The following is a 72,089-nucleotide window of genomic DNA, read 5'->3' as shown; positions in this document are numbered from 1 at the left end:
ATGGCTAATTTTAAATATTTTAATAACTCAAGACCACATGTCCCCATCATCATTTTCTTTGAGTCTGTGAACATTGGCTACATAACAGTAAACATGATTCTATATTAGATCGAACACTGAATTTTCTACATATAAAGATCACACATTATTTAAATGTTGAAAACTTCTATCTGTCCTATTCACAAAAACATATACTCATCAAAATCTCCTCTTATGTAGGTATTATCTTTGGGTGGAAGATGAGTATAATATGGGTATTGGCATAACTAAATTCTTACTCTTTTATTATAGACACTTATGATTCAACTGTCCGAGCTCTGTCTATATCATTTTTCATCATGATTCCTCCAGACACCACAAAAAGACAGGGAGATTTAGCCCTATGCTGAAAAGGAATATTAAGAGAAAATACTATTTGTAATTCCGGGAATTATCAATCCATGAATGGCACTCGTTTTTATATTGCATCTCATTTACATCTCTCTGCATCCTCATTGCTAGAGATCAAATCTGATATTTCACTGGTCCAGGTTGTTTCTGAGGAAAAAATAAATGGAAGAAACTCTAAACTTTTCCGTTAAAAAGGGTATGAGAGGGTTAATAGAGCTAGAGAAGCTGTGTAACATCAAAAAAATGTGCTCTTCATTTGCATTCCTTTTATCTCTTCCCTCTTTTCCTAGGAGACATCGTTATCTATCTTGAACGTATACATATGTAGTGTGTGTGTGTGTGTGTAAAATCTGATTAAAATAACCATAAAACTAAGACATGAAAAGAAAGTAAATATGAAGTATTAAGGAGACAGAATGTAAGAAATGATAGCACACCCTGCTGGGTGAAATGGATGGGGGAAGCAGCCAATTTCAATGAGTCTGACCAGCAATTTTTACATTTCCTATTTAAATAAAAATGATTACTAGGTTTTGGGACTGAAGAGCACTTCAGGTAAAAATGTTCAACATTTGGTGGAGGCGTGAAGAAGGGAAACAAAGAACTCTATGACTGCATCCGTGGAGACCAGTGTGCTATTCACAAACAGAAATTAAGGATCCTGAATGAGCGGAGCAGATCAAGTCACTCTGATCTTTCTGAGATTGTGCCTCACCAGTCTTTTGAGAAATGGATCTAAAGTATATGAGGATATGGTCTATCCAATTGTCTATGGCACTCAATGATCAGCATATTGAAGCACTGCTAAACAAACAAGCAAACAAACAAAAAACAAAAAAATTATAATACCCAGGAGAAAAATACCTCTTAATTGTTTCTATCCTCTTCCTCTTTACCAAATGTGTAATGATAGCCTCTAAATTGAATAATCATTGATAGAAACTAAAAATTTAAATTAGATAATTGATCTGTACACACAGCAACATTTCTGAAGAATGATCTGTCCATGGATGCATCTTTGGATTGGTTCCAGATGTTAGAGTACTTTAGACTTCGTTACTATTCAGTCTTTTCTTGTAGACAATTCTTCCTCCTTCTTGTCCCTAAATCATGAGTATGAGACTCTCTCACCCTTCCTTCTAACACAGACAATGACAGTGCTAAGAGAAAGATGAGTCAAATCAATGCTACTCTTGAACATCTTGTTGCCTGATCTGGTTTAGGCTTAAGCAGTGATTCATGGGGAAAAAAGAGACCTAAATGACAAAGTACAATATGACACATTTTATTTCCTATCTGTGGGTGGTTCAAATTGTGGCCAATGAAATCTGATCGAAAGCAATGCCAATTTAGCTATGCTTTGAACTGTAAACGTTTATTTTCCATAATATTTGAAAAAATAGCACACGCTTTAGCTCATTAAGGAGTTCATTAACTTAGATCTTTTATAACAAACTCAACAGGGCACTGATGTATTAATAATTTTAAGACATGTTCTAAATAGCTTGTAAGGAAACAAAATAAAATAAAATAAAAGAAAAGGACCAAAGAGCATATGATTAATTTATGTGTAGCCATCTAGCTTTTACTATGTCAGAAAAAATTCAGCTTCAAAGGTTACTTTCATAGGTGAACAATTTGTATGATGGTAGCTTCCAAAGATTGTCTTTAGAACACTCCCCAACACCTAAAAATAAACAAATGGTTGGGTTGTTTGTCTTTTTGATATTGAGCTGCATGAACTGTTTGTATATTTTGGAGACTAATCCTTTGTCTGTTGCTTTGTTTGCAAATACAGTATATTCTCCCATTATGAGGGCTGTCTTTCTGTTTTGTTTATGGTTTCCTTTGCTGTGCAAGAGAGTTTAAGTTTAATTAGGTCTCATTTATTTACTTTTGTTTTTATCTTCATTACTCTAGGAGGTGGATCGAAAAAGATCTTGCTGCAATTTATGTCAGAGTGTTCTGCCTATATTTTCTTCTAAGAGATTTATAGTATCCAGCCTTACATTAAGTCTTTAACCCATTTTGAGTTTAATTTTGTGTATGGTGTTAGGGAGTGTTCTAATTTCATTCATTTACATCCAGTTTTCCCAGCATCACTTATTGAAGAGACTATCTTTCCTCCATTGTATATTCTTGCATCTTTTGTCATAGATTAGGCGACCATAGGTGTGTGGGTTTATCTCTGGGCTTTCTATCCTGTTCCATTGATCTACATTTCTGTTTTGGTGCCAGTATATCCAGAGAAAACCATAGTTTGAAAAGATACATGCAACCCAATGATCATTGTAGCACTATTTATAATAGCCAGGACATGGAAGCATCCTAAATGTCCAACAGAGGAATGGATAAAGAAGATATGGTACATATATACAATGGAATATCACTCAGTCATAAACAAGGACAAAATAATGCCACCTGCAGCCACATGGATGGACTTAGCGATTGTCATACTGAGTGAAGTAAGTCAGACAAAGACAAATAGTATATGATATTGCTTATATGCAGAATCTAAAAAATGGGTACAAATGAAATTATCTACAAAACAGAAATAGTTACAGGTGTAGAAATCAAACTTATGGTTACCAGGAGGTAAGTGGGAGGGAGGGATAAATTGGGGGATTGGGATTAACATATACACACTACTATGTATAGAATAGATAACTATTTTAATAACAAGGGCCTACTGTACAGCACAGGGAACTCTACTCAGTACTCTGTAATAGCTTATATGGGAAAATAATCTACATCTGTGTCTTTATTCCTGTCCTGCCCCATGTTCTTCAGAACCATTTCTTTTTAGACTCTATATATATGGGTTAGCATATGGTATTTGTTTTCCTCTGACTTACTTCACTCTGTGACAGACTCTAGGACTAGCCACCTCACTACAAATGACTTCATTTTGTTTCTTTATATGGCCGAGTAATATTCCATTGCATATAGGTGTCACATCTTCTTTACCCATTCAGCTGTTGATGGACACTTAGGTTGCCTCTGTGTCTTGGTTATCATAAATAGTGATGCGAAGAACATTGTGGTACATGACTCTTTGTGAATTATGGGTTTCTTAGGGTATATGCCCAGGAGTGGGAATCTGGGTCCTAGGGTAGTTCTATTTTTAGTTTTTTAAGGAACCTCCATACTGTTCTCCATAATGGCTGTATCAACTTACATTCCCACCAACACTGCAAGAGTGTTTGTTCCCTTTTCTCCACATCCTTTCCAGCATTTACTGTTCGTAGATTTTTTGATGATGGCGATTCTGACCAGTATGAGATGATACCTCATTGTAGTTTTGGTTTGCATTTCTCTAATGATTAGTGATGTTGAGCATCCTTTCGTGTGTTTGTTGGCAATCTGTATATCTTCTTTGGAGAAATGTCTATTTAGGTTTTCTGTCTATTTTTGGATTGGGTTTTTTATTTTTTTGGTATTGAGCTGCATGAGCTGCTTGTATAATTTGGAGATTAATCTTTTGTCAGTTGCTTTGTTTGCAAATACTTTCTCCCATTCTGAGGGTTGTCTTTTCGTCTTCCTTATTGTTTCCTTTGCTGTGCAAAAGCTTTTGTTTCATTAGGTCCCATCTGTCTGTTTCTGTTTTTCTTTTCATTTCTCTAGGAGGTAGGTCAAAAAGGATCTTGTTGTGATTTACTTCATAAAGTGTTCTCTCTATGTTTTCCTCTAAGAGTTTTAGAGTGTCTGGCCTTATATTTAGGTCTTTAATCCATTTTGAGTTCATTTTTGTGTATGGTGTTAGGAAGTGTTCTAAACTCCTTCTTTTACACGTAGTTGTCCAGTTTTCCCAGCACCACTTATTGAAGATGCTGTTTTCCCTATTGTATATTCTTTCCTCCTTTATCAAAGACAAGGTGACCATAAGTGTGTGGATATATCTCTGGGTTTTCTATCCTGTTCCATTGATCTATATTTCTGTTTTTGTGCCACTACCATACTGTCTTGATTACTGTAACTTTGTAGTATATTCTAAAGTCAGGGAGCTTGATTCTTCCAGCTCCATTTTTCTTTCTCAAGATTGCTTTGGCTATTCGGTGTCTTGTGTGTTTCCATATAAATTGTGAAATTTTTTGTTCTAGTTCTGGGAAAAATATCATTGGTGGTTTGATAGGGATTGCATTGAATCTGTAGATTGCTTTGGGTAGTATAGTCATAATGTTGATTCTTCCAATCCAAGAAATTGGTATATCTCTCTATGTGTTTGAATCATCTTTAATTACTTTCATCAGTGTCTTATACTTTTCTGCATACAGGTCCTTTTTCTCCTTAGGTAGGTTTATTCCTAGATATTTTATTCTTTTTGATGCAATGGTAAATGGGAGTTTTTCCTTAATTTCTCTTTCAGATTTTTCATCATTAGTGTATAGGAATGCAAGAGATTTCTGTGCATTAATTTTGTATTCTTCTACTTTACCAAATTCGTTGATTAGCTGTAGTAGTTTTCTGGTAGCATCTTTAGGATTCTCTATGTATAGTATCATGTCATCTGCAAACAGTGGCAGTTTTACTTCTTCTTGTCTGATTTGGATTCCTTTTATTTTATTTTTTTCTCTGGTTGCTTTGGCTAAAAGTTCCAAGACTATATTGAATAGTGGTGAGAGTAGGCAACATTGTCTTATTCCTGATCTTAGTAGAAATCATTTCAGTTTTCATCATTGAGAATGATGTTCGTTTTGGGTTTGTCATATATGGCCTTTATCATGTTGAGGTAAGTTTCCTCTATGCTTGCTTCCTGGAGAGTTTTTTATCATCAATCAGTGTTGAATTTTGTTGAAAGCTTTCTCTGCACCTATTGAGATGATCATATTACTTTTCTCCTTCATTTTGCGAAAATGGTGTATCACATTGATTGATTTGCATATGTTGAAGAATCCTTGCATTCCTGGGATAAACCCCACTTGATCATGGTGCATGATTTTTTCAGTGTGCTCTTGGATTCTGTTAGCTAGTATTTTGTTGAGGATTTTTGCATCTATGTTCATCAGTGATGTTCATTTATAGTTTTATTTTTCTGTGACATCTTTGTCTGGTTTTGGTATGAGGGTGATGGTGGCCTTGTAGAATGAGTTTTGGTGTGTTCTTCCCCCTGCTATATTTTGGAAGAGTTTGAGAAGGATAGGTGTTAGCTTTTCTCTGAATGTTTGATAGAATTTGCCTGTGAAGCCATCTGGTTCTGGACTTTAGTTTGTTGGAATATTTTTTTATTTTTTATTATTTATTTATTTATTTATTTTTTTGGCTGTATGCGGTCCTCTCACTGTTGTGGCCTCTCCTGTTGTGGAGCACAGGCTCCGGACACGTAGGCTCAGCCGCCATGGCTCACAGGCCTAGCCGCTCCACGGCATGTGGGATCTTCCCAGACCAGGGCACAAACCCGTGTCCCCTGCATCGGCAGGTGGACTCTCAACCACTGCGCCACCAGGGAAGCCCTGTTGGAAGATTTTTAATTACAATTTCAATTTCAGTGCTTATGTTTGGTCTATTTATATTTTCTATTTCTTCCTGGTTCAGTCTCAGAAGGTTGTGCTTTTCTAAGAATTTGTCCATTTATTCCATGTTGTCCTTTTTATTGGCATATAGTTGCCTGTAGTAATCTCGCATGATCCCTTTTATTTCTTCAGTGTCCATTGTTACTTCTCCATTTGCATTTCTAATTCTGTTGATTTGAATCATCTCCCTTTTTTTCTTGATGAGTCTGGCTAATGGTTTATCAATTTTGTTTATCTTCTCAAAGAACCAGCTTTTAGTTTTATTGATCTTTGTTATTGTTTCTTTCATTTCTTTTTAATTTACTTCTGATCTGATCTTTATGATTTCTTTCCTTCTGTTAACTTTGGGGGTTTTTTGTTCTTCTTTCTCCCATTGCTTTAGGTGTGAGGTTAGGGTGTTTATTTGGGATATTTACTGTTTCTTGAGATAGGATTGTATTGCTATAAACTTCCCTCTTAGAACTGCTTTTGGTGCATCCTATAGGTTTTGGGTCTTCATGTTTTCATTGTCATTTGTTTCAAGGTTTTTTAAAATTTCCTCTGATTTCTTCTGTGATCCCTTGGTTATTTAGTAGTGTATTATTTAGCCTCCATGTGTTTGTAGTTTTTACAGTTTTTTTTCCCTGTAATTGATATCTAGTCTCATAGAGCTGTGGTAAGAAAATATACTTGATATGATCTCAATTATCTTAAATTTACCAAGGCTTGATTTGTGACTCATGATGTGATCTATCCTGGAGAATATTCCATGAGTACTTGAGAATTGTATTCTGTTTTTTTGGATGGAATGTCCTATAAATATCATTTAAGTCCATCTTGTTTAAGGTATCATTTAAAGCTTGTGTTTCCTTATTTATTTTCATTTTGTATGATCTGTCCATTGGTGATAGTTGGGTGTTAAAGTCCCATACTATTATTGTGGTACTGTCGATTTTCAGTTTTATGGCTGTTAGCATTTGCCTTATGTATTGAGGTGCTCCTATCTTGGATGTATAAATATTTACAATTGTTATATCTTCTTCTTGGATTGATCCCTTGATCATTATGTAGTGTCCTTCTTTGTCTCTGGTAATAGTCTTTATTTTAAAGTCTACTTTGTCTGACATGAGAATTGCTACACCAGCTTTCTTTTGATTTCCATTCCATGGAATATCTTTTTCCATCCCTTCACTTTCAGTTAGTATGTGTCCTTAAGTCTGAAGTGGGTCTTTTGTAGACAGCATATATGTGTGTCTTGTTTTTGTATCTATTCAGCCAGACTATTTTTTTTGGTTGGAGCATTTAATCCATTTACATTTAAGTTAGTTATTGATATGTATGTTCCTATTACCATTTTCTTAATTGTTTTGCTTTTTTATTGTAATTCTTTTCCTTCTCTTGTGTTTCCTGCCTTTAGCATTTGTTTTAAAGCTGATTTGGTGGTGATGAATTCTCTTAGCTTGTACTTGTCTGTAAGGGTTTTAATTTCTCCATTGAAACTGAATAAACTCCTTGCTGGTTAGAGTTATCTTGGTTGTAGTTTTTTCCCTTTCATCACTTTAAATATGTCCTGCCACTCCCTTCTGGCTTGCAGAGTTTCTGCTGAAAGATCATCTGTTAACCTTATGGGGATTCCCTTCTAAGTTATTTGTTGCTTTTCCCTTGCTGCTTTTAATATTTTTTCTTTATATTTAATTTTTGATTGTTTAATTAATGTGTGTCTTGGCATATTTCTCCTTGGATTTATCCTGTATGGGACTCTCTGCACTTCCTGGACTTGATTGACTATTTCCTTTCCCATATTAGGGACGTTCAAGTGTAATCTCTTTAAATATTTTTTCAGTTCCTTTCTTTTTCTCTTCTTTTTCTGGGACCCTTATAATTTGAATGTTGGTGTGTTTATTGTTGTCCCAGAGTTCTCTGAGACTGTTCTCAATTATTTTCCTTCTTTTTTCTTTATTCTGCTCTGTGGTAATTACTTCCACTATTTTGTCTTCCAGGTCACTTATCCGTTCTTCTGCCTCAGTTATTCTGCTATTGATTCCTTCTAGAGAATTTTAAATTTCATTTATTGTGCTGCTTATCTTTGTTTGGTTGCTATTTAGTTTTTCTAAGTCTATGTTAAAAGGTTCTTGTCTTTTATCCATTCTATTTCCAAGATTTTGGATCATTTTTACTATCATTACTCTGAATTCTTTTCAGTTAGACTGCCTGTTTCCTCTTCATTTGTTTGGTCTGGTAGGTTTTTACCTTGCTCCTTCATCTGCTCTGTTTTTATCTGTCTTCTCATTTTGTTAACTTACTGTGTTTGGGATCTACTTTTCACAGGCTGCAGGTTCCTACTTCCCATTGTTTTTGGTGTCTGCCCCAAGTGGGTATGTTTGGTTCTATGGGTTGTGCTGGCCTCGTGGTGGAAGGGATTTGTGCCTGTGTTCTGCTGGATGAGGCTGGATCTTGTATTTCTGGTAAGCAGGACCATATCCAGTGGTGTGTTTTGGGGGTGTCTGTGAACTTATTATGATTTTAGGTAGCCTCTGCTAATGGGTGGTGTTGTGTTCCTGTCTTGTTAGGTTTTTGGCATGGGGTGTCCAGCACTGGAGCCTGCTGGTTGTTGAGTGGAGCTTGGTCTTTGCGCTGAGATGGAGATCTCTGGGAGAGCTCTCACTGATTTATATTATCTGGGGCCGGGAGGTATCTGGTGGACCAGTGTCCTGAACTCAGAGGCCTCACCTCAGAGGCTCAGTCCTGACACCTGGCCCAAGCACCAAGACACTGTCAGCCACATGGCTCAGAAGAAATTGGAGAAAGTAAAAGAAAGAAAGAAAATATAATAAAATAAAGTTATTAAATTAAAAAATTATTAAAATTAAATATAGTAATAAAAAAAGAGTAGAGAGTAACCAAATCAATAAACAAGTCCACCAATGATAACAAGTGTTAAAGACTAAACTAAGATAAACATATAAATCAGAAACTAGTCAGTCACATACAGCAAACCCCAAGTCTACAGTTGCTCCCAAAGTCCACATCCTCAATTCTGGTGTGATTCATTGTCTATTCAGTATTCCACAGATTCAGGGTACATCAAGTTGATCGTGGAGATTTAATCCATTGCTCCTGATGCTGTACAGAAAAATTTTCCTTTGTTTTCTTTGTTCGCACAGCTCCTGGTGTTCAGCTTTGGATTTAGCCCCACGTGTGAATGTAGGTTCCTCTCTGGCATCTGTTCTTCCCCCAGACAAGAGGGAGCTAATGGAGCGCCTGATTAGGGGGCTCTCACTCACTCAGACACTGGGGAGGGAGGGGTACTGAATGCAGGGTGAGCCTGTAGTGGCATAGGTCAGCATGATGTTGCAACAGCCTGAGGTGTGCGTGTGTTCTCCCGTGGAAGTTGTCCCTGGACCATGGGACCCTGGCAGTGGCATGCTGCACAGGCTCCCAGGAGGGAGGCCTGGATAGTGACCTGTGCTTGTACATAGGATTCTTGGTGGCTGCAGCAGCAGTGTTAGCAATTCATGCCTGTCTCTGGGGTCCTCACTGATCGCTGCGGCTCACGCCCGTCTCTGAAGCTCGTTTAGGCGGCGTTCTACCTTCTGTGGGCAGACAGGGAAGGAATCTCCTCCCCTCACGCACCCCAAAACAATGGTATTTTGCCTCTTAGGTAGTTCCAGACTTTTTCCTGGACTCCCTCCCAGTTAGCTATGGCACACTAGCCCCCTTCAGGCTGTGTTCATGCAGCCAACCCCAGTTCTCTCCGTGGGATCTGACCTCTGAAACTCGAGGCTGGTGAGTGCTGGTTGGCACCAATCCTCTGTGTGGGAATCTCTCCACTTTGCTCTCTGCACCCCTGTTGCTGCGCTCTCCTCTGTGGTTCTGAAGTTTCCCCCCACCGCCTCCCCACCCCCTTTCTCCACCAGTGAAGGAGTTTCCTAGTGTGTGGAAACCTTTCCCTCTTCACAGCTCCCTCCTTGACGTGCAGGTCCCGTCCCTCTTCTTTTGTCTCTGGTTTTCCTTTTTTCTTTTGCCCTACCCAGGTACCTGGGGAGTTCCTTGCCTTTTGGGAAGTCTGAGGTCTTCTGGCAGCATTCAGTAGGTGTTCTATAGGAGCTGTTCAACATGTAGATGTATATCTGATGTATTTGTGGGGAGGAAGTTGATCTCCACATCTCATTCCTCCACCACCTTGATGCTCCTGTCTAAATTCTCCTTTCTGAAATTGTATACTGAGATCAGAAGTTGTTTAAATTTACAGCAAAATATTTCTAAACATATTCATAAAATATGTTTGAAATAATAAAATATTTTACAAAATATGTTTAAAATATTAAAATAAGCAAAATATTTAAACATTAAAATATATAGAATGTTTGGCACTTCCCTGGTGGTCCAGTGCTTAAGACCCCACACTTCCTCTGCAGAGGGAGCGGGTTTGATCCCTGGTTGATGAACTGAGATCCCACATGCAAGATCCTGCATGCCACACGTGGCCAAAAAAAAAAAAAGTATAGAAAGTTTATATGTGTATATATATTCTAATGTAAATCCTTTATATAGGCAGTTTTAAAAAATTTTATTTGACTTTAAGAAGAAAAGACAATTGCATTAATTTTCCCTCAGATATAGCCTCAATCCGATTGCAGACTTTTCAAAATAAGAACTGAGTTTTTGTGATTTAAGACAAAACAGTCCCACAACTGCTACATGTGTTCACTTATCAAGTGATCTGCAGGTCAGTGGGCTTACACATATGGATCAGTAACTAATCAGCTAGTACAAATAAGTGAAAAGATCTTACCAGTTTGAGATAGGTGGAAATCAGAAGTTCATCTGGTCAGCTTTCAAATGACTCCACTTGGGACCACTTCTCAACAGTGCTGCAAAAGACGGGGACACCCTGAACGTCCACCAAATCCCTCCTGAAGATATCCATCCAGCTTGCTGTCCATTTTTGAGACAGTAGATTTTTTTTTTTGCTTTCAATTTTATATTTTTAACATCTTTTTCGGAGTATAACTGCTTTACAATGGTGTGTTAGTTTCTGCTGTATAACAAAGTGAATCAGCTATATGTATACATATATCCCCATATTCCCTCCCTCTTGCATCTCCCTCCCACCCTCCCTATCCCACACATCTAGGTGGTCCCAAAGCACTGAGCTGATCTCCCTGTGCAATGCAGCTGCTTCCCACTAGCTATCTATTTTACGTTTGGTAGTGTATATATGTCCATGCCACTCTCTCACTTCGTCCCAGCTTACCCTTCCCCCTCCCTGTGTCCTCAAGTGCATTCTCTACATCTGTGTCTTTATTCCTGTCCTACCCCTAGGTTTTTCAAAATCATTCTTTTTTTTTTTTTTTTTTTTTTAGATTCCATATATATGTGTTAGCATACGGTATTTGTTTTTCTCTTTCTGACTTACTTCAGTCTGTATGACAGACTCTAAGTCCATCCACTTCACTACAAATAACTCAATTTTGTTTCTTTTTATAGCTAATATTCCATTGTATATGTGTGCCATATCTTCTTTATCCATTCATCTGTCGGTGGACACTTAGGTTGCTTCCACATCCTGGCTATTGTAAAGAGTGCTGCAATGAATATTGTGGTACATGACAATTTTTGAATTATGGTTTTCTCAGGGTATATGACCAGTCGTAGGATTTTTGGGTCATATGGTAGTTCTATTTTTAGTTTTTTAAGGAACTGCCATACTTTTCTCCATAGAAAATATTTGCAAATGATGCAACTGACAAAAGATTAACCTCCAAAATATACAAGCAGCTCAATATCAAAAAAACAAACAACCCAATCCAAAAATGGGAAAGAGACCTAAATAGGCATTTCTCAAAAGAAGATATACAGATTGCCAACAAACAAGTGAAATGGTGCTCAATATCACTAATCTTTAGAGAAATGCAAATCAAAACTACAGTAAGATATCACCTCACACCAGTCAGAGTGGTCATCATCAAAAAGTCTACAAACAATAAATGTTGGAGAGAGTGTGGAGAAAAGGGAACCCTCTTGCAGTGTTGATGGGAGAGACTAGATTTTAAACAAAGGGGAGCAGGTTAAATGGTCTTTATTTTAATAGTATGAATCAAATTAAAAATCAATTTATATTGTATCAAATAAAGTAACATTTCATTTCTCTAGATCTAGCAGCCTAGATCACAGTACTTTGCATTATGAATCAGTGGGAAAAGAAGGTATTATAAAAACTAAAGAGGTATTGCACAATTCATTTCATTTATGTGCTTATGTTAAATAATAGTTACTGGACTTTGGAGTCAGGAGAAATTGTCTTACCACAGTGCTCCAGTGCATCACAATGGACATTTGAACAAGACCCTTAACTGCACTAGACCTTCTTAACTATAAAATCAGGAGTGACCTAAGTTAGTACTTCCATCCCCTTACATTACAGAGTGGATTGGTAAATTATTCTATCTAAGCTCATACATACTGATATAAAGGACAATGTCATGAAAGCAAAATAAATTAATTAAAAATTTATTGAATATTACTATTACTATTGAATATTATTATTTAATATCTGGCAGTCACTGTGCACTGGAGAATCTAATGATGAGGGGGGGAAAATGTGGCTGTCTTCACAGTGCTTAGAAAAGTGGGTGGGAAAGATAAGTACTTATCAAACAGTCATGCCGATAAATTGAAATTTTCATCGGTGGTAACTGCTATGAGGCAGAGGTATATCCACAAATTGAGGGAAATTGACAGAGTCAAGCTGCTTAGAAATGTTTCCCCTGAGTAATGAGCAAGAGTTAATTTGGAAAAGAGGAGAACTTTCCAGCCAGGAAATAGCATGTGCAAAGACCCTGTGAGGGGAGAGAGAGTAGTAAGGTCTGTGTGCCTGGAATATACAAAGTGAGGAGTAGTGTGTGAATACTTTGCCAAATTATGTAGTAAGAAACTAGAAATTTCAGGGTGATTAAGTGTGTCTGGGATATACTGAGTTTCTGGTTAGAATCTACCAGAATAGGGGTGTCCACTAACCTGCCATTATGCATAGTTTCAACAGCAGTTTTGTCCTCATGTAAGAGCCTGGTGATATGCAACTGATTCTGGGATGTTTCTGAACATCACTGGCAGAGGAATATATAATTAGGTATTAGTGATATAAGTTGGTTTTTTTTAACCAAAAAGCTTGGGGATTTATAAAGACCATATAGTTTCAATACCAGTAGATAATGAAAAGTTACTTTTTGTGTTTGTTATACCTCGAAAGTAAATTTATGACAACACTGAGGTATGGTTTAATCATACTGGTACTATAATATTTCTTGTAGATTTTGGCTAAGTTTCATGAATTTCTAACTGAAAAGAAGCATAAGAAGTGTAAAGTTTAAAAAGTGCACAGTTAGAAGTTGTTTCTTTCCCCTCCTTTCAAAATAACACATTTTGACATATTTATTTAATAGTATTTACTGGAAACTACTGGATACCAAATACTATTTCCAGGCACTGGTGATAAAACAGGGACTGGGGCAGGAAAAGTGCTTTGCATTCACAGCACCTTTATCTCTTTCTGAGCATAAATACTATGTTTCAGTCTCCCTTGCAGTTAGATTGGGAGGATGTGACTGAGTTCTAGCTGATGGGCTGTGGATGATGTAAAACCATTCCTCCACCCTGCAGTCCTCTCTTTCACTGCCATGGAGCCCTTGGAGTCTATGTGTTTGAATGCTTAGGTACAAGATTGAGATGATCTTCCTCATACTGTGGAAGTGAAAAATAATTATTTAATATGTTAAACCATTGATATCTTGCTGTTTGTTTCTTTGTTTTGCTGTAGTATAGCCAAAGGTATTGTGGATAATATAGGACAACTGTCACATTGATCTCCCATCTCTCTGTTTATTCTCAATTTCCAGAAAAAATATTTCTACCTATTTAGGTCAGAAGTATTGTTTTTACTTTGAGTCCCATGGTTGACTTCCTTATTTTACACACTTTTCCATGGCTTGAACAACCACCTGTAAGCTGATGCCTCCAGAAGATAGATTTATATTTTTTTAAAATTTTCTGTTCTGAGCTCCAGACCTATATATCCAACTGCTACTGCTACTGCCTGTCTTTCCCCAGAGTTCCTCAGCCAAGTCTAATTCAGTAATTACAAATTTAACTCATTAGTCTTGCTCTCCAGTGAACCAGTTCTTGTCCTATATTCCCTACATACCTCATATTTTGGTGATACCACATTCACTCCACCACTTAAGTCAGAAAGCTGGAAGTCATCTTAGATTCTGCCTTCTCCTTGACCCTTCCAAATCCAATTGGCTCATAAATCTGATTGTTTTTACCTTTCAAGTATCCCTGGGAAAAGCAGCTTCTCTTCATGAACTAACTTAGTGGTTAAGACTAAGATCTCTAGATTCAGAATTCTATGCCAAATCTGTCATTTACTATCAGTGGGACTCTGGACAAATCATAAACTTAAGCTCAACTTCCCAATCTTAAAACAGAGGTAATGACTTGTTTACTTTATAGAGCTATTGTGATGGAGAAATCAGAAGATGGATGTAACATGAATGTTCATAAAACATGGTGGGTGTATTTGGTAAATGGTAGCCATTATTAATATTATCATTATTATTATCCCCCACAATCTGCCTTAATTTATGTCCTTATCATCATTCACCCTGTACTCAGGCAATAGTCTTAAAATTAGTCTCCTTATCTCTAAGATCACTTCCTCCCTTTCACCTGTTATCATGATCTCTGTAACACCTGATCACAACCCCATGTTGAAAGAATAAAGTTTAAAGAGCTTTGCCATGGTTTTTCCAATTAAACTTCTCTGACCCTCTCTAGTTTTTAAAAATGATAGATCCACCCCCTTACATCTAGCTGTTGCATTTGCATGTTTCTGTCTTTGAGCTGATACTCTTATTTCTCTTGTCTATCCAGGCAACTCATTCTTTTCTCAAACTCTTGTACAAGTTTCACATCCTCTGAAAAGCTCTTCTGGTGACTTAAAGAAAAATTACTCTTTCTTCTCCATTTCCACACACTAAACATACAGATATTATTTATATATTTTAGTATGTTGTTATTATCTGTTTACAACATGTTTCCCTGATTAGAATTTAGGTTCCTTGTCCCTAGATTGAAATGTATATTTGACTTTGTAATTCCAAGGCCTTTACTGTAATGAGGTTAATAAATGTATATTGAAATGAAATGAAGTTTCTGTAATATTCTAGGTGGAATAATCAGGGTTTTAATTACTTTATCTTACCACTATAATTTTGATTATCAAGTTAGTACTTTGGGATATAGCTGGGAAGTATCAGTAGGTCATAGACCCAATCAACAAGGAGTTTACATTCTAATTCATTACTCAAAATACTTTCACATTCACACACACATGTATATACACACACAACCCTGTTTTCAGTGCATGTATTATGTTATTCAATCATTGAAAAAATCTCTAATTTAAGTTCTATTTTCCCTATTTTACCAAGGGGAAAATCAGTATAGAGAAAGCTTAAGTAATTTGCCCATGTCTCATTATCAGTTAGTGGCAGGACTGGGTTTGAACCCACACAGTCTGACTACAGGGCCAGCAATCTTAATCACTATTCTATACTACCTTCTAAATATAAACATTGAAGAGGTAAATTTTTTTTTTTTTTTGCAGTACGTGGGCATCTCACTGTTGTGGCCTCTCCCTCATTGTGGAGCACAGGCTCTGGACGCACAGGCTCAGAGGCCATGGCTCATGGGCCTAGCTGCTCCACGGCATGTGGGATCTTCCCGGACCGGGGCATGAACCCGCGTCCCCTGCATTGGCAGGTGGACTCTCAACCACTGCGTCACCAGGGAAGCCCTGAAGAGGTAAATTTTAATACAACATGATATAAGAGAAGTGCCAAGTTATGGTAAGGTAGTTGGTTGGTAGATCTCTAGTACAAGCTGTGATTTGATTTTGACCGCAACGTTTGGCTAATTAGAGATTCAAAAAATATTCAAGGTAGAAAAAATAAAGAAACAGTATTCTTTTTTGCTCAATATCACACACACTAAAGTGCTTCATAAATATATGGAAAAGACTACTAAAGTGCCTAGGAAATGACTTTTAGAAAAACTAGATCACACTAATGATTTCTTTTAATACAATTTTTTTCCTTTAATACTCATATATTTTACCTGATTATATATAATTTCATTCAGAAGCATTTCTAAAGGGAGATATTACGCATTTTAACCTTGTTTCATGTATGAAAACTGTACACTTAAATGTTTTAATTTAATTTATACACAGGTTTTTGTAACTTTTGGAATATTTGTGTTTTTTCCAATATCTGGTTATTATGGATCATACATTGAAGGTGAACTAATCACATCAGTGTATTTTATTTTATTTTATTTTATTTTTTTCCTTGGTTCTGATTTTTTTTTATTAGTTTCTGCTTTAAAACAAAGTGAATCAGTCATACATATACATCTGTTCCCACATCCCTTCCCTCATGCATCTCCCTCCCTCCCACCCTCCACATCCCACCCCTCCAGGTGGTCACAAAGCACCGAGCTGATCTACCTGTGCTCTGCGGCTGCTTCCCACTATCTATCTACCTTACGTTTGGTAGTGTATATATGTACATGCCTCTCTTTCGCTTTGTCACAGCTTACACTTCCCCCTCCCCATATCCTCAAGTCCATTCTCAAGTAGGTCTGTGTCTTTATTCCTGTTTTACCCCTACGTTCTTCATGACATTTTTTTAAATTCCATATATATGGGTTAGCATACGGTATTTGTCTTTCTCTTTCTGACTTACTTCACTCTGTAGGACAGACTCTAGGTCTATCAACCTCATTACAAATAGCTCAGTTTCGTTTCTTTTTATGGCTGAGTAATACTCCATTGTATATATGTGCCACATCTTCTTTATCCATTCATCCGATGAGGGACGCTTAGGTTGTTTCCATCTCCGGGCTATTGTGAATAGAGCTGCTATGAACATTTTGGAAAATGTCTCTTTTTGAATTATGGTTTTCTCAGGATATATGCCTAGTAGTGGGATTGCTGGGTCATATGGTAGTTATATTTTTAGTTTTTTAAGGAACCTCCATACTGTTCTCCATAGTGGCTGTACCAATTCACATTCCCACCAGCAGTGCAAGGGTGTACCCTTTTCTCCACACCCTCTCCAGCATTTATTGTTTCTAGATTTCTTGATGATGGCCATTCTGACTGGTGTGAGATGATATCTCATTGTAGTTTTGATTTGCATTTCTCTAATGATTAATGATGTTGAGCATTCTTTCATGTGTTTGTTGGCAGTCTGTATATCTTCTTTGGAGAAATGCCTACTTAAGTCTTCTGCCCATTTTTGGATTGGGTTGTTTGTTTTTTTGCTATTGAGCTGCATGAGCTGCTTATAAATTTTGGAGATTAATCCTTTGTCAGTTGCTTCATTCGCAAATATTTTCTCCCATTCTGAGGGTTGTCTTTTGGTCTTGTTTATGGTTTCCTTTGCTGTGCAAAAGCTTTTAAGTTTCATTAGGTCCCATTTGTTTATCTTTGTTTTTATTTCCATTTCTCTAGGAGGTGGGTCCAAAAGGATCTTGCTGTGATTTATGTCATAGAGTGTTCTGCCTATGTTTTCCTCTAAGAGTTTGATAGTTTCTGGCCTCAAATTTAGGTCTTTAATCCATTTTGAGCTTATTTTGTGTATGGTGTTAGGGAATGATCTAATCTCATACTTTTACATGTCCCTGTCCAGTTTTCCCAGCACCACTTATTGAAGAGGCTGTCTTTCTCCACTGTACATTCCTGCCTCCTTTATCAAAGATAAGTTGACCATATGTGCGTGGGTTTATCTCTGGGCTTTCTATCCTGTTCCATTGATCTATCTTTCTGTTTTTGTGCCAGTACCACACTGTCTTGATTACTGTAGCTTTGTAGTATAGTCTGAAGTCAGGGAGCCTGATCCTCCAGCTCCGTTTTTTGTTCTCAAGATTGCTTTGGCTATTAGGGGTCTTTTGTTTTTCCAAATAATTTTGAAATTTTTTGATCTAGTTCTGTGAAAAATGCCAGTGGCAGTTTGATAAGGATTGCATTGAATCTGTAGATTGCTTTGGGTAGTAGAGTCATTTTCACAATATTGATTCTTCCAATCCAGGAGCATGGTATATCTCTCCATCTATTTGTATCATCTTTAATTTCTTTCATCAGTGTCTTATAATTTTCTGCATACAGGTCTTTTGTCTCCTTAGGTAGGTGTATTCCTAGATATTTTATTCTTTTTGTTGCAATGGTAAATGGGAGTGTTTTCTTGATTTCATTTTTAGATTTTTCATCATTAGTGTACAGGAATGCCAGAGATTTCTGTGCATTAATTTTGTATCCTGCTACTTTACCAAATTCATTGATTAGATCTAGTAGTTTTCTGGTAGAATCTTTAGGATTCTCTATGTATAGTATTATGTCATCTGGAAACAGTGACAGCTTTACTTCTTCTTTTCCTAATTTGGATTCCTTTTATTTCCTTTTCTTCTCTGATTGCTGTGGCTAAAACTTCCAAAACTAAGTTGAATAAGAGTGGTGAGAGTGGGCAGCCTTGTCTTGTTCCTGATCTTAGTGGAAATGATTTCAGTTTTTCACCATTGAGGACAATGTTGGCTGTGGGTTTGTCATATATGGCCTCTATTATGTTGAGGAAAGTTCCCTCTATGCCTACTTTCTGCAGGGTTTTTATCATAAATCAGTGTTGAATTTTGTTGAAAGCTTTCTCTGCATCCTTTGAGATGATCATATGGTTTTTCTCCTTCAATTTGTTAATATGGTGTATCACAATGATTGATTTGCATATATTGAGTAATCCTTGCATTCCTGGAATAAACCCCACTTGATCATGGTGTATGATCCTTTTAATGTGCTGTTGGATTCTGTTTGCTAGTATTTTGTTGAAGATTTTTGCATCTATGTTCATCAGTGATATTGGCCTGTAGTTTTCTTTCTTTGTGACATCCTTACCTGGTTTTGGTATCAGCGTGATGATGGCCTCGTAGAATGAGTTTGGGAGTGTTCCTCCCTCTGCTATATTTTGGAAGTGTTTGAGAAGGATCGGTGTTAGCTCTTCTCTAAATGTTTGATAGAATTCGCCTGTGAAGCCATCTGGTCCTGGGCTTTTGTTTGTTGGAAGATTTGTAATCACAGTTTCAATTTCAGTGCTTGGGATTGGTCTATTCATATTTTCTATTTCTTCCTGATTCAGTCTTGGCAGGCTGTGCATTTCTAAGAATTTGTCCATTTCTTCCAGGTTGTCCATTTTATTGGCATAGAGTTACTTGTAGTAATCTCTCATGATCTTTTGTATTTCTGCAGTGTCAGTTGTTACTTCTCCTTTTTCATTTCTAATTCTATTGATTTGAGTCTTCTCCCTTTTTTTCTTGATGAGTCTGGCTAATGGTTTCTCAATTTTGTTTATCTTCTCAAAGAACCAGCTTTTAGTTTTATTGATCTTTGCTATCGTTTCCTTCATTTCTTTTTCATTTATTTCTGATCTGATTTTTATGATTTCTTTCCTTCTGCTGACTTTGGGATGTTTTTGTTCTTCTTTCTCTAATTGCTTTAGGTGCAAGGTTAGGTTGTTTATTCGAGATGTTTCCTGTTTCTTAAGGTGGGATTGTATTGCTACGAACTTCCCCCATAGAACTGCTTTTGCTGCGTCCCATAGGTTTTGGGTCATCGTGTCTCCATTGTCATTTGTTTCTATGTATTTTTAAATTTCCTCTTTGATTTCTTCAGTGATCACTTCGTTATTGAGTAGTGTATTGCTTAGCCTCCATGTGTTTGTATTTTTTACAGCTCTTTTCCTGTAATTGATATCTAGTCTCATAGCATTGTGGTCAGAAAAGATACTTGATACAATTTCAATTTTCTTAAATTTACCAAGGCTTGATTTGTGACCCAAGATATGATCTATCCTGGAGAGTGTTCCATGAGCACTTGAGAAAAATGTGTATTCTGTTGTTTTTGGATGGAATGTCCTATAAATATCAATTAAGTCCATCTTGTTTAATGTATCATTTAAAGCTTGTGTTTCCTTATTTATTTTCATTTTGGATGATCTGTCCATTAGTGAAAGTGGGGTGTTAAAGTCCCCTACTATGATTGTGTTACTGTCGATTTCTCCTTTTATGGCTGTTAGTATTTGCCTTATGTATTTACGTGCTCCTAGGTTGGGGGCATAAATATTTACAATTGTTATATCTTCTTCTTGGATCGATCCCTTGATCATTATGTAGTGTCCTTCTTTGTCTCTTCTAGTAGTCTTTATTTTAAAGTCTATTTTGTCTGATATGAGAATTGCTACTCCAGCTTTCTTTTGGTTTCCATTTGCATGGAATATCTTTTTCCATCCCCTTTCAGTCTGTATGTGTCTCTAGGTCTGAAGTGGGTCTCTTGTAGACAGCCTATATATGGGTCTTGTTTTTGTATCCATTCAGCCAATCTGTGTCTTTTGTTGGGAGCATTTAGTCCTTTAAATTTAAGGTAAATATCGATATGTATGTTCCTATTCCCATTTTCTTAATTGTTTTGGGTTCATTATTGTAGGTCTTTTCCTTCTGTTGTGTTTCTTGCCTAGAGAAGTTCCTTTAGCATTTGTTGTAAAGCTGGTTTGGTGGTGCTGAACTCTCTCAGCTTTTGCTTGTCTGTTAACGTTTTAATTTCTCCATCAAATCTGAATGAGATCCTTGCTGGGTAGAGTAATCTTGGTTGCAGGTTTTTCTCCTTCGTCACTTTAATTATGTCCTGCCACTCCCTTCTAGCTTGTAGACTTTCTGCTGAGAGATCAGCTGTTAACCTGATGGGGATTCCCTTGTGTGTTATTTGTTGTTTTTCCCTTGCTGCTTTTAATATGATTTCTTTGTGTTTAATTTTTGACAGTTTGATTAATATGTGTCTTGCCGTATTTCTCCTTGGATTTATTCTGTATGGGACTCTCTGTGCCTCCTGGACTTGATTAACTATTTCCTTTCCCATATTAGGGAAGTTTTCAACTATAGTCTCTTCAAATATTTTCTCAGTCCCTTTCTTTTTCTCTTCTTCTTCTGGAACCTCTATAATTCGAATGTTGGTGCGTTTAATGTTGTCCCAGAGGTCTCTGAGACTGTCCTCTGTTCTTTTCTTTCTTTTTTCTTTATTTTGCTCTGCAGCAGTTATTTCTACTATTTTATCTTCCACTTCACTTATCCGTTCTTCTGCCTCAGTTATTCTGCTATTGATCCCATCTAGAGTATTTTTCATTTCATTTATTGTGTTTTTAATCGATGCTTGATTCATCTTTAGTTCTTCTAGGTCCTTGTTAACTCTTTCTTGCATTTTGTCTATTCTATTTCCAAGATTTTGGATCATGGAAATAGAATCTTGGATCATCTTTACTATCATTATTCTGAATTCTTTTTCAGGTAGACTGCCTATTACCTCTTCATTTGTTAGGTCTGGTAGGTTTTTATCTTGCTCCTTCACCTGCTGTGTGTTTTTCTGTCTTCTCATTTTGCTTATCTTCCTGTGTTTGGGGTCTCCTTTTTGCAGGCTGCAGATTCGTAGTTCCCATTGTTTTTGGTGTCTGTCCCCAGTGGCTAAGGTTGTTTCAGTAGGTTTTGTAGGCTTCCTGGTGGGGGGGACTAGTGCCTGTGTTCTTGTGGTTGAGGCTTGATCTTGTGTTTCTGGTGGACAGGTCCATGTCTGGTGGTGTGTTTTGCGGTGCCTGTGGCCTTATTATGTTTTTAGGCAGCCTCTCTGCTAATGGGTGGGGTTGTGTTCCTGACTTGCTAGTTGCTTGGCATAGGGTGACCAGCACTGTAGCTTGCTGGTCGTTGACTGAAGCTGGGTGCTGGTGTTGAGATGGAGATCTCTGGGAGATTTTCGCTTCTTGATACTATGTGGAGCTGGGAGGTCTCCTGTGGACCCGTGTCCTGAAGTTGGCTCTCCCACTTCAGAGACACAGCACTGACTCCTGGCTGCAGCACCAAGAGCCTTTCATCTACCCGGCTCAGAATAAAAGGGAGAAAAATTAGAAAGAAAGAATTAGTAGAAGAAAGAAAGAGAGAGAGAAATAAAGGAGGAAGGAAAGAAAGGAAGGAAGGAAGGAAGAAAGAAAGGAGGGAGGGAGGGAGGGAGGAAGGATGGAAAGAAAGAAAGGAGGGAGGCAGCGAGGAATCAAAGAAAAAGAAAGAGTGAAAGGAAGAAGGGATGGAGGGAGGGAGGAAGGAAGGGAAGGTAGGAAAAAAAGAAAGAGCAGGTAAAGTAAAATAGAGTAAAATATAAAATATAGTAGCGTTATTAAAAATAAAAAAGTAATTATTGAAAATAAAATGGACGGATAGAACCCTGGGACCTATGGTGGAAGCAAAGCTATACGGAGAAAATCTCACACAGAAGCATACACATACACATTCACAAAAAGAGAGCAGGGGGAAAAATCGAAAATCTTGCTCTCAAAGTCCACCTCCTCAATTTGGGATAATTCATTGTAAAAAGAGGAAAAGGGGGAAAAGTCTTAAATCTTGTCCTCAAAGTCCACTTCCTCAATTTGGGATGATTCGCTATCCATTCATGCACTCCACAGACGCAGGGCACATCAAGTAGACCGTGGAGCTTTAATCCACTGCCTCCGAGGCTGCACAGAGAGATTTCCCTGTCTCTTCTCTGCTCTCACAGATCCCGGGTCTCATCCTTGGACCTGGCCCCGCCTCTGTGCGTAGGTCGCCGGAGGGCGTCCGTTCTTCGCTCAGACAGGACGGGTTTAAAGGAGCCGCTGATTCGGGGGCTCTGGCTCACTCAGGCCGAGGGGAGGGAGGGGCGCGCATTGTGGGGCGGGCCTGCGGCGGCAGAGGCCGGCGTAACGTTGCACCAGCTAGAGGCGCTCCGTGCGTTTTCCCAGGGAAGCCGTCCTTGGGTCCCGGGACCCCGGGAGTGGCGGGCTGCACAGGTTCCCCGGAAGGCGGGGTGGACAGTGACCTGCGCTCACACACAGCCCTTGTGGCGGCGGCAGCAGCAGCCCCAGCGTCCCACGCCCATCTCCGAGGTCCGCGCCTTTAGCCGCAGCTCACGCCCGTCTCTGGAGCTTCTTTAAGCGGCGCTCTTAATGCCCTCTCCTCGCGCACCAGGAAACAAAAGGGAAGAAAAAGTCTCTTGCCTCTTCAGCAGCTCCAGACTTTTTCCCCGGACTCCCTCCGCTCTAGCCGTGGTGCACTAACCCCCTCAGGCTCTCTTCCTGCCGCCAGCCCCAGTCCTCTCCCTGCGCTCCGACTGAAACCCGATACCCGAGCCTCAGCTCCCAGCCCCGCCCGCCCCGGCGGCCGAGCAGACAAGCCTCTCGGGCTGGTGTGTGCCTGAGGGCACCGATCCTCTGTTTCGGAATCTCTCCGCTTTGCCCTCCACACCCCTGTTGCTGTGCTCTCCTCCGCTACTCCGAAGCTTTCCCCCTCCGCCACCTGCAGTCTCCGCCCGCGAAGGGGCTTGTAGTGTGTGGAAACCTTTCCTCCTTCACGGCTCCCTCCCACGGGTGCAGGTCCCGTCCCTATCCTTTTGTCTCTGTTTATTCTTTTTTCTTTTGTCCTACCCAGGTATGTGGGGAGTTTCTTGCCTTTTGGGGGGTCTGAGGTCTTCTGTCAGCGTTCAGTAGGTGTTCTGTAGGAGTTGTTCCACGTGTAGATGAATTTCAGATGTATCTGTGGGGAGGAAGGTGATCTCCACCTCTTACTCTTCCGCCATCTTCCTCCGCTCGGTCACATCAGTGTATTTTAATATTTCCTGAACTGGATTCAAATTTTGCATGAGTTTAATATTCTAAAGTAACATTATGACTCCTAAAAAAACTGAAAAGTATTCATAGATAAATGCCGTCAAATTAACTTACCTTTAAACTCCTGAGAGCTTTAAATGAATATCCTCAAGTTAATAATCAGGGCCAGAAAATCATTAAAAGGATGATACCCTTGAGTATTGTATAACTTACGCTGTTTAAGAGAAACTGAATTGGTGAAAGCTCTGGAAATGTTGAGAAAAGATGGTTGCTTCCTTTAGGGCTCTTTTGTTTACTCCTCTGAAAATGTCCCTTGAAATATAACTATCTCTGGAGGATAATTATAAGACCTGGGAAATAAGTTAGTATCCTTCACGCTGATAAAAGTCAATGTTAGACCACATTAACTTAAAAAAAAACTATTCACTCTCATGTCCATTAAAGAGTTAAAATAATGCAATATTATATAAGGGTATGATGATGTGCCTTTATCATAAAAAATGAATATTAAACTAATAATAATCAAAACATTATTCTTTTAGAAAGTGATACTTTGATATTCAGCAGATCTTTGACCTTAACAGGATAGATTTTATTAGCTCCTTTTTAAATAGGTGAAAGCTAAAATACTTTAATGTTAGGAAAGCTGTATTTGTAGGACTCTTCTGAGCATAGCCTTGAGTAGCTGAAGAGAGGCATTTAGTACAGCTCTTCCACGAACCAGCTGAATGACCCTGAGCTGCTTACCTCATATTTATTTTTCATATGACCATTGGTAGTTTATCTCTGTGTTAAAATAATTCAATTTTGTGGCTTTCAACTGTTGTTTTTTGCTTTTTTTTGTTTGCTGTATACCTAGAAATGAGGCTATGTTCCTTTCCCACACTCTGTCTTATAACTAATCTTATTCTATATTACAATTATCAAATTTAATTGGCTAAAACTACGTGGAACAGCATCACGCCATGGCTAGGAAGAAGCTTAATATTTATTGAATACTTACAGGCATTATAATTTCTGTACCATGCATTTTCACTTGAACCTAATAATAATAGCTTTAAAATTCATATAACCATTAGAAATTTTCAGAGTTTAATGTAACTTGCCCAACTACACAAAACTTATGAATGGTGAAATCAGGTTTCAAATCTTGGGAAATAACACACTAATGGTGAAAGCATTTAGCTTTGTTGCTTGAAAGGCCATTGTTAGAAAAAATTTAAATTTACCATCTATGTAGGTTTGGGCAACTGAACTTTTTTTTTGAGCATAGACTTCTTCATTTTAGTTGATAGTATCCAATTCATAAAACCATTGTCATTGTGTCATTTTCATTGTTATAATCTCATAAATGAAATAATTTAATACATATAAAGATGCATCATGCTGTCTGGCATGTAAAAATCACTCAGATAATGGGTCTAAGTTTTTATATTTGATCTCTGCTTTACAATCAGTCTTGAGCAAGTCATTAACCCTATTAGTGCTTGGAGACTTTAGCCTTTGACTAGAGATAATCACACTTCATCTTATACAGATGTTCTGTATATAGGTTAAATATATCCTATTCTTTGATATACTTAGTAATTAACTGTATATAGTCAGGAAGTACTATATGCCATTTGCTATTAGACACTCTTATTGTCAGGGTCTTTTAATGTAGGTATTTTATGGTGAAGAGCTAATTATACTCTTCTCCATCGGGGTCCCTGGGGTCTAATAAAATCCAGAAAACAGCTTTCCAGTACCATAGCAATGGAAGAGATCAGTGAGATCATCATCTCAGTTCCTGAAAGCATAAAAAAAAAATTCTGTTTTATATTAGGTCTTACTTGTTTGTCAGCCTAAGTGAAATATATTATTAGAAATAGGATAACAAGTATGGATCCTCATTCAAAATATAACTGTGTATGTGTGTGTTTGCATATGTGGGTTTCTTTTAACTTTATTTTATCTCTGTTTCTTTCTTTAATGATTTGGTTTTCCTGTCACCCTAATGCTGCATGATTTTACCTAAAGTTTTAAGTAGGAGATTGAGAAATAGACAATATCCTGCAGAGCTGGTTGTAACACAGGTTGAGCCAAAGTTTCCTATTTTGTAAAATCAAAAGTAAGCAAGGGAAGATTGGTGGAGAAATAAACATTTAAGCAGCATCTACTAGAGATTGAACCAAGTTCTCAAAAGGACCACTCAAGTGTGATTTTGAATAATTCATGTACATATTCTTTGCCATAATGCTCTCATCTATAAAATGAGAATTATTTTATGCCCCATCACATTGGATAGTTGTGAGAATTAAATGAGTAAAGTACTTAGAGCAATGCTTGATGCAGAGTAAAGATCAATAAAATATTAACAACAAAAAATACCTATAATAATAATATAACCTAACAGCAATTTTTGAGATGGATGTTATTTATCCTTATCTTACAGAAAAAGAAACAGGCTTAGAGAAGTTATGAACATTTCCCAAAATCAAACAAGTATGTAATGAAGTAAAAAATCATAACCAGTTTTATGGATTTTGGAGACTATTGTGTTCTTTTTTTTTTCAGTTAAATATTTTTTTAACCTAATATGAAAACATTTAAGGTTTTGAATTTGCTTTGGCCAAATCCCAGAGATTTTAATATTTCCAGTTTTTATTATTCACTACATAATTTATGCTGACTTATATGATGACTGCTGACCCAATAAATTATTTTAAATAAAATGAATTTGGTTTAGTTTTAATTTTCTAATCAATTGTGTTTTACAATAATGTTTAATTAGACTCTATATGTTAATTTGCTGGTCTAGAGAATACAAACATCACAAATTCTACATTTTATATTTGGTTGTGATTTTCTTTGCCAATAAATGTTCATTATGTTGCAAGTTGTATTACCTATTGATAGTATAAGCATAAATGTGTGTACTTATATATACACACACACACAAATGAATTCAAGAGCAATATATTTTTAAATCTTCAAAATCTTTTTTAAACATTTAATCAGTTGGATAGATTAATATTGTGTTAAGATCACCCTCTGCACATATGTTTCCATCAGTTTTTCTCTAAAATTTAACATACACAGGTGAAAGGAACTATGTCAGGAATGACTGAGACATGACCTGAGGACTTCCATGTTTGCTACCCATGTGGAAATTCCACTGAAGATTCTAAAATAAAACTTCTGGATACTTGTTGAGTTGCCAAAAGAAAAGAATAATGCTGAGAATTGGACTCTTTTGGACTAAAGAAACATACCTCTCCCTAATAAAAGGTGAGATGCATTCCATAACCCAATCATGTGTACAGATTAAATTTACCCTGCAATCCAAATTCTTGGTAAACAACTTGGGTTAAGTCAGCATTAAATTCCTCCTTTCTCCTATAAAATTCCCTATTCATTTTCCTCCAGTGGGACACTATTCTGGGTTCCTCTGGCATCTGTGGTCCTCGAGTGAAGTTCTAATAGCCCAAATAAAATGCCTTTTTGCCTCTTTATACTTCATGGTCCTTTCAGTTGACACACAGCATGTGAGTTTCCTTTTTACTTTGAAAGTGTTAATTAAAGCATAAATTTTTGATTGTTTTATGTTTATCATGGAATATAATATTTATAGTTATAGATACACCTTTCTACCACTTAATTATTTTTGTTTTGAACTCTGTCTTGAGACAATAGTATTGTTGGGTTTCTCTATCTTTTTTTGTCTATATATGTTATCTGTTTTTCAACTAATCCTTAAAAAAATCCATTTATATGTGTACATATTCATACACATATGTATATAAATATATTTATGTAGTTTTTTGTTGTTGTTGTTGTTGATTTTTGCTGTACGCGGGCCTCCCACTGGTGTGGCCTCTCCCATTGCGGAGCACAGGCTCCAGACGTGCAGGTTCAGCAGCCATGGCTCACGGGCCCAGCCACTCCGCGTCATGTGGGATCCTCCCAGACCGGGGCACGAACCTGTGTCCCCTGCATTGGCAGGCAGACTCTCAACCACTGCACCACCAGGGAAGCCCTTATGTATTTTTTATTCTTAGACAAAATAGATGCACTTCTATTAACAGAGGTATTTCATTATTCTCCTTTAAAATATGTTTCCTTCTTCCTTACCCCTCTGCAACTTCTATCAGTACTATAACTTTTATAGCATGAGTTTCTTTTGAAGATAGAATACAAAATACAGAGTCTTTCTTTGAGAAACAATGATATTTATATAGGTTAAAAACTTTCATAATATCTGCTAACTTGAGAAACCTAGAGTTAGGGATAGCCTTAAGTCCACATTTTCAAGGACAAAGTGATCCATGTTGGCCTGAATCAGACCCAAAGAAAATTAGCTGGGCAATGGCAGATCCCTTATTGTCAAGCCTTTTCCCAAAGAATAAATTTCTCTTCTCTAGGAAAGATTAATGTTATCTTCTTCCTCTCTAAAATCTACTTTCAGGATGTGGTGAGATTAGATGAGATAGGTACATTGTGAAGCTTAACAGAGAAGTCCTTCAATTCTTCATAGAAGTAGATGACTACCTGCTTTAACCCACTTGAGTATCTTAGATTGTAACATTTTAGATGCTGCCTGGCCACCAGTCCTCTGCTGCCTGGCCACAAGTCCATGAAAGTACTGAAAAAGAGCAGGACCCCATGGTCCTTGCCCCCCATGTCCTCCATCTGCCTTTCTTCTATGGAAAAACTTTAGCCAAAGAATAAAGTTTAATCAGAGAGGTGAAAAATGAAGAAACAAAGGAAAACAGTCCAATAAGACTAAATAATGATAGTTTAGTCATTAAGCATTGCCAAGGACCTTTAGTTATACCTCAAGGGCTAGAGGTAATATTCTGAGCCACATCCTGTGAGCTTTTTTGCAGATACTGAAGCCCCCACCAGGTGGAGGAAGATGACTACATGATGACCAAATTGAAGCCATGACATAAGCTGCTCCACTTCACACAATTCTGAGAACTGGCATCAGAGAAATGGGAACAAACCTGGGCACTAAAGATCAACTGTACTGAAAACAACCAAGATGACGCTGATCAGTCCACTGCATTACTGATTTTGAGATGACTGTCAGAGCTGACCATGTTGTTCTGCTTCCTCCCTCCACTTATACAATCCTGAATCTCCCCTTTAAAAACTCCTGTCCCCTGAGCAGCAATTGGGAGTTGGTTCTCAGGCAGGAGTCCACCTTCTCCCCTGGTTGCTGGTCTTTGAAATAAAGCAAACTTTCCTCTTCTACCAATACTTGTCTCTCGAGTATTGGCTCTTCTTTTATCAGAACTTTTTGTGCTGATGTGGGGTTCTTGGAATATTGTTTTGATAATAAACTCAGGGAAAAGACTAAGGGATGTATAAGAGACCATACTGAAGTTGTTATCATTAAAATGACAATAGGAGGGTATATGTGAAAATAAAATAGCTCAAATCTGGTTTCAAAACCCTTTAGGAAGTAATGAATTTCCAGAAATTTGAAGAAAACATCATTATAGTAGTTCTCTGGTTTTATAATAAAAAAGATCATAGATGTATTGTAGTGAAAAATATGCCATGTAGCCAAACATTTTTGAAAAAGGAAAAAAAAAGCAGTTATCAATGGAAAATGCATTTATTTAGCATCTAAACAATACATGGTCTTTGGGAATTTTGAGAAGTACACAAAAACAGAGTTGTGAGAACTATTATCTTTGCCTAGATCTGATTTTCATATTCCCAGGCAGATTTTTTTAAGAACTCAACCTAGCAGCAGACCATTCATGAATATTCCTTTAGAACTAACTAGACATATTGAGAAGTTGGAAGACTAATTGACTTTAAATTTTCTTGTAGCTTTTGCAACCTAAAATTAGTAGAGCTGACTACCTCAACACAATTTTAAATATGAAAAATAATGTTGTGAATTTATGATAGGAAATCTAAAGAATTCCCAAATATATCCCATTTTGTGGCAAAACAGCCATACTAGAATTTTCCATTTCTCATTTTATAATTTTTCAACTGTTGAATTTAATAGTTTTATGGAAAATATGGGCTCTTTGAAGACAGATTTGATAAATCACTTACCTAGTGCCAGTTTAAAAAACTGAAGGTCCAGATTTTGTTTCTACTGCAATTGGTTAATGGAAGCTTTCACTCTATATGTTGTTTCAGTCAACTGAGATAATCCATCCTATGCATTAGGAAGGCAAAAAAAAGGAAGTCTATAGAACTGTATGAAGTTGATGACTAAACTGTAAAAATGTCTGTTGTTATTTTAAGCATTAAAAGCTTACCAGAAGGCTTTTTTGTTGTCTCTTGTGGTGGTAAATAAAATGAAACAAAGAGCCCATGGAAATCTACTAAGTTTAGCAACTGTAATTAACTGCTCTCAGATGATTATGTGTAGTAAATGAAGGCCCTTTACTTTTGCTTTGACTTTTGCTTCTGATTTCAACAATAAAGGCCAAGTAAAATACAGATGCTCTTTCATGTCTTCAGGGCTTCTATTAAAAACCCTCACTTAAACGTGATTTATCCATACCTCTAGAAGTGCCAGCCGTAAGTTCAACAAGCAAGAGCATGCTCCCTGTGTGGGATCAAAGGGAAAAGGAAATGCAGCCAAGAAAATTTGGAGCATAGTGTGCATATTAGGTAATGCCTGTACCATCTAGAGGCAGGTCTCTATATCACCTTTCTTAGCCACCTAGTAATAGTGGTGACTGTGGTAAAAACACCTGATTCAAAAGAGAAAAAAATTGTTTGAAACTCTTGTCATTTTCCATATGACCAAAATATTTTCTATTACTTGGTTCCTTTTTGTCTCTAGATGATGAAATCATGATATTGACAAAGGGCAAAATTTTTAAAATCTGTGAGTTTTTAGATGTGTACAATAATGGAATTTGAAGTTAAAACCTCTCATTCAACAAAATATGAAGATGTAAATATTTTTTATTGTCATCTTCTGTGAACATCCTATACAAATATTTTATTTGAATCCCTTGGGGAAAATCTAGATTAAGATTTTTTCTGTCCTGTGATTCAGGGAAGAAAACAAGAAACAACTTGAATGTCAAGCTGCTACAGAGTTACAGAAAGGCAGAACAACTAGAGGCAATTAGATGCTTTTACAGTTTAGTCTGAAAAGCAAGGGAAAAGCATTCCTAGTTTGCCTCTCTACATGCCTTGTAACCAGAAAATGATCCTCACGTTCTCAGCATGACCCATGTCTGCCCCATTTCTCTCCTTGCAGGAGACTGGGGATTTATAGTCTAGAAAAATTGCAGTGTAGGGATTCAGGCATTAGGATCACTAGATATAGCCAAGGAAAATATGTCATAATGAAAACAAGGGAATTGTGGTAATATTACTGAACAGTAGGGAAAACTAATATTTAGTTTGTCCCTTATTTTCTTTTGCATTTAGAAACAACCAGCTCTAGGACAAAATTGCTCTCTTTTTCTCTTAACAAAAATATTTCGACTTTTTAGATTGTATTTTTGTAGACAACATATATCTTACATTTTTCAAATATTGAAATACTTTTATTTTTAGCAGCTTTCCTAATTATATATGTATTACAATTTTTAACTTTTAAAAACTTTAATCTCTAGTGCAAACAAAGAACTGTTTTTTATATTAGCATTTTTTGATTGGCAAACTTATGAACAGATCTTAAAACCTCTAAAAATATGTATATTTTCACAGCATAATTTCTTTCTTTAATGTGATAAAAGATGTCCATTTAACAAATCCAAACATCTTTTTTTTTAAATTGAAGTATATAGTTGATTTACAATATTGTGTTTGTTTCAGGTGTACAACAAAGTGATTTAGTTATATATACATATGTATTTTTTCAGATTATTTTCCATTGTAGGTTATTATAAGATATTGAATATAGCTCTCTGTGCTATACAGTAAATCCTTGTTGTTTATCTATTTTATGTATAGTAGTTTGTGTCTGTTAATCTCATACTGAAACCACACTCCTCAGGTGGAATTCGAAATCAACCACAACTCAGATTGGGACTTGAACCCATGATCACTGAATTAGGAGAGGACTCAAACTCATTGTTTTTTTTTTTGTTCGTTTGTTTTTTTTTGCAGTGTGTGGGCCTCTCACTGTTGTGGCCTCTCCTCTTGTGGAGCAAAGGATTTGGACACACAGGCTCAGAGGCCATGGCTCATGGGCCCAGCCGCTCCGTGGCATGTGGGATCTTCCCTGACCGGGGCACGAACCCATGTCCCCTGCATCGGCAGGCGGACTCTCAACCACTGTGCCACCAGGGAAGCCCAAACTCATTGGTTTTTAATTGAAACTGCTCATCTGGTGTCAGGACTTGCTGAAGCTCAGGATCTTTTGTCTCAGCACAGAAAGAATCCAGCGAGAGGCAAAGTGGCAGGCAAAGAGTGAGTTTATTAGCATACAGGGCGCATGTGAGAAATACTAGCCTGCAGGCAAGAAGGCTCTACCCTTAGGTCCAAGAGGACTTTATTTTTATAAACAAAAGAAAAGTGGGGAGGGGGAGAAGACCACCTCCTTCCTTATTCTTGGGCAGACATCAAGGCTTACATCATTAGCTCCTCCTTTGACCTTATAAGGCTTAACCAAGACTGTCATGGTGCTATTTAAGTCATATGCATATTAGCTGAAGGGTGGTAACCTATACTGATATACAGTAATTCATCTCAGGTTTCAGTACAATGTCCCCTTTCACCTAGTTTGGTTTTTATTTTTTCCCCCTTTCACCTATATTCCTGTCTTGGCTACATACAGAAATGCTACTCTTCAAGGACTATTAACTCCCTGACTTACCATGTAAGAAGATTCAGACCCCTTACCTATTGTTTATCAGGACTTGTAGTTTGAGTGTGTCTGGTGCTTGATTGCACCTGGTCTTCCTGAAAGATAATGTAAATTGTTTCTAGGTTACTGGATTCTTTTCTTGAGTGGTCCTTAAATTACACGTCTCCCAAACCCCCTTAAAATTCCCCTTCTGTCTTTAATCTATTAGTGTGATTTCTAAACTATTTAATTATCCTACTCTATTCTTATCAATACTCTTAATTTATCCCTCCTCCCCCTCCCTGTCTCCTTTGGTAACCATAAGTTTGTTTTCTATGTCTATGAGTCTATTTCTGTTTTGTATATAGATTCATTTGTACTATCTCTTAGGTTCCACATGTAAGTGATGTCATATAATATTTGTCTTCTCTATCTAACTTACTTCACTAAGTATAATGTTCTCTGGGTCCATCCATGTTGCTGCAAATGGCAATATTTCATTCTTCTTAATGGCTGAGTAATATTCCATTGTGTACATACCAAATCTTCTTAAGCCAATCATCTGTTGATGGGCACTTGGATTGTTTCCATTTGTTGGTTATTGAAAATAGTGCTGCTATGAACATTGGGATGCATGTATCTTTTTGAAGTAGAGTTTTTGTATTTTCTGTATATATACCCAGGATTTGGATTGCTGGATCATATGGTAGCTCTATTTTTAGTTTTTTTAAAGAACTTCAATACCATTTTCCATAGTGTCTGCACCAATTTACATTCCCACCAACAGTGTTGGAGTGAACTCATCTGAACATACTAATTACTAGTAGTGAAGTTGCATTTGTAATAAAAAAATTATAAATATATACACACAAGACAACAAAGTCCCCAAAATATATGAAGCAACCCCCTGCAGGGTCCTTCTCCATTTTAGTAAGACTTTTCCAGTTAATTTGATTGAAGTATGCAGCTCACTTAATTCGACCTCATGGGAAAGAGTCAGGAATTAATCAACTTGACTTCACCATCCTTATTCCCTCAGATCTCTGGGCAAATAGAAACCAGAGGTCCCAGAATACTTTTGATGTAATCAATATGCATCAGCCTCCAGGGCACAGAACAGGATGGAAAAAAGTGGAGAATGAATCTGGAGGGGTAAACTAAAGATATACAACATGGCAAACTTGTCCCATTTTTCAGAGGGAAAACCCTAACAAAACCCTAATTATTATTTTCCTAAAAAGCATTGTCAATTTGATTGGTGAAAAAATATGTTAAATATTTTTCTGTAGGGATACATTTTGTAACTAAATATTCTCTCTAGGAATAAATCTTATAAGTTTGCATCTCCCTGGGAACATATGTATATGTATAACTGATTCACTTTGTTATAAAGCAGAAACTAACACACCATTGTAAAGCAATTATACTCCAATAAAGATGTTAAAAAAATAAAATAAAATAACTAAATAAATAAATCTTATAAGTTTGCAGAACATATGTGTGTGTGTATAGAAATCAAGATTAAAATAAATGGAAATACATACTTAATCTAAAGATGAATTATTCATAGCATAAGACTGTGGGTTTTTGAGAGAGAGTATCATATCAGTGGATTTTATCAACACTATCCTGGATTTGATAAGACTGAACCTAAGGGTAAGATTATCTCAAAGCATAGATCTCTAGTTTCTCATCACTATATTTTATTTCAAATCACTAGATTTGGCATAATGTATAATGGATGATTTTTTTTTTTTTTACACTGGAAAGATTGCCACAGAGATGATCATCTCATGGCAAGTTGACTAACATGACCTTAGCCCAGCTAATACCTCCCTTGTTTAATTTGCTCTCTCTCTCTTTTTTAAAAAAATTGAAGTATAGTTGACTTACAATATTATATTAATTTTAGTTGTACCACATAGTGATTCAATATTTTTATAGATTATACTCCATTAAAAGTTATTACAAAACAATGGCTATATTTCCCAGTACTGTGCAATGTGATATAGAGAACAAACTAGTGGTTACCAGTGGGGATAGGGAAGAAGGGAAGGGCAAGATAGAAGTATGGTTTTAAGAGTTACAAACTAGTATGTATAAAATAGATAAGCAACTAAGGTGTGGATCAATTTGATGTTTTCACTGTGGCCCAAGAGTCACAAATGATTCTTACACTTTGGGCCAAATATTGGGAGACTCAGAGGCCTTAATGTGAGGACTGTGTGATAAATTCAGCATTTTCTTAACAAGAAAATAAATAACTGAATTTTAAGGATAGCAGGTGGTTAAGAATGAAACTAGAAAGTGCTTGAACTCTTGATAATGCAATTCTTCCTGTAGAATATCAAATAGATAGCAACAGTTCTGATTATGAAGGCTATAAAAAGGTAAGAGAAGATTATGGAAGTTGATGTTAACCTTGGCAAATATTCACTGTCCTCCACTTTGCTCGTAAATGAGTATATACTTTCCTGCCCAATAACTTTGGACTTGGTCATGATATCTTTGGCCAATTAAATGTGAGCAGAAGTGAGAACACACCAATGATGCTTTAAGAGACTTTGCATTTTACAATGGATCTCTTGTTCTTTACTGTGTCTAACTTGAGAATGAACATGTACCCCAGGGGGCTGCTTCTTCACCTTGGGTCCCAAAATGAAAAACATGTATCAGAGTCTCATCCTGTCTAAAACCTGGAAATGCATGGCAGTATAAAGGTAACATGAACTAGGACTAGCCCTCTGTTATTGTAGGTAATGAGAGATTTCAGATTGTTTTGTTTCTTTAGTAAAGCTGGCTAACATAATTGTTTCTTACAGACCTTCCCTAAAATAGTTGCTAAGTTGGAGACTGGTTTAAAATTTTTCTATAAGTAGTTGTTCTAAAATATGTACAATAAATCTTTCCCTTTATAGACAACTTTGGTCTTAATATTTAGAGATTTGAACAAAAGTACTATATAATTCAGTTAAAATTAATGTTCAAAGGTTTCAAGAGTTGATATAAATGAGAAAAATGACATTTTCATTGGTATAAGTAAGGAATTTATTTTTTAAACTCTTTTTAATAACAGAGATGTACATATGTACCTTGGTAGACATTCATTCATTCATTCATCTAATATTCATGAATATATACTGTACACAAGTCACCATACACAAGGCTTTGTATTGATCAGTGAATAAAATATAGTCCCTGCTTTCATGGAGTTTAACTGTATTTAGATTGGAGAGAGACAAAATAAATGTTATCTTTGATTATTGATCAAGCTGGAGTCTGATAGGTTTTGTGCATCTTAAAGTCACCATTTCTCTCTTTGTAATTGATTAGCATTGTCTGGAGAGGTACACTTAGTATCTGCAGTATCCAGTTCTACACTGGATTCGTTATATATTATAGTGTAACAAATTACATACACTACAATGTAGTAGCATAAAGCAACAAACATTTATTATCTTACACAGTTTCTAAGGGTTTGGAATATGGGAATGACTTAGCAAGGTAGTTCTGGCTCTGGGTCTCTCACAAGGTTATAGTCAAATTGTTGGTTGGGGTTCCAGTCATCCAATGGCTTGACTAGGATTGGAGAATTCAATTTTAAGTTCTTTGACTTGCATTGCTGTTGACAGGAAGGCTTAGTTCCATTCCAGTTATTGACAAATGACCTAATTTCTTTGTCATGAAGGTATGTCCACAAGGTTGTTGAGTATACTCATGACATGGCAGTTTTCTTTCTTCCTTTGCAATCTGTGTGCTATTTATTTATTTATTTATTTATTTATTGCCTTATTATAGTGGCCAGAGCTTCTACTACCAGGTTTAATAAGAATGATGAGAACAGGTATTCTTGCCTTGTTCCTGATTTTAAGATGAAAAGATTCAGTCTTTCCACAATTGAGTGTGATATTAGCTGTAGGCTTTTTACAGATAGTCTGTATCAAGTTGACATAGTTTTCCTCTATTCTCAAATTGCTGAGAGTTTTTATCAATGAATTCTATCAAATGATTTTCCTACATCAATTCATATGGTCATATGATAACTCTTCTTTAGCTTATTAATATGGTGATCTATATAGATTGATTTTCAAATGTTGAAAACTCCTTACATATCTAATATGAATTTCAATTGGTCATATTGTGTGTGTTTTTTAATATATATATTGCTAGATTCAGTTCACTAATACTTTTTTTGAGGATTTTTGTGTTTAAGTTCATTATGGATATTGACCTATGGTTTTCTTTTTTGTACTATGTTTGTCTGGTTTTAGTATCAGGATAATATTGGTTTTATGAGTTGGAAAGCATTCTTTTCTTTTTTATATCCTAGAAGAGATTGTGTAAAATTGGTCTAACTCTTCTTTAAATGTTTGGTAAAATTCTGCACTGAAGTGAGCTAGGAATGTGTATTTCTTTTTCAAGAGTATTTTAATTAAAATTCAATTTTTAATAGTTACAGGACTATTCAGGTTATATATGTCATCTGATCTGAGTTTTGATAGCTTGTAGTTTTTAAGTAATTGGTTCATCTTTTTCTAAGTTGTCAAATTTATGTGCATAAAATTGTTTATAGTAGTTTCTTATTGTCTTTTTATTGGCTATGTAATCTATGGTAACATCTCTTCTTTCCATTCCTGATATTGATGATTTACATCTTGTATCCTTTCATCTTTGCCACTCTTGCTAGAGGATTGTCAATTTTATTGACTTTTTTTAAGAACTAGTTTTTAGTTTATTAATTTTCTCTATTGTTTTTTCTGTATTCAATTTCACTTATTTATTATTTAAATTTTTATCATTTCTTTCCTTCTGCTTCTTTGGGGCTTATTTTACTTTGGTGAAATAATGAAAATACTGTTCCAGAAATCCAGAAGAAACAGAAATCTAGAGAATTGAACCCTGCTAATCCCATAAGGACTTCTGATTTCCTGAAAGGTGGCTGAGAAGCTGAGCATAGCTTTTGAGAGCCCTGTGGGTTTAAGCAGATAAAAGTTGGATTCTAGGCCCCAGAAAAAGATAGGGGAGAGGCCTTGTATAACCACTGTGTTTTTAATTGAATCCTGAAGACCACATAAGTTCAAATTCATATTTCATTTCTTCATATTTCTTTTCCTTGAAAGTGGTAACATTACTAAGGGCTAAAGAGTTACTGGGGTCTAGCAGGCAACAGCATGCCTGGGTGAGGAAAACATGGCAGTGAATCTAGGGGTCAAGTAGGTGGCAGGCAAGAGCAGAAGTAGCATGATCATAAGATTGGTTACCTATGGGGAAAGAGGGGTGTGATTAAGCAAAAAAATAAGTACATTGAAGTTAATGGGAAATAATTTAGAAATTTGGAAAATGAAAAGATTGTATAATATTATTGAAGTTATAGGTGTAGATGTAAACTTGTATTTTTCATAGTATATATACTTTGATTCAAAGTACATATATATATATATATATAGAGAGAGAGAGAGAGAGATTTATCTATTTATCTATTCATTTACCCCTATGAATCTATATGTCTATCTATCTATAGAGAAAGATATTGAGAAACGAAGAGTGACATAGCTGTGCACTAAGGTGACTCAGAAGCAATGACAGTCTAGAAACAATGAGCACACAAAATGCTCAGTTCTTGATTTCTAAATGGTATCTTCCACTAAATTAACTCAAATTCCTTGGAAAAAATAGCTTGTTCCAAGGCCGATGCAAGGAAAATACATGTCAGAAAATAAGTTCTCAAAAGATAAGGGAATGTCAAGAAGGCACAGAGCCAGTTTGAAGGGACCCCCACTGGCCAGAACTGAGATAATTTGAGTATCAAATAAATTTTGATGTGACATATAATAACTTTTGAATTAAATGGGAGTCATGAGTTCATAATGATATGAATAAATAAATGGGGGGAAAGAAAAATTACTTTCTTATAATATAATGCCATGCAATAAATTAAGAATGATAGAAATAGAAACTATTGACAGAATTTGCAATCATTTTAGTGGTGAAAGATTTAGGATAAGTAATCAATGGATGCCAAATGCAAGGGAGTGAATTATAGCCTCAGATTATCTCCCCACAAAATACTAATCAATCACAAAGATAGAAAAGGTGACATTATGGTAGAGAAAAAGGGCAGGCGCCAATTTAACCAAATGATCAAGTTTGACGACACCAGTGTGCAACAGGCTGGTATTGCATGCCCTCTGATGTGATGTGCTGAGAGAGCCACAATTTTTCTGTATGCCCTGAGAGTTGAGATGGGCAAGATTGGAAGATATTGTGCACAATTAAAAGTCTATATTCTAAAACTGCAAAGGTCACGAAACACAGAAAATACTGAACAGCTGTTGAGACTGAAGGAAATCTGAATTATGACAATAAAATGCAACATGTTATCTCAGATTGGACCCGGGACCAGAAGGAAAAAAACAAAAAGCCTTTGATGAAGCAGTTGGGATGGATGTGATTGTAATATATGGATTGGACAGTAGTACTGTGTCAATATTGATTTCCTGATTTGGATAGTTGTGATTATACAGGAAAGTGCTTTATTTGGGGGAAATAGACACTGGCATATTTAAGGGTGATTATGTCTTTATCTCAGATGGTTCAGAAAAAGAATAATGATAATGAATGAGTCTGAATGTGTGTATAGGTATATTCATTGTGTGTATGTATGTAACAGCTGTTCCCCCAGAGACTGAGATTCTAATTACCACCTCAACCCAAACAAAATCTTAGAAGTTTTCAAGGCTCTTCAATTTTTTTATAATGCATAGCAATGTTACACTAAAAAATAACTTTTATTCTGAAAATCATAATTATGAAATCAGGGGCTGAGAAATTCCTAGCTTTTCCTCCAAAGCATAAGAAAACATATATCAGTTTCTCCCTAGATTTGATCTTTGAGTTTGGAAGTAATGACATTCTATTCTACTAAAGACCCATAGTGAATTTTTTGAGATCTTGTGTGTCTTCTGATTTAGAGAAAGGAAGCATTGACTGTTAAAAGAAACATGCTATAGAAAAAAATGATCAAGAGAATAGAGAAGGGCTTCCCTGGTGGCGCAGTGGTTGAGAATCCGCCTGCCGGTGCAGGGGACACGGGTTCGTGCCCCGGTCCGGGAGGATCCCACATGCCGCAGAGCGGCTGGGCCCGTGAGCCATGGCCGCTGGGCCTGCACGTCCGGAGCCTGTGCTCCGCAACGGGAAAGGCCACAACAGTGAGAGGCCCGTGTACAGGAAAAAAAAAAAAAAAAAAGAAAGGGAATAGAGAAAAATAGGAGACATAAGCCAAAACATTGTTTAAATAAAAAAATAATAATCCTTCTTTTACTTTTGTTTGTATTTTATTTTACTGGCATATATCACATTCTTTAAAACTTTACAGAGCTTAATTTTATTATATTGTGTATAGGACAGAAATAATACTAAAGCATAACTATTTCAAATTAGCTAAAGACGTTCAAGCATAAATAACACTCACTGGGATTATTTATAAACGTCTGGAAATCAGTTCTCTTATGCCCCAAATTTACATTAAACTAAGGTAAATTCCAAATTAAGCCATTTTGCAGAAAGTGAAAGAAAATATCAGGAAGGAAATAACAGATCTATTTATACCCTCATATTTATTTATTCTTTAGTTCTTTCTGTCAAGGTTTTCAAATTCCATGTAAATATATATATATATATATATATATATATATATATATATATATATTTATGCATATATGTATATAAATGTATATGTGTATACTAAATGTACTAACAAATGGAAAAAAAAGTAACAAGAAAGTTAAAGAATTTGGAATGTTTGGTTATTTTTGATGAGGCTTTAACAAGTTCAATAATTTGTGTGTTCCTACATCATTCTCATAGGTTATAGATTTGTGTAATAATTTGTAATAAAGAAAGAAGAGGAAAAAAATTAAAAGATAACAGCAGGGAAAAAATCTTTCTTGCTTTTTTATACGAAGATCTCAATAATCATGTGAACCTGATCATGATCTTTCACATGACTCATTCTCTACTAGTCAAAAATAAAAGAGGTAAGGAATGATGAGAAGAACACTTTAATCCCAGATGTGTCAAGAAAACCCTTCCTAGATCTCGGTTCGTAACTTCAGTGTAGACCCCTCCATTTGCTGCTCATAGTGCATGTCAAATTTCTCATTTAGGGCTACTGTAAAGTAATTCTTCCAGTCTCCTGCAATCCCTGTAACAAAAGAGAAAAAAAAAACAGTAAATATTATGTCTTCCAGCCAGAATAATGACATTTTCTAATATTCATCACTTTCATTAACACCTAATCAAATTTTATTCTTGTAATCCTTAATTATAGAAATAAAATATATACCATAAATACTATATATTTGAGAGTACAAACAAGTATTTGTCCTGATTGTTAAAACAAAACAAAACAAAACAATAAAAAACAGCAAATTTATTTCTCTGACCTTCCCCTGTTATGCTATCAATACTTCACTTAATTTTTCTTCTCCAATTTCCTCTGAAATGTTGAGGCTCCTGAGATCCATGTTTTACCTACTCCCAAGATATTAAATATCATCTTCATGCTGATAATATTAAAATCCAGACTTACGTCTTCATATCCAAGTGCCTACCTGATATGACCATTTTCATTCCATACGAGCATCTCAAATTCACCCCGTTTAAAAATAAATTCATTTCCTTCCCTACAAAATTGCATTTTTTTGGTGACCTTTTCCATAGCCTGGTTAATAGCAACAACAGGTATCTTACTGCATAAACTTGACAGTTATCCTTCAACCACAATATCTAATTCTTTATTTATATTCAGACTTTCTTCATAGCCATTGCCTTCCCTCCATTTCTGCTGCCACCGACAGAGAAGCTCCTCAGCGTTTCCCACCTGTGTGTTACAATAGCCTAGCAGGCTATTCTCTTTTGCTTTTCATCACATCCCACCCTCCCCTGACGGAAGGAAGTCACCTTGTATTTTAAATTAATCAATTGTTCAATAGCCCCGTTAGCTCAAGGAGACCTAAACTTTCCCAATGAAAGGATCCAAAAAGCAGAAGATAGAAAATGTGTCTTGAGAATCATGTGGGGTCTGAGGGTATAACAGTACAAAGCACTTTACAAACATGGCCATTATTTTAAGTTTGTTGTTTTATCTTAAAAATATATGAGGGCATTATGGGAAAAGAAACTGAGATAATCTGAGGATTCAATAATTTAAATTTACTCTGCATGTTAACTCTCATTCATGTGTGCCTTATTTTCACCCAGTGGCAGGTTTATTATTCCAATTGTTTAAAAAATCCCTGACTGACCCTCTTAATGACAATTTGGTTCCAAGAGCAAGATTTTCTCTGTTCTCTTTCTGCTTCACATATCAGTAAGACTGGATGTCCCAATACTCTGCATATCTTACATGCCTTTGGGTTTATAAACTGACTATATCTCATCAAGACCACCATGCCTCTTCCCAATAGATGTCACCTCATTGTATTTTGATATTTTTGCTAAGCCAAGCTGTATTTGCCACTAAGTGTTTTGAAACTTAGTCTTTTTTAAAACAGCTTTATTGAGGTATAATTAGTATACAGAGAACTGTACATATTTAATGTATACAATTTGATAAGTTTGGATATTTGCCATTTAGTCTTGAAAAACTCCTTCCACTTGGTTAAGGAAAAGCTGACTAATTGCTCTAAGCTTGTTTCCTCATCTCAAAATTAGATTATAATAGAATTTTCTCTTAACTCTTGCATTAGAATTTAAACAAAATTAGAATTTACAATTTATAAGATGTATGTCATGCAGCACCAAGGCACAAAGACTTAATAAGTAATAGCTAGTAGAGTGTGGTATTAGTGCTAGTACTGAGGCTGGGGTGGCTGCTGGTCATTCTTAATATAATTTGCTGCATATACCAAGTAATCAACAAGTAATAGTAATTTATTAGTAGTATTAGTAGTAATACTAATATTTTATGCTTCTGAAGAACTGGTTACTCAAATGTGAAACAGCTCTGAAGAAAACAAGCAGGGTCCACAGGCATGAATCGGCCTTAATAGATGTTTGCCTATAACTATTTCAACTTATGACTTCCTACAGCAATGGAGGCAAATAACATGACTATCTCACCCTTTCTCATGAAGGGAGATACTTTTTGGTTCATGACTTCATCCGGTAGCATTGTGTAATTTGTAGATGGATTGTTCTTCATCTCCTGGAATGAAGTGTGTTTTATAATCTTGTCCACAAGCTCGTCTGATGCCTTCCTTCCCAGAAATTCTATCAATTTCATCACCTCTTTTCTGATATTCTAAGAAGAAAAAATATTTTGAAGACTCAGTTAATAAAATTGAATACATTACTTTGTGGGGAAAAAAAAGGACACAGAAAGAAAACTTTTCTTCCCTCCTCTTCCTCCCACTGATATTGGAATTAGGCTTCTAGTGAGCAAAAACATTTCTTGGGGAAGTGGTATTTTTTAACTTCTCTAAGCATAATTTTCCCCATTCATAAAATTGACATAAAAGAAACTTCAAAGATTTTTAGAACACTAAATGAGATGGTGTTCATAAAATATTTATTTTAGTCCTTTATGCATAATACATGCTCAATAAATACTATCTGTGAATATAATATACACTCTTAAAGACTACAGTCCCCTTTGACAGATCAAGTTTGGGGTTGAAAATATGCAGAAAGCTTTCATTTTTCTTTTAATTTATTGATGTAACTAGTGAGAAGCAAAGGAACCAGAAAGATTAAGAAAGGGTGTAAAAAGTCAAATAATCAATATGTAACGATATCAGATTTTTATGAACCATAGCTACAAACATCCCCATCTCTAGTCACTTCTATAGCATACCCTATTATTCAGCTTAATCATTCAATGCAACGATTCTCAAAACCAACTATAATGCTTATTCTGGTGTATAGTTCCCTTTACACAGAATGCTGTTCTCTAATTCTCTGTCCTACAAATTACAGCTTGCCTGTCAAACTTCAGCTTAAGTATCACCTTCTTTGGGATGATTTCCTCGACTATTCCAATTTGAGTTAGATAACTCTAATTTTGCTCTCATAAATCCCTATGTAAATCCCTTGTACCATATACATATTCTCACATGTTTTTTATTTACTTGTTTTCCACAAGAAAAGGTAGTATCTCTACATAACAAGGTTACTGTCTTTTTCTCTTTCTACTTGATATGTTGTAGAAATAAGAGAAAACATTTATTCTTCTGTTCCTCATTCACTCAAATAGAGAAGAAACTTAAACATGGCCATTATTGACCAAAATAGGGAGTAAATGGACATGAACAATTTGGAAGGGTGAAATGGTTGGATTAACTAATAAATTATTTTCGTGTGCCTTTTAAATTTACTGTCTTCAATATTCTAGTTACAGAACACAAATTTAAGTAATAAAATAAACTACAGATCATGGCTGCTTCTCATTCCTATTTGTTCTGTGTTAAATTCTATAAAGAAGTAATAATTCAGTTTATAAAATAATACTTATGATTTTATTTTAAATTTGTCCTCATCAAAACAACTCTAGAATGACTGCCACATGAATCTTAAGAATTGTGCAAAGATGTGGACAATACCTGGATATCAATTGCTTTCTTGGTACTAATAAAGAATGAGAGAAGATATTTCTTACCCCTTAATAAAAAGACCCAGTATTTTGTCTTTCATTGTAAAATTATTTGATATGTGCACATATGTGTTTAAAGAATAAAAATCAATGTAGCACCCTTACCTACTACCCAATGTATGCAATAAAACATTCATAATTTGTTGAGTTTTTCCATTTGCAAGTTTCTAACTTCATTCTTTTCATTCTCCATTCCAATTTCCACAAACAACAACAAACTTGTTATCCTGAAATTGACCTAATCAATCTTGTGCTTTACTCTGTAGATTTGAAACTCACGTATGTATCCCTAGACAACATATGGTTTGGTTTTACCCAATTGATGTGCACATATGAAGTGTATTCTTTTTCATTGCAATATAATATTTACTTGTAGAATAATAGTATATTATCATGTATTGATTCCTGAATATATGTATATTTGGGTTGTTTCCAATTTTTATGGTCATGAGGAATGTTGCTATGAAGGTTGTTGTATATATAAACTACTACACACAGTCAGTGTTTCTCAAGAGCATGTATCTATTAGTGGAATTTCTGAGTTTTAAATTATGTGCATGTTTGCCCTCCCTAGGTAACATGTTGTTTCCACAGTGTTTGTATATTTTTATACTCTTATCAGAAATGTGTTACTTCTCACTAACACACATCCTGACTGGTATTTATTATTGTCAGACTTTTTAATTGCTGTCAATCTTGTGGATGTGGAAGGGCATCCTAGTAATTTTTATTTTGAATTACCCTGATTATTAACAAAGCTGGAAAAAATAAAAAACAGATTATGAAGAAATTGTGATGTCCCCACTCTTTTTCATATTGTTGTTCCAACATTCTCTTTACTCTCTTCTTCTGGAAGTTTGAATTGACATAGGTGGGACCTTATTAATCTATCTTATATATTCATTACCTCTTCTAAAGTACTCTGTTTAACTCACTGTGGTACATCCTGTGGACTTTCCTCAGCATCATCTTCTACATTACTAATTCACTATTTAGCCATGTCTTATCTGTTATTTAAACTAACTTTTAATTTTCTAATTCTAATTTTTCAAAATTATTTTAGAAATTCTATTTTGCTGGGGTTTTTTCCAAATCTGCTTTGTCAATTTTAGTAATCTCTTGTTTCTTTGTAAAATTTTTAATTTCTGCTTTTGTTTCTTTAAACATGTTCAGCATAGTTATTTTATGGTCCTTGTCTGATAATTCTTACCTCTATGGATTTGGAGACCAGTTAAGTCTTCTTGCCCATTGTGATTCCTTGTGTGCATATGTATGTGCGTGTTGTTGTTGTTTCGTTTTATGAACTCAAATTCCTTCTTTTAATTTTGGTAATTTTTTGAGACTTGGGTTTATATGTATTCATTTACAGGAGGTTTTTATTTACTAGCTTCAAATCTTTGCTAAAGTATCTGGATTATTTTAACTTTTGGAGTTGGCTGCATCATTTGTTTAAAGGCAGAATTTTGTATTTACCATGTTGTCAAATTCTAACATTTTGAGAATTACTAAGTTACCATATGTTTTGAGTTTCTCACCTCCTTCATGTCTTCATAGAAAAGAAATAGCACTTGCGGATTCTCTCTCTTTTCCCACCAAGATTTTGTGTGTTCATACCAGGAACCATAAGGAACTAAAATTAGAGATAAAAACAATGTGAGGACATAGCATCATCTTTATATAGCTTGAAAATGAGTCTTCAGACAAAGAAATATAAATAAATGATCATGGAATGAAAACTAGAGATCAGCCGCTCATCTGAAGCAAATTTCTCTGCAGCAAAAGCAGCACAGTATGTTGAATAAACTATATACAGAAACATATTCTCAATTTTCATTATTATGACATGGTTTATGACTCAGGGGAAAAGAGAAGGAAGACTCCATCCATTTGATTCAGAGCTTATGAGAGCATTTTTGAAAATGGTGTGTGTGTGTGTGTGTGTGTGTGTGTGTGTGAAATCAAGTTGTTAGTGAAAGGAGTTGAGTAGTGGAATTATCAACATTATTATGATCAGAATTCAGTCCAGGTCTCAAATATACCATTTAAAAACTAGATTTGGGGCTTCCCTGTTGGCGCAGTGGTTGAGAGTCTGCCTGCCGATGCAGGGGACACGGGTTCGTGCCCCGGTCTGGTAAGATCCCACATGCCGCGGAGTGTCTGGGCCCGTGAGCCATGGCCGCTAAGCCTGCGCGTCTGGAGCCTGTGCTCCATGACAGGAGAGGCCACAACAGTGAGAGGCCCGCATACCGCAAAAAAAAAAAAAAAAAAAAAAAAAAAAGCTTTGGTAACTGAAGCTAGCAGCTGTATAATTTTTGTTACACTACTCACAGTTTAAATGGTAAGAGGTGTCCTCTTAGGGACCCTTAGTATCATTCTCACTCTAAAAAATTAGAAGATTTTGGAGATGATGTGGTATGACCAAATACTGTTTCTTCCTTTCTCTTCCCTCATCTTCTCTCACGTATATCCAAGTGTTTTACCCAGTAAAAAGCTGACGTGATAATATAATGATGTGTGAGTCAAAGTACTCTGCTTTGCATTAAATCGTTACATACCTCTTCTGTTCTTTGACTCTACCGACAATTAATTAATTAATTAATTAATTTATTTATTTATTTATTTAGTATAGTTGGCTTACAATATTATAGTGGTTGTACAACATAGTGATTCAATATTTAATAGATTACACACCATAAAGTTATAATAAAATATTGACTATATTCCCTATGTTGCCCATTACTTCCCTGTGACTTATTTATTTTATAACTAGCAGCTTGTACCTCATAATCCCCTTCATCTATTTTTCCCCTCCCCATCCCCTTCCCCTGTGGAAAACACTAGTTTGTTTTCTGTATATGTGGGTAGGTCTGTTTCTGTTTTGTTACATTTGTTTATTTACAGAAAAAGTCATATAATGATTTTTATAGTGATCTTATTCATTCATTTTGCAGAGATACATTATCTTTCTCTACCTTATAACACCTGTTTGATGATCTTGAGGCATGTATTTTATTCATGATGCTTTAGCATAAAATTTTCCAAACGTAGTGACAAGCATAAAGCACATATACCACATTTTCATTGAGTCAATATTAAATTTTTTGGATATAAAAATGGTGTTATTATCTTTTTTCCTTACAATTATTACTACAGGATTAGAATGTCCTTCTTTAGTTAATATTAGATTCTCCTGAACCCTTTCTTTCTCAAATTTGATTACTCAGTTGCTTTAGTTGAGAGTTAAATAAAAAGACAAAATTTCCCAGAATTTCTGCTCAAGTAACTCTTGTACTGTTCTGAGAAATCTAGTTGAATTATTCAGACTGTACAGTGGTTAGAATGACTAAGAACTTTGTAGATATTCAGACTTCTTTGTGAATTCTGGCCCCATGTAGTATCTGAAATTTTTCTTAGAAACAAATGAACATTTTCTCTCCTCTATCTTTTTCCCCCCTTGTTCAATGAAGTTGTAATAACACACTGTGAAGTGCTTCTGTAATAAAAAGAGATGAGAGAGAATTGGACACACATACATCTGTATACTTATTTGTAGGCACCAAACGAGTATCCAGATTCTGCAATTTGCCATCCACATCTGGAAACTCTATGCTTGTTCTAAAGTTCAAGGTCTTCTAGAATTTCTGTTTTAATTAAGGACTAGGAAGGATAACAGACCAGAACAGACAACAAAAATTTTTGCCGAGATGTTATTTGTCTTGTATCATTTACCTTGAAAGAATTCAGAAAAAGAAACCCTTCATACCTTCTCCATCCATGAATTTTTCCACAAAATCTTGAAAAGAACCAGGATCTGGATTAGCAGTCACCATTAAAAAGAAATAATAATAAGAAACAACCACATCCTTGGCATTCCGGCAAACATAGATGATCTAAGAAGATGAAATTAGATATTAAATTAGCTAATATTTTTCAAATATAGTCTCATCAAGATTTAAAAAGGAAATGTTTATGTTTTCAACTATAAACATAACATATTTATTGTAGAAAATATATAAAATATATAAAATTATAAAGAAGAAAACTCCTTAAATAATCTGAAGTGACAGAATTTTTTGCATTGTTGTTCAATGTTAGTTCTCACTTTTCATTTTTGTGCCATATTCATTTTTATTTCACATATTTCATTTGAGTGTCTCAAATTCCATTGATATAAAATGGATGAGGCAGATTATTATCCCCAATTTATAAGTGAAGAAACTAAACTGAAGCTTAGTCAGAATACATGGTTGAGAATAAATGTACCCAATGAGAGTAAAAAGTTTTCTGGCCTTTATATTACACCACTATTCCTTATAGCAATTAAAAAAAAGTCTGTTATTTTCTTGCTTGCAATCTTGAAGAAAAAATCATGTTTACAAGGTTCTTTTTAAGTGCATCTTGCTGTCAGTGAAAAAATATAATCTTCACTCACGCCTTGTTGAGTTTCCATTTTATATAGCGAGGAAACATCAATAAATGAACAGTCAGGAAGCCTTGGTTTTAGACGCTGGTTCTGGCACTAATTTCTACCATCTTGTGCAAAGCACCAATCATTTTGGACCTACATTTTCTATCTATTAAACAAATGAGTTACATCAGATCGTTACAGTTTCTTCTAGGTCAGACACTCAGTGCTGCAGGAAAAGACCTGTAAAAGTAAACTCCATCTCTCTGGTCTTCCATTTCTTCCTTTAGGCACCTGAGAAATGCCATTGGGAATGGCTGCTCTTGACTCTCCATTCTTTCCTGGATATGATTAGGCTCATAACCTGTCTTGCTCAAGTTAATACATTTTTAAACAATTTTAAATAAATCTTTTTGTATACTCTAAGAAGTATGGTTTTCATCTTTAAGGTCCCACTATAAAAAGCTCCAAATACTACAGTAAATAAAGTGAACTTTCTTTTCTCATCAAAGCTATCATTAGCCATATTGAATTTTTCCAACCTTACTTAAAACTCTCCCTAGTCCTTTTTACCTATTAGCTGAATGGAATTCTTTGCCACTATATCCAACAATTTACTTCATAATTTTCATCCCTTTTTTTTATTCATGATGTTCCCTCTGTCTTAAATATTCTCTGCATCTCAAAATACTATCCATGGATCGGTTCAAGATGGAGGAGTACAAAGACGTGAGCTTACTCTCTCTTGCAAGGGCACCAGAATCACAACTAACTGTTGAACAATCATTGACAGGAACACACTGGAACTCACCAAGAAAGATACCCCACCTCAAAAGACAAAGGGGAAGCTGAAATGAGATAGTAGATGTGGAGAAATCACAATAAAATCATATCCCATAAATGGGGGTTGGGTGACTCACAAACTAGAGAAAAATTATACCACAGAAGTCCACCCACTGGAGTGAAGGTTGTGAGCCCACATCAGGCTTCCCTACCTGGGGGTCCGGCAAAAGGAGGAGGAATTCCCAGAGAATCAGATTTTGAAGGCTAGTGGGATTTGATTACAAGACTTCAACAGAACTGGGGGAAACATAGACTCCACACTTGAAGGGCACACACAAAGTAGTGTGCACATCAAGACCCAGGGGGAAGGAGCAGTGACCCCACAGGAGACTGAACCAGACCTATCTGCTAGTGTTGGAGGGTCTCCTGCAGAGGTGGGGGTCACCTGTGGCTCACTGTAGGTACAAGGACACTGGCAACAGAAGTTCTGGGAAGTTGTCCTTGGCGTGAGCCTTCCTGAAGTACACCATTAGCCCCACCAAAAGAACTGTAGGCTTCAGTTCTGGGTCACCTTAGGCCTAACAACCAACAAGGAGGCAACCCAGCTCCACCCATCAGCAGACAATTGGATTAAAGTTTTACTGAGCTCTGCTCACCAGAGCAACACCTGGCTCTAGCTACCACCAATCCCTCCCATCAGGAAGCTTGCACAACCCTCTTAGATAGCCTAATCTACCAGAGGGCAGACAGCAGAAGCAAGAAGAACAACAATCCTGAGCCTGTGGAAAGAAAACTACATTCACAGAAAGACAGACAAAATGAAAATGCAGAGGACTATGTACCAGATTAAAGAACAAGATAAAACCCCAGAAAAACAACTAAATGAAGTGGAGATAGGCAACTTTCCAGAAAAAGAATTCAGAATAATGATAGTGAAGATTATGCAGGAGCATGTAAAAAGAATGGAGGCAAATATCGAGAATATGCAAGAAATGTTTAATCAAGACCTAGAAGAATTAAAGAACAAACAAACAGAGAAGAACAATGCAATAACTGAAATGAAAAATACACTAGAAGGAATCAACAGCAAAATAACTGAGGCAGAAGAACGGATAAGTGACCCGGAAGACAGAATGGTAGAATTCACTGTTGTGTAGCAGAATAAAGAAAAAAGAATGAAAATAAACGAAGACAGGCTAAGAGACCTCTGGGACAACATTAAATGCACCAACGTTCAAATTATAGGGGTCTCAGAAGGAGAAGAGAGAGAGAAAGGATACAAGAAAATTCTTGAATAGATTATAGTTGAAAACTTCCCTAGCATAGGAAAGGAAATATCCACCCAAGTCCAGGAAGTGCAGAGAGTCCCAGGCAAGATAAACCCATGGATAAAAATGCAGAGGCACATAGTAATCAAATTGACAGAAATTAAAGACAAAGAGAAATTATAAAAGCATCAGGGGAAAAATGACAAATAACGTACAAGGGAACTCCCATAAGGTTAACAGCTGATTTCTCAGCAGAAATGCTACAAGCCAGAAGGGAGTGGTATGATATACTTAAAGTGATGAAAGGGAAGAACATACAACCAAGATTACCCAGCAAGGATCTCTTTAAAATTCGATGGAGAAATCAAAAGCTTTACAAACATGCAAAAACTAAGAGAATTCAGCACCACTGAACCAGCTCTACAGCAAATGCTAAAGGAACTTCTCTAAGTGGGAAACACAAGAGAATAAAAGGACCTACAAAACAAATCCAAAGCAATTAAGAAAATGGTAATAGGAACATACATATCAATAATTACCTTAAATATGAATGGACTAAGTGCTCCAACCAAAAGACACAGGCTCACTGAACGGATACAAAAGCAAGACCCATCTATATGCTTTCTAAAAGAGACCCAATTCAGATCTAGGGACACATACAGACTGAAAGTGAGGGAATGGAAAATGATATTCCATGCAGATGGAAATCAAAAGAGAGCTGGAGTAGCAATACTCATATCAGATCAAAACTGACTTTAAAATAAAGAATGTTACAAGAGACAAGAAAGGACACTACATAATTATCAAGGGATTGATCCAAGAAGAAGATATAACAATTGAAAATATTTATGCACCCAACAAAGGAGCACCTCAATACAAAAGCCAAATGTAACAGCTAAAAAAGAGGAAATTGACAGTAACACAATACTAGTGGGGGACTTTAACACCTCATATTCACCCAAGGACAGATCATCCAGACAGAAAATTAATAAGGAAACACAAGCTTTAAATGACACAATAGACCAGATAGATTAAATTGATATTCATAGGACATTCCATTCAAAAACAGCTGATTAAACTTTCTTCTCAAGTGCACATGGAACATTCCCCAGGATAGATAACATCTTGGGTCACAAATCAAGCCACGATAAGTTTAAGAAAATTGAAATCACATCAAGCATCTTTTGCAACAACAATGCAATGAGATTAGAAATCAATTACATGGAAAAAAAACATAAACACAAACACGTGGAGGCTAAAAAATATGTTACTAAATAACCAAGAGATCACTGAAGAAATAAAAGAGGAAATCAGAAAAATACCTAGAGACAAATGACAATGAAAACATGACAATCCAAAACCTATGGGATGCAGCAAAAGCAGTTCTAAGAAGGAACATTATAGCAATATATTCCTACATCAAGAAACAAGAAAAATCTCAAAAAAACAATGTAACCTTACACCTAAAGTAACTAGACAAAGAAAACAAACAAAACCCAAAGTTAGTAGAAGAAAAGAAATCATAAAGATCAAAGCAAAAATAAATGAACTAGAAACAAAGAAAGCAATAGCAAAGATCAATAAAACTAAAAGCTGGTTCTTTGAGAAGATAAACAAGATTGATAAAACTTTAGCCAGACTCATCAAAAAAAAAAAGAGGGAGAGGACTTAAATCAATAAAATTAGAAATGAAAAAGGAGAAGTTACAATGGACACCGCAGAAATACAAAGCATCATAGGAGACTACTGCAAGGAACTCTATGCCAATAAAATGGACAACCTGGAAGAAATGGACAAATCCTTAGAAAGGTATAACCTTCCAAGACTGAACCAGGAAGAAATAGAAAATATGAACAGAACAGGCACAAGTAATGAAATTGAAAATGTGATTTTAAATCTTCCAACAAACAAAAGTCCAGGACCAGATGGCTTCACAGGTGAGTTCTATCAAAGATTTAGAGAACAGCTAACACCCATCCTTCTCAAAATCTTCCAAAAAATTGCAGAGGAAGGGACATTCCCAAGCTCATTCTGTGAGGCCACCATCACCCTGATACCAAAACCAGACAAAGATACTACAAAAAAAGAAAATTACAGACCAATATCACTGATGAATATAGATGCAAAAATCCTCAACAATATACTAGCAAACTGAATCCAGCAATAAATTAAAAGGATCATACATCACAATCAAGTGGGATTTATCCCAGGGGGGCAAAGACACTTCAATATATGCAAATCAATCAATGTGATAGACAATATTAACAAACTGAAGAATAAAAACCATATGATCATATCAATAGATGCAGACAAAACTTTTGACAATATTCAACAGCAGTTTATGATAAAAATAAAAAACTCTCCAAAAAATGGGCATAGAGGGAACCTACCTCAACAAAACAAAGGCCGTATATGACAAACACATAGCAAACATCATACTCATTGGTGAAAAACTGAAAGCATTTCCTCTAAGATCAGGAACAAGACAAGGATGTCCACTCTTGCCACCATTATTCAACATAGTTTTGGAAGTCCTAGCCATGGCAATCAGAGAAGGAAAATAAATAAAAGGAATACAAATTGTAATAGAAGAAGTAAAACTGTCACTCTTTGCAGATGACATGATATTATACATTTAGAATCCTAAAGATGCCACCAGAAAACTACTAGAGCTAATCAATTAAATTGGTAAAGTAGCAGGATACAAAATTAATGTACAGGGCTTCCCTAGTGGCACAGTGGTTGAGAGTCCACCTGCTGATGCAGGGGACATGGGTTCGTGCCCCAGTCCGGGAAGATCCCACATGCCACGGAGTGGCTAGGCCCATGAGCCATGGCCACTGAGCCTGAGCATCCGGAGCCTGTGCTCTGCAATGGGAGAGGCCACAGAAGTGAGAGGCCTGCGTACTGCAAAAAAAATAAAATAAAATAAAAAACATTAATGCACAGAAATCTCTTTCATCCCTACTCACTAACAATGAAAGATCAGAAAGAGAAATCAAGAAAATAATCTCATTCACCATTGCAACAAAAATAATAAAATACCTAGGAATATGCCTACCTAAGGAGGCAAAAGATCTGTGCTCAGAAAACTATAAGACACTGATGAAAGAAATCAAAGATGACACAAGCAGATAGAGAGATATACTATGTTCTTGGATTTGAAGAATCAATATTGTGAAAATAACTATACTCCCCAAAGCAATCTACACATTCAGTGCAATTCCTATCAAATTACCAATGGCATTTTTTACAGAACTAGAATAAAAAATCTTAAAATTTGTATGGAGACACAGAGGACCCCATATAGCCAAAGCAATCTTGAGGGAAAAAAACAGAGCCGGAGGAATCAGACTCCCTGAGTTCAGACTATACTACAAAGCTACAGTAATCAAGACAATATGGTACTGGTACAAAAACAGAAATATAGGTCAGTAGAACAGGATAGAAAGCACAAAGATAAACCCATGCACCTATGGTCAACTAATCTATGACAAAGGAGGCAAGGATATACAATGGAGAAAAGACAGTCTCTTCAATAAGTGGTGCTGGGAAAACTGGACAGCTACATGTAAAAGAATGAAATTAGAGCACTCCCTAACACCATACACAAATAAACTAAATAAATAAAACAAAATGCATTAAAGACCTAAATGTAAGACCAGACACTATAAAACTCTTAGAGGAAAACATAGGAAGAACACTCTTTGACATAAATCACAGCAAGATCTTTTTTGACTCACCTCTTAAAGTCATGGAAATAAAAACAAAAATAAACAAATGAGACCTAATGAAACTTAAAAGATTTTGCGCAGCAAAGGAAACTATAAACAAGACAAAAAGACAATCCTCAGAATGGGAGAAAATATTTACAAATGAATCAATGGACAAAGGATTAATCTCCAAAATATATAAACAGCTCATTCAACTCAATATTAAAAAAACAAAAACCCAATTAAAAAATGGGCAGAAGACCTAAATAGACATTTCTCCAAAGAAGACATACAGATGGGCAAATGGCCATGAAAAGCTGATCAACATCACTAATTATTAGATAAATGTAAATCAAAACTACAGTGAGGTATTACCTCACACTGGTTAGCATGGGCATCATCAGAAAATCTACAAGCAACAATTGCTGGAGAGGTTGTGGAGAAAAGGGAACCTTCTTGCACTGTTGGTGGGAATATAAATTGATACAGCCACTATGGAGAGCAGCATGGAGGTTCCTTAAAATACTAAAAATAGAATTACCATATGACCCAGCAATCCCACTCCTGGGCATATACCCAGAGAAAACCATAATTCAAAGAGACACATGCACCCCAATATTCATTGCAGCACCATTTGCAATAGCCAGGTCATGGAAGCAACCTAAATGCCCATCAACAGATGAATGGATAAAGATGTGGTACAATGAAATATTACTCAGCCATAAAAAAGAACGAAATTGAGTCATTTGTAGAGACATGGATGGACCTAGAGACTGTCATACACAGTGAAGTATGTCAGAAAGAGAAAAGCAAATATCCTATATTAACGCATATATGTGGAATCTTGAAAAATGGTACAGATGAACCAGTTTGCAAGGCAGAAATAGAGACACAGATGTAGAGAATAAACGTATGGACACCAAGAGGGGTAAGCGGGGCGTGGGTGGTGGTGGGATGAATTGGGAGATTGGGATTTACTTATATACACTAATATGTATAAAATAGATAACTAATAAGAACCTGCTGTATAAATAAATAATTTAATTTAATTTAATTTAAAAATACTATCCATATTTAAACTTTTGCTCCAGGTCCTCCATGAAAGTTTTTATTCTCCAGGATGTGGGGCGGGGGAAGGTGGGAAGTTAAAGCAATTCCTCTTTCTTTAATCTTCCATCAGTTTGTCTTATCTCTTTTTTGGAAGTTCCTATTCTCTTCCCTAACGTTTCACTGCACATGCTCTTCCTGCCTTTGAGTTAAATCTAGGTTTTTCCACTCAGTTCTCTCAAGTCAAAATTTCTAGTTTGCCCACAATTCACTTGGGATCATAATCTTTCTTAAAATTCCTACACTTGAAAAACCTCTGATCCTATAATAATTCATATTTAAACCAGCTGAGCTATTTTTAAGCTTGTGGTCATTCCCTTGCTTTAATTGAAGATTTGAACACCTGCCTTATAGTGTTACTCTCCATACCAAAACTTTTCACTGTATAATTTTAGTGTCTGTATGCATGAACCATCTGATTCTCTAGGTTCATGTGGTCATTGATCATTATCTCTATTTTACTTCAGCTAACAATATTTTTAGCCAAATCTTGAAACTTGTCAGTACCCTAAAGTTTCTGAAGGCTTGTCTTTGAGCACCATATTTTCTTCCAAGACAGTCCTGTTTCTTTATTCTTTCTTTCTTATCAGGAATATACGTCTTCTGCAACAACTCCAAGTTCTCAAGTTTATTGGCCTCAATTGTTTCTTTTATCTATTAGCCTGTTCCCTTTTTTTTAATTTTCTTCTTTTTTATCACTTAAAGTTTCTAGTCCAACACTCCAAACACACTTTTACTAACAGTCTCAATCCACTTCTCTTCTTGTCTATCAGTGAATCACCCTGGAAGTACTCAGGATGTGAATCCATCCAATTGTCTCCTAGTCTTTGATGATCTCTGAGATGATCAGCAGTTTTGTGAAGACTGAGGCTATTATAAAGGTACAGTACGTATTTTCATGTAAAAGTAAAGGAGGGGAATTCCCTGGTGGCATGGTGGTTAAGAATCCACCTGCCAATGTAGGGGACATGGTCTGAAGCCTTCGTCCGGGAAGATCCCATATGTCATGGAACAACTAAGCCCATGTGCCATAGCTACTGAGCGTGCACACCACAACTACTGAGGCTTCACGCCACAATTACTGAAGCCTGCGAGCCTAGAGCCCATGCTCTACAACAAGAGAAGCCACTGCAATGAGAAGCCCATGCACTGCAACAAAAAGTAGCCCCCGCTCGCTGCAACTAGAGAAAGACTGCACACAGAAATGAAGACCCAACACAGCCAAAAATAAATAAATAAATAAATTTATAAAACATATATTTTTTTAAATTTAAAAAAAAAAAATAAATAAAGGGTAACATCAAGGCTTCATCCCATTCTCCAAAAAAAATTAGTAACTTGGCCAAATCTCTTGAAAAAATAGTAATGACATGTTTCCCAAAAGATACATAAATAATGTTTATTAAAGAGAGAGCTCTTATGTATGGAATGATTTCAGCAGGATGTATGTGATCCTTCTAAGATTGCCTATGATATAAACAAACAAACAAAAAATGAACATTGGAATCTTCAAAATTTTGCACCATGGATCTCTAGAAAATGTCATATATGCCCTGTTATGTCAGAGTACAAAATGGAAATGTTTCATGACTCAGACAGATCCCCTTTTTGTCAATAATGACTACATATAGTGCTTTAATATCTTATATGTTTAGTATGGGTCATAGTGTGTCCTAATAAAGCTAGTAAGGTCTTGAGAAACGGCTTCAGTGTTTTAAGACAATGTTTTGCCTGTACTTTAGGATTCCATGTATTATTCTTTCTAAAAAGCAAAATTGATCATATAAATCAGCAGCTTAATATGGCTGTAACTCCTCATTATTATCAAAGTGGAACCCAGACTTTCTAAATTGGCTTCCATATCTGTTATAAACAAACCCAGCTTATCTCCCTTCACTCATCCAGCCAGTATGGACACTCAGCTTTCCAGCTAATTTGAACTGGTTTCACATCCCACCTTGGGTTGCCTCTAGGATTATATAGACTAATTCCTGTACATCCTTCATATATCAGCTGAGATGTTACTTGCTCCTGGATAACTCCTCTGCCCTCAGTGTCTAGGCTAGAATTCTTCTCTTACTTGACTTATAGTACCTTATGTATTGTTTGTTTATTTGTCACTTTCTCCCTGTGGACCATGTGTCCATGAAGACAAGGATTGCATGCATCTTGTTAATTGTCATATTGCTGGCTCATGATAGGCACTCAATAAATAATTATTATATTATTTTTGTCTGGTTTATCCTTGTCTAGTTCATTTGCATGCCTCACAATGCCAAGCACAATAGTTTGCAAAAAGAGTATATTGAATGCAATTACTAATAACAGCAAATACAAAAGTAGCTACCATATATTATTTATAACATGCTAGGTACTATGTTAAGCACTTTACAATAATTATTTTAGTTAATCCTTATAACAACTCTATGTGGAATGCAATTATTATCCCTCTTTTATAGATGAGGAAACTGAAGCTTAAAGAGTTTACCTGTTTTTCTCAGAATCACCTCTGGAGTTAGAACTGAAATCTAGACTCTCTGACTGTACTGACTATGATCCACATTTTAAAAATGTCTATAGATTCAATGAAGGAATAAATAAACAAGTGTGTATAAGACACAGTTAAGATGTTACATAACATTACCATTGTAAAATTCTTTGAGTTTGGTGAAGTTCTAAGAGCACTTGACTCTGGTTACCTTACAGTTCTTTTCCCAAAATGAGGCTGGAAGAAGCTCAGGTGGTAGATGAGACTTCACTATTCTAGGAGATGCCATCTGTTTTAATTGTTTTACTCCTAATTTTTTAAAAAAACAAAAGTTAGACAACTTCAAAAATTATAAATATTTATATGGATTTTCATAGATTTAAAAGAATAAAAGTAACTATATATTCTATATTGTTTTCATAATAATAATACATATTCACTATGACAGAAGTTTAGGTAGAGAAAATTATAGAGAAAAAATACATCAAATAAAATTTCACCTTTGAAAAAAATCATTATTAACGTTTTGATAAGCATCCTTCCATACAAGGATGTCTATATGCCCAGACTCACAGCCATACAAATACCACACACACAGATGAAATTTTTAATATCTTCTGATTGAATTTTTCTTTTCTTTTAAGACTTTTTTTCATGTAGGCCATTTTTTAAGTCTTTATTTAATTTGTTATAATATTGCTTCTGTTTTATGTTTTGGTTTTTTGGCCGTGAAGCATGTGGGATCTTAGCTCCCTGACCAGGGATCAAACCCACACCCTCTGCATTGGAAGGTGAAGTCTTAACCCCTGGACAGACAAGGAAGTCCCCTAATTACATTGTTCTCGATATATTATAGCAACACTTCAATGTCAAGAAACATATGACATCATAACATGTTTAATGATTTCATATCACTTTTAACTCTTATTTTGTTGATTAACATATATATTGTTTCTAATTTTTCATAATATTAAAAGAATCTGTGATAAAAATATTTTTGCATATATCCTTGAAAAATTTATGGATATTTTCCTGGCATTTAAAGTACTGTTGCATACATCCCATAAAGAGATAAATGCTCACATATTACTAGGCTCTGCTGAAAGCATGTCAGAGCTATCCTTATTCACTCTATTCAAGGTATATGCTATACCATAAACTCTGTCAAGATTTAAAATTAAATTTACATTCTTTCCTATGTAGAAGACATAATACTAATTGCCACTTTTGCTTATAGTCTCTTTCCTTGCACCATTTACACCCACCCTTAAAATATGTGTATATAGCTTTTAAAATTAACTTAAGCATTACCATTCATCACCTTTTCGGTTCTGCATTCCAGGTAAGGAATTCGATTAAAAATGGCATCTTCTTTGCACTTTTCCACATCACCCTCTGTATAAATCATGTATACAATTTCACTAACCCATGTTGTGCCTGAAAAAATTAAACAAATCTGAGTCTCCCGCTGTTGATGCATAGCTGATGATGAAGGGAGTGACAGATTTATAGTTGGATAAAGTAGGAAGTTACCAATGCAATAGTATTTGAAAGATCCCAGAATAACCACAGGACTCAAGAAATATTTCCTCTAAAATTTAATCTTATAGGATCTTAACATAGCATCAATAAATAAAGAAGAACATTGTAATAAGATACACCTGTGGTAGAAATCTGAATTTGTCGAAGATGAATTGTGAGTTTGTAGAAGCTGATAACAGTCTTGGAGCTAAAATTTTGCATCTAAAAAGTAAGCATGCTGGGCTTCCCTGGTGGCGCAGTGGGGCGTGGGTCCGTGCCCTGCTCCGGGAAGATCCCACATGCCGCGGAGCGGCTAGGCCCTTGAGCCATGGACGCTGAGCCTGCACATCCGGAGCCAGTGCTCCGCAACCGGAGAGGCCACAACAGTGAGAGGCCTGCGTACCGCAAAAAATAAAAATAAAATAAAAAAATAAAAAGTAAGCATGCTTTCATCCACAAATTTTCTGGATAGCTTCTATGCCTCAAGTTGAGTCCTAGTACAGAGTATATAGAAAAGAATACATCTGGTCCTTGTCCTGTGATATTCATAGGCCCTCTGAAAAGTCAGAAAGAATGCTCAATGATTACAACACTTCTTTTTTCTTAAGATGTTGTAATACAGATGGTCACAGGGATTCAAAGGGTTGTAAAGGAGGAACTTTGTGTGATTCTGCTGCTGCCGTGATGTTTCCACAAGAAATGTCTTCAAGATACCATGACAATTGAGCTTAGCTTTAACAAATTATTGGCATAAATTCACAAGTTTTGTAAGGTAGGTCAAAGTCCAGATACTTACAGATAGTAAAGTGGCAAGGAAACAAATTGGATGTAGATTATAAAGACTAAATCAGAGGCTATCTGAAGGGATGGGTGGAGCTGAGCTTACAGCAACAGCCAGACACTGAGCCTAAAAAGCCTTGTAGTTCATACTAGAGTTCAAGTTGTTTTCTAAAAGTTTTTCAAAGGCATTAGCATACATTAAGCAAGAAAGCAAGATTATCATGGTTATATTTTGGAAGAATTCCTCTAGAGCCAAAGTAAATAAAACAGTGGAGTGGGGGGTCAATAAAAAAGGTGACAAGAGACCTGTAAGAGACTGACTGTGAGGCATATCTAAGAGACTAAATGGGCAAAACACATTGACTGATTGAATATGGGAGATGCAGAAGTAAGAGAAATTGACTCTGGAATAGCTCTCAGGTGTCCTCTTCATGTGACTGGTTTTGTGCTGGCATAGATCTAGACAAGGAAGAGAAATGCAGGAGCTCTCTACAGTCAGAGTAGTCAAAGACATATTTAGTGTTTGACATACTTAAGTACTAATTGGAACAGTTAGAGAAGATAGAGATAGAGAAGATAGAGAAGAGAAGATAGAGATTGAGAAGAAGTCTGTATCGGACCTTTCTAATTTCTAAAGGTCTAGGATTTTAAGACTCCAGAGGTATGACTAGCAAGCAAATTTCAGGAAAATAGACGTTGCTTGCAAATAGAGTTTCAGAGATGGACTTTATAAAGAGGAGCTTGTTAGCTGAAAAAGCGTTAAGTTTTAAAAAATCTAAAATTGCTTAGACTTTGTCTATACAACAATGACAATAATGACATAAGGTAAACAGAGTGGGTGGTTTTAAATTTTAGTTATGGTTCCTTATTCATCCATCTGTATTATGTGATTTTCTAAAGTGGCCAACAATACCCATTTGTCAATGTGCTGCTCAAATTATAGGTACAGATTGTGGTCTTAGAATAGAGCTATCGTATGCCACTTTTTCTATGTCTATACCAAAACTGCTATATCTGTCCTTATTTAATATAGAGAATGAGTGTGGGAGGGGTGAATGACTCAATATTTACCAGTCAAGGTGGGTTTGTCAATTCTTGGTGAAAAGGGAACAACTTTGAAATAACAAAGAGACTTACCAGATTTGGGATAGGTGACAATGACAAGGTCATCTGGCCTTGCCTCAAATGCCTCCACATCATGCCAATATTTGATAAATTCTTTATACAGTAGAATTCCATGGATTCTGCCAAAGTAATCTAAATAGGCAGGTTTGGAAGAATTCATCACAGAGTGGTACACTGAAAGAAAAAATGTATGCTTTCCACTTTGTATGTACTTTAAAATGTTTTAACATTAATAATAGCCCTGTGCGTTGAGTTTCTCTTGGGTGTCTAGCATTTCTTAGCTGTTGAGCATATGGGGTAAAGGCATATTAAAGAAGGATATAACATAACCTGGGTGTTTTAAGAGTTTCCTACTAATAAGTCTAACATATGAAAGAATAAGTACAAAACACAATAAAGCAAGATGTTTCAAAACTATGTACAAAATATGTGATACATTCAACAGAGCCTTCGATTTCTCTGTCAAAATTGATGGGGCATATAAAAAACTAAGAGATTGAGAAATACAACAATACTTTGGCAAAGAATCACTTTGATTAATTCTATATACATTAAATAACAATAAAGATTGATGGTCACATTTGATAGCTATTGCCAGATATCAAAGTCAGAGAGCTTCCTTAGTTCCTGAATATGTTTCATTTAAACATATTCAATCAAATGCTTGTTGAGTGAATTAAAAAGAAGACGAAATTAATGTCACTGTAATGGATATGTCTAAGACACAGATTCTTGAGGGTAGAGAAGATTCCTGTGTGACCCCTAGCATTACTTATACTTTTCTCTCTCACTTGATCAGTAAAGAAGTCGACACTCCCATTGAGTGACTTGTGTGACAATTATAAGGTTAAATAACATGTTTATCATTGACAGTTCCTCTCCTGATCCCATGTTAAATCATTTCATGTTCAGAGTTAGTCTTAAAATTTTTAATTAAGCACACTTTCCTTTATTGGCTTTCAACTTCTTTCACTACATTTTTACTCCCCAAACTTACCCTGTTCTGAGTTTGTGATATAGCATCTCAACAAATGTTGTCCTTCTTTGATATTAACATTACAGCTAATATCCACCCTTGTCCAAAAAACTGCCAGATAAGTTATTATACCCCTATACATTTGTGACTGCTGTGGCTTTTACTGTCTTATTCAGAAAGTTCATACCATAACAGGAGCCGCTTGGAGGCAGTAGTTCTTTTAGTCACCTAATGTGTTTCCTTTAATACAGAGCATCCCAAACTATGAGAAGTACACTCTAAAGAGGAAGTGAAATTAGCAGATATTGTAACAAATGCATTAACCCAAAGGAAGAAATAACTGATGGTAAAATTTTAGAAAGATGTAACCTACAAATCAAACCAAGTATTTAGACCACTGACTTACACTGAAAGCTCCTTCTGGTAGCGTTTCCCCTACTACATTTCAGGCTAAACAGTAGAGATGAAAACTTTCAGATGTTACCTCCCATCTCTCCCTCGCTATCACCAGGCACTCAACCCCATTGATTCCATCTCCATTATTTTCTGCTCTTTTCTATCTTCATGGTCACTGCCCTAGTTAGGAAGCTCAACAACTACTGACTGAATATGAAAATAGCCTTCCAGCTGGCCTCACTGTAAGAAGTGCCTATTTTCTTTCTACGACCACCCTAGGAAAGAAAGGATATTATTTATTAGACACATTTTGCCAGACCTGAAGAGTTTTATTTTAAAACCTTATGCATATGTCATAAGGTTCTATGAAAAAGCAGACATCATTATAGATTAGGTTAAGTTTGTCCTGCAGGAGACTCTTTGAGGATTGAACCATATCCGTCTTACACAAGGAAGGATAAATTTGCACACATTCATGCATTCATGTAAACATGCACATATAAATATCCTTATTTTTGACACGTTGAAAACATTAAATGATATAGAGAAAATGAAAGTGCTCTCTTTATTCTACACATAAGAAATGACCATTCCTAATAATGCTGTTTTTATGTTTCTAAATATTTAAGTATATATAAAATCTATACACTTATGAATGTAGTTTAATTTGTATTCTATTTTACATTCATTTGTAATCTATTTTTACACTGAACTGTATGATGTGAACATATTTTAGTGCTGGTACATAACTTCTGTTTTTATTCTTATAAATAACACATAGCAATCCATAGTATGATGTAACATAGATGATACAACTCTTTATTGTTGGAAATCCCTGTTTTTCCTTTTTTCCAATATAAATAGTACTGCAGCAAATTTCTTTGAGCATATGTCTTTTCACACTTATCTTTGCAGTGATGATGGAATTGCCAAAGTAAAAGGTATACACACTTAAGAAATTGGCAATTGTCTTTAACAAATAGCTAAAAGAGTGTGCACATTTGTGCGGTATATGAAATTGCCTATTTTCTCACTGCATCATCAGTATTGGAAATTTATTTGTTGTAATCTTTCATAATTTAATATATATTATTTAAATAGATATTTTATAAATTTTCATGTTTTCATATTTCATAAGTTTATTGGTTCTTTTAATCATTTTGATCAATTTTGTCCATCAGGAGTGTTGTTTTGTCCTAACTGATGGATAGCTAGTAATTTATTATTTATTTATAAATTGAAGATATCTGTAGTTTTCCCATAATGTATTTCCAGCTGTCTTTAACTTTCTTAATGGTTTGCATAGAAGTCTATTGTTCATATAATCACTAGAAAAAACTGTGTGATGAAGGCATCCCTTGCCCTGTCTGTTGATTTGTTTATTCATGTGAACAACTTTCTTGATGTTCTGCCAAGTTTGTAAGAATTGGCTTATAGTCAATCAGGAGTAGCTGATTTATTATCAAACAGTTGACTGACTTCTGGCTGACCCTTCATGGTCAGTTTGAATCTCAGAGTTAAACTAGGTGGCATATAATAAAATCTCTTGCTTTGTTTACCTAACTTCTTTTAGTAAATTATCACACATCACAATGTATAGTTTCACCTCTAGCTGCTTTTTTCTTTCTCAGAAGACCTATTTCAGTTAGAAATTGCCAATGTCATTTCCTACCTGAGTATGTAGGTTACTGTTGTCTAGAAACACCAACAAAAATTATTAAAACTGTGATTCATAAACTCAGTTGAAGGAAGAAATATTTCTTCTTTCTCTTTTATTTCTTCTTTCCTTCCTCTTTTTCTTTCTGTGTTTCTCCATCCTCCCCTCCTCCACTCCCAATCTGCCTTTCATTCAGCAAGTACTCTCTGTCTGAGTTCCTCTGTTGTTACCAAGCACAGTGATAAGTGCTGAATACCAGGGTGAGTGTAGATGCAAAGAGCTCACTTCAGCCTCACCTTCTTCGACTTACTTGGATTTGAGCAAAGTGGCTGAAAGTAGAGAATATCCTCTTGTACATCATTCTATCCAGAACCTCAACACTGTGTCACAAAATAGATGCTAAAAAAATCCTCATTAAATTCAATTATTTAATTGTTAGATCAAATCTTTTCAGGCTCTCTAGGTTCCACTAAAGTCTCCTAGATAAAATAAGTACTATCCTGACAATGGTCTACCTGTCAACAACTTACCAAGGACTTGGATTTCTGCTCTTGTGTATCTAATATCTCTCACTTAAAAGTGATAGTAATATTTTCAAGGCCTCTGGTGGTAATAGACTGCTTCTGACATATTTCACAGAAGTAAACACCTGACTAGAATTCAGTCTCCCCTCTAACTTTTCTACTCTGTTACTTTGTTTTCTTATCAGTAAAATAGAGAACATATCCAACATACAGGACTTACAAGGCAATTAGGATACTGTAGTTTTATGTTAAAACTCTTTAAACAGCAAAGCATTATATAAATACAAGATATTATTTTTAATGATAAATAAGTGATTTAATAAAGCTTTACATGTTGTATATTATTAAGTGACTAAAGTATTGATAAAAACTTCATTATCTCTATATTTCCTTCTTAAAACAGTTTTGTAATAAATAATTTGCATTCTGTATTTGCTATATCTAAAATCTAAATATTAATGTCAGCAATAATGAGATAAAACCTGTCCAGATGGTCCTGTGAAAGAAACTTGGTGATCCAATCCAGTTTTCTTCAAATCTCCACTCAGGCTTCAAGCTGCAAAAAAAGATGAGAACTACTGTGCATTTGGAATGTTTCTGGTGAGCTTTTATTCTGAATGCCAGAGCAGGAGGCGGAGATTAATCTGCAGGGCTAGGCTTTCTGGAGTTTGTGTTGCAATGGAGTAATGCAAATATGGAATCATACCTGTAGATGCAGTGAGCCACACAAAGTCATGTTTATTCATACAGAGATGTAGAAATTCTCCTGTTATTTTTCATCCTTGGTTCATGATCAAATTTCTAAATCTGCCAATAGCCATCTGTGGGTTAAGGAGAAGGAGGGAGAGGAAGTGAAGGCAAAGAAGAGGGAGAAAAATGTAAACATGATGCAACAGAGTATAAGAGAGCTTGGAAGACAGCGTCCCTTACTTATTCACTGATGAATAATCAAATGGGCAGGCTTGACCTTTGAGAGAATAAACTTACTAGGGGAGTAAGAAACAGAGAAGAAACAGGAGGGCATCGAGGACCCTGGATGGGGAGACTTAGATTAGTTTAGGGAGACCTGTCAAAGAAGGCATTGTAGTACTTGCTTGTGTCCTAAGTCACTTGGAAAACACCTTCTATTTAAAAATCTTTGCCTTTAACTCTTAAACATCCCTGAAAATCAAAAACAGGTGACAGCTAAGGAAAGAATGTAAACAGCACTCACCTTTGGATTATTATTGTCATTTATTTTATTTTATTTTTTTTTGCGGTACACGGGCCTCTCACCGTTGTGGCCTCTCCCGATGCGGAGCACAGGCTCCGGACGCGCAGGCCCAGCGGCCATGGCTCACGGGCCCAGACGCTCCGCGGCATGTGGGATCTTCCTGGACCGGGGCACAAACCTGTGTCCCCTGCATCGGCAGGCGGACTCTCAACCACTGCGCCACCAGGGAAGCCCCTGGATTATTATTTTTAAAACCTCACTTCTCTCTGCTCCTAATCACATGTTCAATGATATAGTGTGAAATTTCCAGGTAACGTTAGCCATTGGCACCACTGGCACCATCGGAATTTAGATAAGAGAATGAAAAAAATGGACTTGGAGTGCGTTATGCTGAGTAAAGTAAGTCAGACAGAAAGACAAATCCTGTATGACATCACTTATATGTGGACTCTAAAGAAATACAACAAACTAGTGAATATAACAACAACAACAACAACAAAAAAGCAGACACAGATATACAGAACAAACTAGCTGTTACCAGTGGGGAGAGGGAATGAGGGAAGGGAAAGATAAGCATAGAAGATTAAGAGTTACAAATTGTTACGTATAAAATAAGCTACAAGGATATATTGTACAACACCAGGAATATTGCCAATATTTTATGATAACTATAAATGGAGTATAACCCTTAAAAATTGTGACTCACTATATTGTACACCTGTACTTATATAATATTTACCTCAACTATACTTCAATTCAAAAAAAATCCAAGGGTTTTGGAATGCATGACTCCTTCACATTTTTTTTCTTTTCATGTCTCTGCACCTACTCTGTCTTCAGCTGAGAATATTCTCCTTTGCTCCCACCTTATACCCTCATCAATACCTTCAACCCAGTTAGTTCAAAGCCTGATTAGTTCTCCTTTGTCTCTTGACTCTAATTTGATTGGACTTTCTTTGAAAGGCATTTCCTGACTCTTGCAAGACTGAATATCCCTCCAAGTGACCTTTGAAACCTTGCACCGCATCCTATTTAGCATTTACCTCATTGTGCCGTAATTAAAATTTACATGTCCAACTCCCTTATTAGTCTGTGTATACATTTAAAACAGAGTGCTATTCTGTAATTAGCTCACTTCTGGCATTTAGCAGGCTGGGCATTGAATACATATTAACTGAATGAAAGTGGCTCATGTGTTCAAGAAAAAAAGAGTTAAGAGAACTGTGGTTGTTAATTGTAAAAGGCGTTAATATCCAGCCCTACGACATAAATACAGTACCATGTGTAAAATAGATAGCTAGTGGGAACCTGCTGTATAGCACAAGTAATTCAGCTCGGGGTTCTGTGACAACCTAGATGTGTGGGATGGGGGGGTGGAGGTGGGAGGGAGGTCCAAGAGGGAGGGGATATAGGTATACATACAGCTGATTCACTTCATTGTACAGCAGAAAGTAACACAACATTGTAAAGCAATTTTACTCCAATAAAAAAAAGCAAAAAAACAAAAACAAACAAACAAAAAATAAAACCAAAAAAAACCCAAACAAAAAAATAAAATAAAATGAACAGTTAGGTGGTTTTTGAAAAATGGTAATTTTTCATGATAGAAAATCAAAGTAGATTAACAAGGGATTTATTTTTAGATTGTATATTATTTGGTCTTATGTAGTTGGTTATTTTATTTTTTATATTTATTTGAGTTGAATAAAATGTGTTAAAACATTTAATTGTTAAATATACAAATTTAATATGGACTGTAATATTTAACACTATTGTGTAGCTTAACTTAATTTTTAAATTATCATTATTTAATGATAAAGATCTGTGATGTTTCCTTCATTGTTTACCAAGATATCCTTTGATCTAAAAAGTCAGGGTATGAGCAAAGGCTAATATGAACAAATGTAACCTTCTCTCTTGTCTTTCAAGCCATCTCTCTTGTCTTTCACTCTCTTGTCTTTTCCTTCTGTATGACACACTTATTTCTTTTAGATCTAATTTGAGGGTCCTAACATTTGTTTTATAAATGACAAGATTTCAATATTTATAGTGAAAAACTGTGGCAGTGTGACGGAATGGTTTTTATTGTTATTAGTAGTAGTAGACTTTATTTTTCAGAACAGTTTTGGGTTTACAAAAATGATCAGGTAGGGGCTTCCCTGGTGGCACAGTGGTTGAGACTCCGCCTGCCGATTCAGGGGGCACGGGTTCGTGCCCCGGTCCGGGAAGATCCCACATGCCGCGGAGCGGCTGGGCCCGTGAGTCATGGCCGCTGAGCCTGCGCGTCTGGAGCCTGTGCTCCACAACAGGAGAGGCCACAACAGTGAGAGGCCCGCGTACCGCAAAAAAAAAAAAAAAAAAAAAAAAGAAAAGAAAAAAGATTTTCTTTTAGTAAGATAAAGATGTTGAGTTTTGTAAATCATTTAAAAATGTCTGGCGTTCCAAGTATCAGGCATTTCAAAGAAGCTATCTGCTCTAATGAACACTACTGAAAAGTTAGTGGTTATGTCTTTCTTTCCTGATAAGACTCTCAGGGGACTTTTCACAAGTGGGAGAAGACTGCTGTCACTTTACATTTTTAGTCTCACAGAATATAAAAAAATGAAACCACATAGATGCATTAAAGTGTTGTCAGACTCCTGGATTTTCTCTGACATACAAAGAGCATGTAAATAGTCAATCACATCCTCACAACAAGAAAAAAAAAACTGAACTGGAAATCAACAATGCTTCTTAGGTCCATCAGAGAAATGAGGTCGCAGGGCAAACTGCAGCCCCCAAAACTGGAGAGACAGGAGAATACATAGAATGAGAGCCAAAGAGAGTGAAAGCCAGTGGAGCCAGTAACTGGTAGGAACTGACGAAATGCTGGAGGCTCAGTGTGGATTAGTTTAAGAGTTAAAAACTCCTGAGGGCCCAGTCAGAGAAAAGCCCCAGGCTTTTGTGAGTTTTACTTCCAAGAGTCTCACCAGGTTATTATGTTGAAGAACAAATGGAGAAAAATTCCCTGGGTTCAGACAGTGAGAGGGGAAAAATAACCATCTAAAAAAAAAAAAAAAAAAAAAAACCTAAAGGGAAAAAATCAGAATGCAAATATCAAAAGTACTTGAAATTAGAAGGCTTTGAAAAGTGTCTATAGTCATTAGTATCTTAATATAAACAGATGAAAGTAAAAATTCTAGTCATAGAGATACGGATGATAAATTGAACTTTGGGTCATTTATTTAGATGTTTGATATTGGGTAAATCCAGCCACATATTAAAGGAGCTCTTATCCTTCGTCCTGCCTTCTTAATATTACAGTTACACAGATTTTCCAAGAGAAACATTATTTCATCAATAGTATGATTATTTTCTACGCAAAGCTCACAATGTCTTCATGATTAATGTGTACAGAGACAATGTCAATGTATTTGGTTTGTGTCTGTGCTTATTTTTAGAATACATTTAGGCTTAGTTCAAATATGAGAAGTCTCTTCAAACTTGAGGGTCATGGAAAAAAACATAGATTCATCTACTTAATAAAGTCTTCCTGAATGTTAGAGGATATTTTGAAACCTAAATATGCTTATAAATAAAAGTTCCATCTATGAGAAAGAATTGGAGATAAACAAAAAGAAAAAATGTAGCTAAATATCCTGTCTAGTATTTGTACTGTTGAAAGATAATTTTCTTCACCCTTCAAAATTCATTGAAAAATTTAAATATTTAAGGAAGTGTTTCCGAGAGTTCTTCTTTTCAGAATTTCAGTCACTATTTTTGCTCTGTGTCTTTCAAATAAACTTTATAACCCACATGTTTTGCCGAAGGAAAAAATAAAAATAAATAAATAAATAAACCTAGAGTGTCCTCCACGATAAGGGCCTACTTGTTAAAGAAAAAGATCTTACCATAATCTTATCTCATGCAGCGGAAGGGAAATACTCAACTACAGCCCCCTCTGGGCTTCCTGTCTCATAAAGGGGAGGAAAAATATAACAGAGGAGACCAAAGCAAGGACACTAGAGGAAATTCAAGTATGTGACACTATAGCAAACATTAACTACAGCCTAACTCTTAGTAAGATAATATCCAAAATTCTTACGATACCAAATGCTGGTGAGGATGTGGAGCAGTAGGAACTCTGTATCACTGCTGGTGGGAGTGCAAAATGGTAGAGCAACAGTGACAGTTTCTTACAAAGTTAAACATAGTCTTAACCATTCAATCTCACAATAACACTTCTACATATTTACTCAAATGAGGTGCAAACTTATTTCTACACAAAAACCTGAACATAAATCTTAATAGCAGTTTTATAGATACTCGTGGAAATTGGAAGCAGCCAAGGAGTCCCTCGAGAGGTGAATGGATAAACAAATTTTGGTACCTTCAGACAATAGGATATCATTCAGCAATTAAAATAAGTCAGCTATCAAAGCACCAAAATACGTGGAGGAACTTTGACTGCACATCGTTAAGTCAAAGAAGCTGATCTAAAAAGGCTACACATGCTGTTTGGCTTCAACTATATTTCATTCTGGAAAAGACAAAACTACAGATACAGCAAAAGAATCAGTGATTGTCAGTTCACAGGAGGGGAATCAGGATGAATAGATATTCTTGTGTGTCGGGGGTGGGGGGTGGCGTTGAAACTATTCTATATGACACCATAATGGTGGATGTTGACATTAAGCATTTGTCGACACCCACAGAAATGTACATACAAAAAATTGAACCTTAATGTAAACTATGGACTTCATTTAATACTAATGTTTCAACAACGGTTCTTCAATTATAACGGATATACCACATGGATGCAAGATGTTAATAAATAGGAGAAAGCAAACAGGGGATAAGAGATATATCAGACCTCTCTATACTATCTGCTCCTTTTTTTTTTTTTTTTTTTTTTTTTTTTGCGGTATGCGGGCCTCTCACTGTTGTGGCCTCTCCCGTTGCGGAGCACAGTCTCTGTATGCGCAGGCTCAGCGGCCATGGCTCACGGGCCCAGCCGCTCCGCGGCATGTGGGATCTTCCCGGACCGGGGCATGAACCCGAGTCCCCTGCATCGGCAGGCGGACTCTCAACCACTGCGCCACCAGGGAAACCCATTTTTTGAACTCCGGTTTTTCCAACATCAAATTTCGTACTTTATTTTTCAGTCCTATCAGATATATACCTGCTATCCACTTGATAGTTACCTTTAAAGCTCAAACAATTGTTGTTGGTCTCTAAATTGTACTGTGAATTCCAAATTAGCCTTATCCAATTATTTTAACAATGTTGTACATTTGAAAGTAATAAACTACATATAAAATAGACTATAATTCATAGTATTTTGCTACATGGGTCATGACATTATTAGTGTAGTATTGCTGTACTTTAAATACGGCACTGGTAATTTTGTAAATACTTTTAAAATCCTTACATTATAGTCCTATTTTTCATGGATTTCTTTATTTTGGAGGGATTTTTTACCTTAAGTTCAAGCAAGAATCAGCTTCCAGGAAGATTATGAAATCATATGTTCCTCTTACTGTTTTGATTCCATTCCCCTGATGGCTCTAATTCTCAAACATGATATCAATATGCAGGTTCAAGTTTCCTCATTTTACCATTCCTGAACATTCTACTCCTAATTCTTGGAAAATTAAAAATTATTTTGAAAAAAATATTAATACTATACTTCTTTTATGGTAAGTCAGCCATGTTATTGGTCTAATGTTAGCCTGTATCTAATAATTGGGCTCTTTCTTTACTCATGTGTCTGCAGCAGCAACAACGACAATAAGAGGACATAGTAAAATTTACAGAATTTATATGCCAATCAGTTTGTGTACAGTTATCTGTTATCTTCACATTTGTCCAATGGAAGTATGTCCTACAACTACGTCCTGAGATATGCAGGTGGGAGGACACACCTGTGATATTGGAAACCAACTACACAAAGATGCATCATGGTGAAGAGAGAGTGAGTGAAACCTGGGCTAATCTTAAACACTTTCCAGAAGTCATGGTCTTCATCTTTTAAATGATTCAGATTTGAATGAGATTTCTTGATAAAAAGAA

The 72,089-nt window shown here is 35.9% G+C and overlaps 1 protein-coding gene across 1 annotated transcript; it reads right to left on the bottom strand.

The window, feature by feature from the left end:
• Positions 1-39,748: 39,748 nt before the first annotated feature.
• Positions 39,749-65,415, bottom strand: SULT1E1 (sulfotransferase family 1E member 1). Its single transcript, XM_081246491.1, has 8 exons — positions 65,308-65,415; positions 61,285-61,446; positions 59,158-59,283; positions 58,058-58,155; positions 47,846-47,972; positions 45,618-45,712; positions 42,555-42,735; positions 39,749-40,635 (listed from the first exon to the last, which is right to left on the bottom strand). Exons 2-8 carry the CDS (start codon positions 61,430-61,432, stop codon positions 40,523-40,525), a joined length of 888 nt encoding a protein of 295 aa, XP_081102617.1. The 5' UTR covers positions 61,433-61,446; positions 65,308-65,415; the 3' UTR covers positions 39,749-40,522.
• Positions 65,416-72,089: the final 6,674 nt, after the last annotated feature.

Source organism: Mesoplodon bidens (genome assembly GCF_964165515.1).
Source record: "Mesoplodon bidens genome assembly, chromosome: 1".
NCBI classification, from domain to species: domain Eukaryota; kingdom Metazoa; phylum Chordata; class Mammalia; order Artiodactyla; family Ziphiidae; genus Mesoplodon; species Mesoplodon bidens.
Note: the sequence above shows the minus strand (reverse complement) of the source record. Positions and strands in the feature narration are given on the sequence as shown.

Excerpts from the sequence above, each read along its gene's own strand:
- SULT1E1 (XM_081246491.1), bottom strand. The coding sequence starts at position 61,432 with ATGAATTCTTCCAAACCTGCCTATTTAGATTACTTTGGCAGAATCCAT. Across the intron at positions 42,736-45,617 it reads TCTATGAAGACATGAAGGAG|AATATCAGAAAAGAGGTGAT; the intron begins GTGAGAAACTCA and ends TTTTCTTCTTAG. Across the intron at positions 40,636-42,554 it reads ATCTCCCTTCATGAGAAAGG|GGATTGCAGGAGACTGGAAG; the intron begins GTGAGATAGTCA and ends CTTTTGTTACAG.